This window comes from Agelaius phoeniceus, chromosome 30 (assembly GCF_051311805.1).
Source record: "Agelaius phoeniceus isolate bAgePho1 chromosome 30, bAgePho1.hap1, whole genome shotgun sequence".
In the NCBI taxonomy this organism is placed as follows: domain Eukaryota; kingdom Metazoa; phylum Chordata; class Aves; order Passeriformes; family Icteridae; genus Agelaius; species Agelaius phoeniceus.
The window spans coordinates 4,472,274-4,538,959 of record NC_135294.1 but is presented as its reverse complement, the minus strand read 5'-3'; the positions used below and the strand labels follow the sequence as shown (position 1 = coordinate 4,538,959).

Below are 66,686 nucleotides of genomic sequence, written 5' to 3'. Positions count from 1 at the left end.
TGCTGATGCAGCCCCAGGGGTGTAAAAGACTGAGCATCCATCTTGAAGTTGTGGTATGCACGAGGGGCATTTCCCAGCACTGCAACTTTTTCCTCATGTAGCCCTTTGTTGTATTCTTGTTAAGGTTTAATAAACCTTTTTAAATTTTCAGAGTGAGCAGTTGTTTCTCTCAGCACCCCTCAGCCCCGAGCTGTTCCCCAGACGAGGAGGGGGATCCCGCCAGCCCTGCCCAGGCTCTGAAGGGCAGCACAGCTCCTTCCTCTAAGCTGTGTGGGGCCAATCCCACTGGGATAATAAACTTTAATAAACCTCTTTAAATTTTCAAAGTGGGCAGTTGCTTCTCTCAGCACCCCTCAGCCCCGAGCTGTTCCCCAGGTGAGGAGGGGGATCCTGCCTGCCCTGTCCAGCCCCTGAAGGGCAGCACAGCTCCTTCCTCTAAGCTGTGTGGGGCAAATCTGACTGTGATAATAAACTTTAATAAACCTCTTTAAATTTTCAAAGTGAGCAGTTGTTTCTCTCAGCACCCCTCAGCCCTGAGCTGTTCCCCAGGTGAGGAGGGGGATCCTGCAGGGCCTCTGAAGGGCAGCCCAGCTCCTTCCTCTGAGCTGTGTGGGGCAAATCTGACTGTGATAATAAACTTAATAAACCTCTTTACATCTTCAGAGTGAGCAGTTATTTCTCACAGCACCTCTCAGCCCTGAGCTGTTCCTGAGGTGAGGAGGGGGATCCTGCCCGGCCCCTGAAGGGCAGCCCAGCTCCTTTCCCTGAGTTGTGTGGGGCAAATCTGACTGGGACAATAAACTTAATAAACCTTTTTAAATTTTCAAAGTGAGCAGTTATTTCTTTCAGCACCCCTCAGCCCCGAGCTGTTCCCGAGGTGAGGAGGGGGATCCTGCCCGCCCTGTCCAGCCCCTGAAGGGCAGCACAGCTCCTTCCCCTGAGCTGTGTGGGGCCAATCCCACTGGGATAATAAACTTAATAAACCTCTTTACATTTTCAGAGTGAGCAGTTGTTTCTCTCAGCACCCCTCAGCCCTGAGCTGTTCCCCAGGCAAGGAGGGGGATCATGCCCGGCCCCTGAAGGGCAGCACAGCTCCTTTCCCTGAGCTGTGTGGGGCCAATCCCACTGGGATAATAAACTTAATAAACCTCTTTACATTTTCAGAGTGAGCAGTTATTTCTCTCAGCACTCCTGAGCCTCCGCCTGCTCACCTGGTGCCCCAGGCAAGGAGGGGGATCATGCCCAGCCCCTGAAGGGCAGCCCAGCTCCTTCCCCCGGGCTGTGTGGGGCAAACCCGGCTGGGAACGGGCTGACAAACAGGGAACAGAGTGACCTCAGCCCCGGCTGGGCCGGCTCCGACCTCCGGGTGCCTCTTTCATCACCACCAGGAGCTCCCAGGAGCTTCACTGGAAAACAGGATGTGCGTGCTGGAGGCGTGGGAGCTCCTGGGGTGCCAGGCTCAGCCGGGCTGGGGGGCACAGGGATCCTATGGAAGGGTTTGACAGCTAGTTTGCAAAGTTGAGTTAATAAAGGAAGTAATAATTGATGATTTTTGAGTGTATTTACAGCAAAGAAGAAAATAAAGTTGTTAGCATAGAAGCAGATTAGAAAAGAAGTTGATAGAAGAAATAATTGATGATTTTTGAGTGTATTTACAGCAAAGAAGAAAATAAAGTTGTTAGCATATGAACAAATTTGAAAAGAAGTTGACTTAATAGAAGAAATAATAATTGATGATTTTTGAGTGTATTTACAGCAAAGAAGAAAATAAAGTTGTTAGCATAGAAGCAGATTAGAAAAGAAGTTGAGTTAATAGGAGAAATAATTATTTTTGAGTGTATTTACAGCAAAGAAGAAAATAAAGTTGTTAACATATGAACAAATTAGAAAAGAAGTTGACTTAATGGAAGAAATAATAATTGATGATTTTTGAGTGTATTGATAGCAAAGAAGAAAATAAAGTTGTTAGCATAGAAGCAGATTAGAAAAGAAGTTGAGTTAATAGAATGAATAATAATTTTTGAGAGTATTTACAGCAAAGAAGAAAATAAAGTTGTTAGCATAGAAGCAGATTAGAAAAGATACATGAAAATTTTTGTAAGCTGAATTACGTGTGTAAGTAAATGTGTATATCTGTTTTATTAAATTTTTGTAACATTTTTATAAATTACATTAACGCTAATCACTTTGCACTAATAAATATAATAAGTTATTATGATATAATTAATAACTTAAGATTATGCTAGAATATAAAAATAATATAATTTGTTAAGAATATATAAGCTAAAACCACATAAAATAAAAAACTTTTTTTCTTCTTAAAACCTAATCCCATGTGTGTATGTCACATCCAACCTAACAATAACAGGATTGTCCCACTGGGTGATGGGGCAGCAGCCCCAGGGGAGGTTCTAGATGTGCACCAGGGTGTGAAGCACCCCAAAAACACAGCACAGCCACTGCCTGAGCCCTGTAAATGTGGGATACAAACCCTCTGTGGGATATTTGCCTTGGGATATTGAGCATGCCTGTGAAACAGCACATTTTTATCATTTTTTCTTCTTCTGACACAGGGATTTTTTTCCCCTTCCTGCACAAGCCCGTGCCCGCCTTTGCCAGGGGAGGAGGGTTTATGTGGGGATCTGAGTTTATGTGGAGCTTCCTGCAGGGCTTCCTGGGACAGGCAGTACCCAGGGGTTAAAGCTTCATCACAGCCTGTTTATGTGCTGACAAGGAAATGTGGTGACAGAGAATCCCAAACAACTTCAAAGCAAGATCTGTGGAGCTGATATGGGAAGTATTCTGAAAATCCAGGGGAGTCTGTCACTGCTGTGGGGACACAGCTGGGGCAGAGCCATTCCCAGAGCCCAGCCTGGCCCTGTGCCCACCCCAGGCAGCCCAGAGCTCCCTCCCTGGGGAGGGAATTTGGGTGAAGTCGTTCTCCTTTCTCCTTGGCATCTCCTCAGGCAGAGGAAGAGCATCCCATGGCCCTCATCCCTGTCCTGTGCTGTGCCCAGCTGTCCCCCCTTGGGACGGGCAGGTGAAACCCCCTGAGGGTGGCACTTTGGTGCCATCACCTGCTGCACTGGGCAGGTTATGGAGCCTGTGCTGTGATGGGTATCAGCGGCTGGGGGCTGTGCACAAATCACAAACAGGACAGGACTGCTGGGAACGTGCCTTGAGCTGTTTGATTTTCCAGCATCAGCCTCATTCCATGGTGATGACAATGGGAAGATGCCACCAGCTCACATCCCAGGCAGCAGACCAAGAACTCAATGTTACAACTCACTTTATAAGTGTTTTGACCAATCCCACAAAGCAAAAGCACATTGACAGTATTTATATCTGAATAGTATATATTCTATATTGACAGTGGTTCTATCCAACCACTATAAGCACAGGTACCTTTGGTTAAACAATGCTTGCTTATTTCAAATACAATCCCTGCTTGTGAGCCTTCAAACACAATGCACAGAGCTCCATTATTAAGCTTAGAACTCCCTAATATCTCTCTAGATAAACTTTTCTGTAGCTTAGGGTGTTATTCTAGACAAGTGTTAATACACAGACCATTGTTCTATTTGTCCTTGCTTTTCTACTTTTTAAATAATTTTTCTGCCCAATCTCATGGCTGCTGCTCAGCTCTAATCACAGTTCTGCTGCCTCTGAGGCCTTTTGCAGCTTTCCCAAAACCCTCTGATTTTGTGGATTCCCACAATGGGAGGCTGAGGAAGATGAGGCAGAGGGGAGAGGGGGACTCTGGTGGTGTCCCCACGGTTGGTGTGGCCAGGAGCAGGGGCAGCACAGCGACTCCAGCATGTGATGGGTTTATCTCATGTCCTGTACCAGCCAGAGTGCAGCCACATGCCAGGGAGGGAGCGAGTTCTCAGCTATAAAAAGCTTTTGTTTTATCCATAGCTGCTACTTGAGCTCTCACCCCTCACTCTCTGTGACCAAGCAGAGCTTGTGTGTGCCCTCAGATGTGTCTGGGATCAGCTCAGGCATCTGTTTCCTCTCTCCAAACACATCCATGGGCACCAGGAACTCCATGTGCTGCCCAAGGAGATGCCTGCTCCCTGCTCTCTGCATCCCAGCTCTCCCCAGGCAGGGATCTCCCCTAACTGATTCCAATTCTCTGTGTGTAAAATGTATTTTTAAATACCCATTGTTCATCCTGCAGCAGCAGCCAAAGGAGCTGCTCTGACCCATGGCATAAACATATTTTCCCAGAGTTTCTAAACAACCCTTGACCCCTTGGCTTCCTGTGGCCTTTTGCCAGGCTGGCTCTGCTTCCCCCAGGTAGAGCCAGGCCAGAGGTCCTGGCAGGGATGGGAAAGAGAAGAAGATGCTTCTCCTGGTGTCTCCATTCCTTGAATCAAAGCTCTGGAGCAGCAGAGATGGGGGTGAGGGCTGGGTGAGCTCTGTGCTTCAGCTTTTCCAGCTGGAAAAGTGGGACAAAGATCCAGAACCACGGCGCTGAGGAAAGCCTGGGACTGTCCCTTCCCCTCCCTGGGGAGCAGGGCAGGGCACTGAGCCCTCCTGCCAGGGGCTGGCCCTGCTCTGAGGTGCAGAGAGAAGCATCAGAACGAGGGGTTGGATGTCTGGCTGTCTGTCCTGGGCAGGGAAAGGGAAGAGGATGCTTTCCCTGGTGCCTCCATCCCTGTGGAGGTTTGGATCAAAGCTCTGGAGCAGCAGGGATGTGGGTGAGGGCTGGGTGAGACCCAGCCCCTCTGTGCTTCAGCTTTTCCAGCTGCAAAACTGGGACAAAGATCCAGAGCCAAAGCCTGAGAATGTCCCTTCCCCTCCCCAGCCCCACCCTGGAGCGGGGCAGGACATTGATCCCTCCTGCTCTGAGAAGCAGCAGAGCGAGGGGCTGGATGCCTGTCTGTCTGTCCTGCCGTGGGCAGCGTGTCTGTCCGTGCCTGGGAACGCAGGGGGAGCTGTGGCCAGAAACGCCACAGGGGCTGTCTGCAGGAAAGCAGGCTGGGAAATCGGGCTGGAAAATCCCTGGGGATGAGTCTGGCAGCTCCTCGGGGGTCTGGGGGCCAGCACAGAGCTCAGCTCAGCTGGGGCTGCCAGGGAAGGGGAGGCAGGGATGGAAAAGGAGGTGAGGATGAGTGTAGGGAAGGGTGGGAAGCCAGCAGCCCCTGGTCACTGCAGAGGGGTGGCACAGCTGGGCATCCTGCCCCTTTGGTGGCTCCCCAGAGCCCTCATCACCCAGGGACATTCACAAAAGGGACATTCAAAGCAGGACAGGTGCTCCAGCTTTGCTCTCAGACCCAAAAATGTGAGTGTGACCTGGAGCTGGCTGTGCAGGCACGACACACGACAGCATCCCTGCCCCTGTGTGTGTGCCAGGGGCACAAACTGCCCCTGTGTGTGTGCCAGGGGCACAAACTGCCCCTGAGTGTGTGCCAGGGGTGTTTGGGGACAGCACAAACTGCCCCTCTGCCCCTGTGTGTGTGCCAGGGGTGTTTGGGGACAGCACAAACTGCCCCTCTGCCCCTGTGTGTGTGCCAGGGGTGTTTGGGGACAGCACAAACTGCATCCCTGCCCCTGTGTGTGTGCCAGGGTCACTCTGGGGACAGCACAAACTGCCCCCCTTCCCCTGTGTGTGTGCCAGGGCCACAAACTGCCCTGGGAACAGCAATTCCCAGCTCTCTCCCAGGCAGCAGCAAACACCCAGGCTGGGAGCTGAGTGAGATTGGATCAAGCCCTTGGCTGAGGGCTCTGGAAATCCAAAAGAGCCTTGTAAAGATGAAGCTTGTAAAAGCAGGACTCTGCTTTCGTAGCTCATGAATGGGAAGAAATGCCAGCCAGATCATTTTTACACATATTTTTTCTGTCTTTGTCAACATTCCCCCATTTGGCTGAAACTTCAAACTGCCCCATTTGGAGACCGTCTGGCTTAGAAGTTGCAGTATTTGTATAAATAACTGATAGGGAAAGATGATCCACTCTGGAGCCTGCCCAGGGGCCCTGGGAACTGGGATGGGGCTGTGGAGCCTCCTTTGAGCTTTGGTGGTTCCCCAGTGCCAAGTGAGTAGGACAGGAAGTGTGGATGGAGGGTGAATTTGGGTGGGGGTCTCCAAACACCAGCACCCACCCAAATTCAGGAAGGGGAGCCAGGAAGGTCTCCTCCATCCACTGGGAAGGAGGCTCAGGCAATAACTGTGGAAGTGAAACGGTGACTGTGGCCCTGGGTGTCACCCGGGTGGAAGCTGGCTGTCACCTTGGCAACCCTGGGCTGATGTCGGGGTTGGGTCACTGTCCCCACCAGGGGCAGTCTGTCCTGCCCGGGGAGAGTCTGAGCACGGAGAGGGCAGCACAGAGGGCTGAGGGCTCAGGGAGGGGATGGTGTGCACGGCAGGGTGCAGAACAGGGACAGACAGGTGGGATTGGGGACTCAGAGAGGGGCTGGAGGGCACAGGGAGGGGATGGAGGGCACAGGGAGGGAATGGAGGGCACAGAGAGGGGCTGGAGGGCACAAGGAGGAGATGGAGGGCACAGGGAGGGGATGGAGGGCACAAGGAGGGGATGGAGGGCACAGAGAGGGGCTGGAGGGCACAAGGAGGGGATGGAGGGCACAGAGAGGGGATGGAGGGCACAGGGAGGGGCTGGAGGGCACAGGGACGGGATGGAGGGCACAGGGATGGGCTGGAGGGCACAGGGAGGGAATGGAGGGCACAGGGACGGGCTGGAGGGCACAGGGAGGGGATGGAGGGCACACAGAGAGGGGCTGGAGGGCACAGGGAGGGGATGGAGGGCACACGGAAGGGATGGAGGGCACAGAGAGGGGATGGAGGGCACAGGGACGGGATGGAGGGCACAGGGATGGGCTGGAGGGCACAGGGACGGGCTGGAGGGCACGGAGAAGAGCGGGAAAGCACGGCCAGGGGCTGAGGCGTCCGGCGGGGATGCCGGGGGGAGCGGGGCGGGCCGGGGCAGCGCGTCCGGGGGGAGGAGGTGCCGCTCGCTGTCCGCTCCCCTTCCCTCGCCCTCCGGAGCAGCCCGGGGCCGCCCCGCTCCTTTCAAGGCTCCTCCTCCGGCGCGGAGGGGACCCGGCCCCGCCGGTCCGGCCCGAGGGCTGCGCCGGGAGCGCGGCGGGGAGCGCACGGCGGGGCCGGTGCCCGCAGCCCAGCCCGGCCGAGATGAGCCCCCTCCCCGCGGGCAACGGCAGCGCCTGGGGGGGCTCCGGGAACTGCAGCGGGGCTCCGCTGGGCCGGCAGTGGGTGCTGGGCACCGCCATCAGCCTCACCGTGCTGGTCACCGTGGCCGGTAACCTGCTGGTGATCGTGGCCATCGCCAAAACGCCGCGGCTGCAGACCATGACCAACGTCTTCATCACCTCGCTGGCGTGCGCCGACCTCATCATGGGCTTGCTGGTGGTGCCGCCGGGGGCCACCATGCTGCTGAGCGGCCACTGGCCCTACGGCACGACGGTGTGCGAGCTGTGGACCTCGCTGGACGTGCTGTGTGTGACCGCCAGCATCGAGACGCTGTGCGCCATCGCCGTGGATCGCTACCTGGCCATCACCTCCCCGCTGCAGTACGAGGCGCTGGTGACCAAGGGCCGCGCCCGGGCCGTGGTGTGCCTGGTGTGGGCCATCTCCGCCTTCATCTCCTTCCTCCCCATCATGAACCACTGGTGGAGGGACGGGGCGGACGAGCGGGCGGCGCGCTGCTACGAGGACCCGCGCTGCTGCGACTTTGTCACCAACGTCACCTACGCCATCGTGTCCTCCACCATCTCCTTCTACGTGCCCCTGCTCGTCATGATCTTCGTCTACGTGCGAGTTTTTGCCGTGGCCTCGCGGCACGTCCGGCTCATCGGCAAGGACAAGGTGAGGTTCGTGCAGGAGCCGCCCAGCCCCACGGGCAGGAGCAGCCGGCGCAGGAGGCCCTCCCGCCTGCTGGCCATCAAGGAGCACAAGGCTCTCAAAACCCTGGGCATCATCATGGGCGTCTTCACGCTCTGCTGGCTGCCCTTCTTCGTGGCCAACATCATCAAGGTCTTCTGCCGGTCGCTGGTGCCGGACCAGCTCTTTCTCTTCCTCAACTGGCTGGGCTACATCAACTCGGCCTTCAACCCCATCATCTACTGCCGCAGCCCCGACTTCAGGAGCGCCTTCCGCAAGCTGCTGTGCTGCCCTCGCCGCGCCGACCGCCGGCTCCACGCCGTCTCACAGGACCTGCAGCGCTGTCCCTGTGCTTTCAGCCCTCGGGGGGGACCCGCAGGGGACAGCAAGGCGGCTCTCGGGGGCCCCGGGGAGGATGGCGAGGCTCGGGGCGGCGGCAGCAGAACGGAGGAGGCTCCTCTGCCCCACCGGCAGCGCCCCCCGGGCGAGTCCCGGCTGCAGGGCGCGCAGAGCTCGCTGTGTTCCCAGCTGCATGAGTAGGTACCTGCAGGCATTTGCTCGGGAAGGGCTCGGGGAGTCCGGTCCAGCCCTTTGGGGTCGGTGCTGGGGGAGCAGGCAGACCCCGGGGTACACGGGAGAGGCTCTGGAATGTGGGACTGGGCACTATTGCCCTGCTCCCTGATGTTCTCCTAAAACTCCGACCCCTCCACTGGGCTGCAAAACTGGGGTCCCAACCAGTCCCACTCCAGCCCGCCAGGACCTGATCTGCTGGGTAAAGGAAGCACGGGTGGTGAACAGGGAAGCAAACCAGCTGAGCAGCAAATTGTCCCCAAGCCTGGCATTTCCCCCTTCTCCCGATCCCACTTTGGGCTGCTAAAGAAGGAAAACGCGGGGACCCCGAACGCAGCGAGGCGCTCCGGCTGCCGGCGCCACTCTGGGCTCTGCAGGTTGTTTTGCCCTCCAGCGGTGTAAATCTGGGAAAGGAATTAATTTCAACCAGCTCCGTTCCATGACGGGAAATGCACTCCCGGAGCCGGCAGCACGCACAGAGCAGGGGACAGGGGCTGGCAGGGGCTGGCAGGGGCTGGCAGAGGCTGGCAGGGGCTACTGGGGGCTGGCTGGGGTTGGCAGGGGTGGCAGGGGACACCCATGCTGTGGTTCTGCCCTGCCGGGACCCCGACACAGATTTCCACCTCCAATTGCAAGGTGGGGTTTTTCCACGCAGAGTTTTTTTATTAGTATGACAAAATTTGAGTTCTTCTGGTTACTGAGGATTTTAACCGTGTTTCTCTCCTGATGCCCGAGGGCAGGAGAGGTTTCCTGCTAGAATTGTGCAGGTAGAGGTGCCGGAGGTGTTCCCTGGGCAGGATTCACCCATGCTGGGGACACGGGGCGCTGGCAGGAGCTTCTGGGGGCTGGCAGGGGCTGCTGGGGGGATGGCTGGGCTTGGCAGGGGTGGCAGGGGACATCCGTGCTGTGGTTCTGCCCTCCCGGCACCCCGACACAGATTTCCACCTCCAATTGCAAGGTGGGGTTTTTCCACGCTGTTTTTTTATTAGTATGACAAAATTGGAGTTCTTCGAGTTACTGAGGATTTCAACCGTGTTTCTCTCCGTGTTTCCTGCCAGAAATGTGCAGGCAGAGGTGCCGGAGTTGTTCTCTGGGCAGGATTCACCCATGCTGGGGACACGAGGCGCTGCGTGGAGGGAGGGTCTGGGCTCTCACCCCTGCGCTCCCCCATTTCAGGTTTGCTGGCGGAGAGACTCCCGCGGGTCCGTCCGAGTGACTGGGAGCAGCCGAGAACCGGGAGGAGAGCGCTTCCCCCGGCCGGGTCATCATCGTCATCATCATCATCATCGCTCCGGCCTCTCCTCTGCCCGCCTTGGCCGCCGCCCTCCCCGGGGACCACAGCCAGCCCCAGGCTGCTGCCCGGCTCCGGGCATGTGAGTCCGGATCAGCCCGGCCAGAGCCGCTTTAACCCTCCTGGTGCTGGTGCCTGGCTCGCTGGAGCTGCACGGCGCTCCCGGATCCCTTCTGTGCCCGCCGGGGTGGTGGCTGCGGGTCCCTGTCCGGTGCTGGGTGGCACTGTGTCACCTCCCACCCTCTCCTTGCAGGGCCGGGGGTGCAGAAGCAGCGCCAGGGGTGACGGTGCTGGCAGGACCCGGAGAGGAGGAGGAGGAGAAGGAGGATCTCCCTTGGGAATGCTGGTGGCTTTGGGACAGCACCAGCTCCTTCGTGCCGTCGGTTCTGGAGACCTGGAGCTGGGGAAAAGCTCTGGAGCTGCTCAGCAAGGGGCAGCACAGCCTCAGGGATGTGTGGACAGGGGACAAACTCCCATCTGGGGTGTTCCTGGCACGGCTGGCAGCGGGATGTGGAGACTGCCAGCTCTGCTTTCTTGAAGGACAAAGGACCCTGTTGTCCCAGGCTTGGCCAGTTTCGGACAGTCTGCTGAGAAGGAGAGAGGAGCCTCCTGCGGGCTCAAGCCCTTCCCAGGATTTCCATCCCTGCCCCAGCTGCTGCATTCCAGGGCTGAGTGCAATCCCTTCAGCAAAGGAAAAGCTCAGGGGAACGAGGGCAGCTCCGAGCACGGAGCACTTCCAAACGCAGGGAGCTGGGATCGTGTCGGGTCTCTCGGCAGTTTCCCCCTCTCGTTATGGACAGATGTCCCTGGGGGACGGGAGTGCATTCTCATCTCACAGAGTGCAGACGTGCCCTGCCCACGCTGCGCTGCCCCGCAGCACCTCTGGGCACGAGCTGCTGTCAGCATCTTCAGTGACTGCACAGTTCTTGTCCCGGTTTGTGTCCCCCCTGCGGTGTGAAATAAACCTCTGGATCTCTGCGGTGCCTCCACATCTGTCCCGAGCAGCAGCGAATGCTGCTCCGTGTGCTGTTCCCGTCTCCATGTGCTGCTCCATGTGCGGCTCCGTGTGCTGTTCCCATGTGCTGTTCCCTGCTCCATGTGCTGTTCCCCGCTCCATGGGCTGTTCCCCGCTCCATGTGCTGTTCCCATGTGCTGTTCCCTGCTCCATGTGCAGTTCCCGGAGGTTCAGGAGGTCCATCCCCGTCCCGGGGCCGTGGCTGGCAGGGAAGAGCTGGGCTGGGCGTGCCGTGGTGCTGCCCCGAGCCGTGCCCGTGCTCCCGCAGCCCGAGGGCAGGCGGAGCTGCCCGGTGCCACCTCCTGGTGCCAGGGAAGTCCAGGTCTGTGCAGGAACCCGACCTGGGATGCTGCAGGGTGTCCCTGCAGGGACCTGTACACACCTGAACTCACTCACCTGTACTCAGCCGTGCATAGACACCTGTACACATACACCTGTACACATACATCTGTACACACACATACATACACACCTGTACACACCTGCATACACACACCTATACTCACCTGTACACACCCATGCATAGACACCTGTACCCACCCACCTGTACTCACCGTACACACCTGTACATACTCACCTGTACACACCCATGCATAGACACCTGTACACATTCACCTGTACACACTCACCTGTACTCACCTGTACACACCCATGCATAGACACCTGTACTCACACACCTGTACACATTCACCTGTACACACTCACCTGTACTCACCTGTATTCACCTATACACACCTGTACCCACCTGTACTCAACTGTACACACCTGTACACACCTGTACTCAGCTGTACTCACCTGTACACACCTGTACCCACCTGTACTCACCTGTACCCACCTGTACACACCTGTACCCACCTGTACACACCTGTACTCACCTGTACACACCAGTACCCACCTGTACACACCTGTACACACCAGTACCCACCTGTACACACCTGTACACACCTGCACACACCTTTACACACCTGTACACACCTGTACTCACCTGTCCGCCCAGGCCCCGCCCCCTCAGGCCCCGCCCTCTCCGCGCTCTCGCGAGAGGGGCGGGGCGGGGCTCGCCCGCCGCCGCTCCCGTCCCGTCCCGGAGCATTCTCGGTCCGTCCCCGTCCCCGTCCCCGCTCGCTCGCAGCCATGGCGGCTCCGGGCTGGGCGCCCACCCACGTGCGGGTGACGGTGCTGCGGGCGCGGGGGCTGCGCGCCAAGGCGGCGGCGGGCGGCAGCGACGCGTACGCGGTGATGGCGCTGGGCCGCGACAAGTTCCGCACGTCGGTGGCCGAGCGGTGCCGGGGGGAGCCGCTGTGGCGGGAGGAGGCCACGTTCGAGCTGCCCGCTCGGCCCGCCGCGCTGCGCCTCACCGTGCTGCACCGCGCCCTCACCGGCGCCGACAAGTTCCTGGGCCGCGCTGAGGTGGAGCTGGGCCCGCTGAGGGAGGACGGCGGCCGGCAGCACACCAGGTGCGACCGGGGAGCGATGGGGACCCTCAGCCGGAGGGGTGCGAGGGCTGCTGTGTCCCACGGGGGCTGGGGAGGAGGATGGAGAAGCCCCTCTGGGTCATGCGGAGGCTCGGGAGGAGGTTTTAGGGGGCCTCTCAGGCCCACGGGGGTCATGGAGGGGTTTGGAGGGGATTTCTGTGCCCCACAGGAGCTGCAGAGGAGGATGGAGAGGCCCCTCTGGGTCGTGCGGAGGCTCGGGAGGAGGTTTTGGGGGGTTATGGAGGGTACCTGTGCGCCCCACGGAGGTGTGGGAGAGCGATGAGGGGATATGTGCGTCCCACGGGAGCTGAAGAGGACGGTGAGGGGATTTCTGTGCCCCACAGGAGCTGCAGAGGAGGATGGAGAGGCCCCTCCGGGTCAGGCGGAGGTGATTTTGGGGGCTCATGGGGGTCATGGAGGGGTTTGAGGGGGACCTGTGCGCCCCACGGAGGAGTGGGAGGGCGATGAGGGGATTTCTGTGCCCCACAGGAGCTGGGGAGAAGGATGGAGAGGCCCCTATGGGTCCTGCAGAGAACGGAGAGGAGGTTTTGGGGGGGGTCTCTTAGGCCCACAGGGGTCATGGAGGGGATTTCTGTGCCCCACAGGAGATGGGGAGAAGGATGGAGTGGCCCCTCTGGGTCCTGTGGAGGTGGTATTGGGGGCCCACGGGGGTCATGGAGGGGTTTGAGGGGCACCTGTGTGCCCCGCGAGGGTCATGGAGAGGTTTGGGGGGGACCCTTGCGTCCCATGGAGATGTGGGAGAGCGATGAGGAGATTTCTGTGCCCACAGGAGCTGGTGAGAAGGATGGAGAGGCCCCTATGGGTCCTGTGGAGGTGGTTTTGGGGGGGTCTCTCAGGCCCATGGGGGCTATGGGGAGGTTTGGGGGGGACCCTTGCGCCCCACGGAGGTGTGGGAGGGCGATGAGGGGATTTCTGCCTGGGGGTCACCTTGGGAGTTCTAGTGGGGGACTCTTGTTCCCCACAGGGACCCCTGAAGCCCCAAAAGTGCCCACAGGGTGACCCCTATGAGTCCCCACAGCTGGGGGTCCAGAGATGACTTTTCCAGCCAGTCCTGCCTGGTCCTTGGGTTTGATTTTCAACCACTGACACTACAGAGAAAACAGCCAGCCTGACCCCCAAAACCTGATGTCCTCAGAGTGCTGCCTCCTTCCAGCAGGCCCTGAGCACTAATTTATTTCTGCTAACAAGCACTCGAAGCGTGTCAGGGTGGATAATTCCACCTTCCACGGGCTGCCCCTGCCCAGCTCCAGCTCTGTGTCACACACTCGCTGCTTTGAACACAAACACGGGCACGGTGAAACCCAGGGGTGGTGCCCGGGAAGGTTTTACTGGGAGTCAGCAGCCTTGTAATATGCTCGTGAGTCACCTTCCTCCTCTGCCTCACCTGAGCACCGCCGGAGCCGTCCCGCTCGTCAAGGCTTAATTAGGTTCATTAAGGCTGTGTCAGACTCGGCTGTGTTTACACTGCAGAGCCCCTTGGTCAGCAGAGCTCAGGCCCGGTGCCTCGGGCTCCCAGGCATTCCTTTGTGTCTGGGCAAAGGAAAATTGAGGGGGAGAAAAAAAAAAAAAAGAAAACACGGCTTTGGTACTCCTGGAGAAATTACTCGTGTTTTCAGTTGTTTGCAGGCCTCGGTTTCCTGTTTGAAGCCTGTTTTGTTCTTGCTGCCATGGTGATGTGTAGCCATAAAGGAGTAGTTTTATTTGGAAAATAGATAGATGTTGATTGACAGGTGCTGGCTAACCCCATAAATGCCACTAATGGGATTTTGTTTTTTGTGGTTTGGGGGTTGTCAGTCCGTGATTTCCTTCCAGCCACCCCCAGGGGTGCTGCTTTCAGGCAGGGCTGAGCTGAGCACGGTGTTTGCCCGGGACACACGGGATCGATTGTGGCACAGGATGCTCCTGGAAATCACTGCTTTGGAACAAAAGTGTCAGTGCTGGCTCTTGTTAAAGGCAAAGGGGTTGTGATTCCTGGGCTGCTGCAGCTCCAGGGACTGGGCAAAGCCTCGGTCTCCTGATAAAAACCCTTCCCTGGGTGTCCTCTAAGCCCAGGCCAGAGCTGATTGTCAGCCAAGTGTTCATTTAGTCACAGAATTCCAGAATGGACTTTAAAGCCCATCTTGTTCCACCCCCTGTCCTGGCTAAGGACAGCTTCCACTAGACCATTGCTCCAAACCTGGCCTTAAACACTCTGAGGGACAGGACAGACACAGTTTCTCCAGGACCAGGGCCTCACCACCCTCAGAGGGAAGAATTTCTTCCACATTTCCCTCTGAAGTGTCTGTAACAGATTCCTGAATCCATCTCCTTCAGTTATCCCCATTAGTTTTGAATTTTCTCTGGAGCAAATCACCTTTTCCTGTTCTCTTTTGTTGCTTCCAGTATACCTTTGGAGGTTGAAGTGCAAATTTGATGGCAGGGCACATTTGCATGCTCTCTTTTTGCTGCCTTTATTTTCCCATTCCAGCTGGTGAGGAGGAAGAAACCAAGCAGTTTCCAGGCAGCCTTTCCTATGTGTTCTGTGGGGTCGGGAATGCTGCAACAAACAAAACCATGCTGGTGTGCAGTGCTGATCATTCTCTGTGCTGGCTCAGATGTGGTTTGAGTGTCACCAAGGGGTGCTTGAGGGCGTGGGGGTGGTGGCATTGTGGTTTGGGGTGCCCTGGGCACTGCTGGGGAGCTGTGTCTGGGGAGGGAGAGGGCTCTGCCTGAGCAATGCCCTTCCTGCTGCGTGCCAGTCACGAGCCTGCAGAGGGGAGTGGAAATCCCCGAGGTCTGGGAGGCTGGGGTTGGCTCTCTGCTCTTGATTAGGGGTTCCTTGGCTTAGGAGGCATTAAGGAGCTGGAATGAAAGGTATGAGGGTGTGGGATGTGTGTGCAGCTCTGAGGCTGCTGCTCTCGCTCCACTTCAAAGCTGTGGCCCCTGCCAGTGTCAGGAGGAGAGATGAAAGGGCAGAGGAGAGTGGCTGAGCTGAAATACAGGAATTCCATGTTGTGCTTCTGTTTTTTCTCCTTTTTTTTTAACCCTTCCCGATCCGGTTTTAAAGCAAATCTTACTGATAACTTTCTGTTTACGATAAGGAATGTTTTCTTTGGCACCTGGGGCTGTGAAGGTGACGTCACCATAAGATTAAAGTCGTTCTTTTCCTACACTGTGGGCTGATTTGATTTTTCAGCCACAAGAACCTTCTGTGTTCTCAATTACTGGTGTGTGATGGTGTTCACAGGGGTCTTAGGATGAGGGAAGAGACGAGGATCTGACTCCATGTTTCAGAAGGCTTGATTTATTATTTTATGAGATATATTATATTAAAACTATACTAAAAGAATAGAAGAAAGGATTTCATCAGAAGGCTGGCTAAGAATAGAAAAAGAATGATAACAAAGGCTTGTGGCTTGGACAGAAAGTCTGAGGCAGCTGGGCTGTGATTGGCCGTTAATTAGAAACAACCACATGAGCCCAATCCCAGATGCACCTGTTGCATTCCACAGCAGCAGATAACCATTGCTTACATTTTGTTCCTGAGGCCTCTCAGCTTCTCAGGAGGAAAAATCTTAAGGAAAGGATTTTTCATACAAGATGTGTGTGACCCTGGTGGTTAAAGAAACCTCCTTGTTGCTGCAGGTGGTACAAGCTTCGCTCCAAACCGGGGAAGAAGGAAAAGGAGAGAGGGGAGATCGAGGTGGATATCCAGTTCATGAGGAGCAACATGACAGCCAGCATGTTTGACCTGTCCATGAAGGACAAGCCTCGCTCTCCTTTTGGGAAGCTCAAAGACAAGCTCAAGGGCAAGAGGAGCAGCGGCCTCTCGGACACGGCCTCGGCGATCGTCCCCAGCACCTCCCACTCCCCTGCTGACAGCGAGGATGAGGCAGTGGAGAAGGAGAAGAAGAAATCCAAGTTCAAAGCGCTGTTCTCCAAGCCTGGCCTGCAGAAGACATCCCTGTCCCAGTCCATGTCAGTGCTGCCCACTCAGCAGCCCCTCACCCAGAGGGTTCGGCTGCGGCCCAGCGACTTCCAGGCGCAGTGGGATGAGGAGGAGTCCCAGACATCTCCTGCCTCAGAACGTGAGTGTTGGCACAAAACCTTCCCCCAAAGGGATCTTTGCACTTTTCACAGCACTGGTTCAATTCTCCTTTCTGAACAAATCCACAGAAAGTCCCTGCTGGCACTGAGGCTGGCAGTAGTGTTACAGAAAAGATTATTTATTCTTGCATCTTCAATTTCTCCCTGTTTTTTTTTTTTCCAGGATCCTTTGAAAGTGTGCCAGAACAGAAGCCAGCTCCTTCTCCTCTGTTTAAATCTCGTAAACCAGCCTTTTTGGACAGTAGGCAGCTAACCCAGGGAGCCACTAACCCCACCAAAAAGGATGGGCTCTCTTTGTTCAGTGGCCTTAAATCCAAAAACGATCCCGTGTCCAAGTCCAGTCTGTGCATCAATGGCAGTCACGTTTATATGGAAGAGACCACGACGAAGGACAAGACTCCAACCTCCTCCCCCTCTCCTCACAACCTCAGGAGGAAGAAGCTCTTTGCTTCAGAGGAGAACCTGTCCTCCAGGTCCACTAAACCACCTGAAGAGACGGGGAGAACCTCTCCTGGGCAGGCATTCTCTGGGTCCACGTCCTTAGAGACCTTCAAATCCATGACTTTGCCATCATACAAACTGCTCAGCAGTGAGGAGCACCTGGAAACCAGCGTTCCACCAAGCATTGAGCCTGTTAGAGAGACCAAAAAACCAGACCACAAAAAGTCTGCCTTGCTCTCCCTGGTCACTGGGAAGAAGGAAATGGTGAAGCCCAGCGATGCTGAGATCGTTCCCGACAGGACCCTGCAGAGCGAGGAAAATACAATTCCAGAAGAGAAGAGTGAAGAGGAGGCCAAAAGCCCTGAAGGCCCAGCAGATCTGGGCAGAGGGAGCCCCTCAGGAGATGCTCACCATGCAGAGGAGGCCATCACAACCAAGCAGCTGCTCAGTCCTTGTGAGGAGGAACAGAAACCTGAGAAAGCTGCACCAGCCAAGACCAAAGCTGTGAAGCCCAGGTGAGTCCCAGCTGCTGGCAGGAGTGGGGCTGGGCAGTGCTGGTGGCAGGTGGCAGAGGGCTGTGTCTGCCACACCTGGGCTCAGGTGCTGCTCTCTGGGTGCCTGTGGGTTTTATGCTGGTGTTGGGAGCTTTGATAGCAAAGAACAACTCCCAAGTTTTTCCTCAGTGTGAATAAAAGATGGATGTGTGCTGCTCCTTGTAATTGATGCTGGAATAGTTGTTCTCTAGAGCAGGAGGCACCTGTGCAGGTGCTGAAGGGGTGAATTTTCTTGCTGGATCTCTTGCACAAACTAACTCTGTCTGAGCTGTGTGGCTGCAGCCTCCCCAGGGTCTGAAATGCCCGTTCTAACATCTCTGCTTTCCTCTTCCCTACTTGGCTGTGCTCTTCCCAAGGGTGGCCTTGGAGCCCTTCTGCTTTTGGCATTGCTCACAGCTGCACAGAGGGATTTTGTGTGGATTTGTACCCAAGGCTTTTTCGGAAATTCTGCTCTTTTATCCCTCATACAAATATAGAAATTGTGTATGGGGTTTATTTTATATAAATGTAGGTGTGCCCTACTAATAAGGCTGTGTTTTGTGTGTGTCCATAACTCCTCATTTTCAGTGCTTCTCAAGTCTGAGTTTCTTGCCTGTGCAGTGTTTTACATACTAATAAACCTGCTTGGGGTGCAAAGAGATGGTGCTTAAAGCAGCAAAACCAAGCTCTGCAGCAGGAGAGTGTGACAGTGTTCACAGGGGTCTGAGGATGAGGGAAGAGACGAGGATCTGACTCCATGTTTCAGAAGGCTGATTTATTATTTTATGATATATATTACATTAAAACTATACTAAAAAAATAGAAGAAAGGATTTCATTATAAGGCTGGCTAAGAATAGAAAAAGACAGAATGATAACAAAGGTTTGTGGCTCAGACTCTCTATCTGAGACAGCTGGGCTGTGATTGGCCATTAATTAGAAACATCCACATGAGCCCAATCCCAGATGCACCTGTTGCATTCCACAGCAGCAGATAACCATTGTTTGCATTTTGTTCCTGAGGCCTCTCAGCTTCTCAGGAGGAAAAATCTTAAGGAAAGGATTTTTCATACAAGATGTCTGTGACAGGAGAGTTCTGACATAAGCCCAGTGCTTGGTAATTTGCTGTAAAGTCTCACAGACAAGGGGACACCTCTCTCTGAGGTCTCTGTAAGGTGTAGCTCATCTCCAGTGGCAGAGCTGATGGAGGCTGGTGCTAAAGCTTGTCTGTTCCTGCCTCGTGTTGCATCTGCAAGTGACATGCGAGTTTTTTGTCCCTTTTTGCAGACTGGGCCTGTCTCCAGAGGAGGAACCCAAAGCCACGCTTCCTACTCTTGCACCTGACCCCCTCCCTGCTTTTCTCTCTGTGCACCGTATCAGCAGTGCCAATAATCCTTTTATTTCTGAACTGGGGCAGACAGTCCAAGTGCCAGACTCTGAAAACATCACTGGTTCTCCTGCCTCTCTCACTTCTCCTGCTTTTACTGCAGAGCACTGGAATGACAAGAATCCTTTCAGTGCTGAGTGGGACAGGGCATCCAGAGCCTTGGATCCCGACAGCATTGCCCATTTCCCTTCATCCCATCATCCTGCAGCCTCTGTTCCCCAAGTGCCTCTTCCTGGGCAGGTCTCTGCCAGGGGCAATAATCCTTTTGCTGCTGACTGGGGGCAGGGTCCTGAGGGCTCTGAGGCTTCCCAGGGTTTCTCTGCCCCACGCACACCTTCTGTCCCCTCTGTCTGTCCTTTCAATGACAGCAATCCCTTCCTGTCCAAGCATGGGGCACAGGCAGTGCCAGGTTCCCAGGCTGGCTCTTCCCCTTCCTGCCTTCCTGCTGGGGAGGATTGTTCCTCTGCAGGACACCCTGCTCGTGGTGCTTCAGGGGGCTCTGCAGATGTGGCTTTAACCAGTGATGTCACAGCTGTGCCAGACCCTCTGGGCACCTTGTCTGACCCTCCTGGGCTGGCTCCAGAGCTGCACTGGGATTCTGCCCAGCTTCAGCCTGAGGGTTCTTTGGAAAGCAGCAAGCCAGGCCCTGGGAAATCTGTGTCCTTTGTCCTTGGGGAATGGCAGGGTGTTCCATCAGGTGATGTGGGTTTGGGTGGGCAGGAAGGTGGAGAGCAGCCCCTAGATTCCAGTGGGAGGTTACAGATGAGTTCAGGGGCAGTAGGAGAGCGAGCAGGGTTTGGGGGTGACCCATTGACAGAGCCCTCAGGGGACAGCACACATCCCACCTGGAGCAGTGATGGAACAGCTGTGGAGGTCAGTGGTGGGAGCACTGAGCCCTGCACGAGGGGTGACAAAGGTTTTGTGTCTGTCTCCAAGTGCAGAGACAGCCTCGTGCCAGAGGCTGAGCAGGCACAATCCCCCAAGAGCCAGCTCAGGGAGGAGCAGGAGCCCTGTGGTGGAAAGCAGTGGGCAGAACGTGTGCCCACGTTAGAGCCCCAGGCACCTCCACCTGCTGGGAATGAGCCACTTCCTCAGGTCCAGCCCACACTGAGAGTCTGCACCGTGTCCCCTGGGGAAGGGGATGCAGGGAGGGCTGGCAGGGAGGTCCCTGTGCCCCCAAAGCCAGCCCCACGAGTGGCTGTGCTGCTGAGGAAACCCCCAGAGGCTCCCCAGGCTGATGCTCCTGCTCCAGGGGACGCTGCAAATTCCACCCCAGGGCTCCCATTCCCTGAGGCCTCAGCTGCTCGTGGGTGCCTCCCTCAAGGGGGCTCCTTGGGGACTGTCACCCCTGCAGTGGCACCCAGAGGTAAGAGCAGGCCTGTAGAAAGGGAGGGTGGGGATGGTTTGTCCGTCTGTCTGACAAATGTCAGGTCTGCCCTTCCTGTCCCCGGGGACCGGAGCTCGGTGCTGCCCGTGATCCCGGAGGGAGGCTCTGATGAGGAGCTGCTGGGGGACTGCCAGGACAGCTGTGGGGCCACTGCAGGTGACAGAGGTGTTCTAGGGAGTGGAGAGCAGCCCCAAGGTGTGACACCTTTGCATGGAGAGCAGAGAGAGCTCTCTGTTAGCTCTGCTGCAGCCCCAGTGAGCCCGGCTGCTCTGGGAGCAGGAGCAGGAGCCGTGCCTGGTGCTTGTGAGCCAGGGAGTTTGGCTGTGCTGCCTGCTGCAGTGGGGGCTCCCAGGGTCTGTGTCCAGGGAGCTGACTCAGGCTTAGCTGTGCCATCTCATTCCAGGGAGTGTGACAGTCACTCTGAGAAACAGGAGCTGGAAAGGGGTGCAGGTGCTGAGGAGTGTGCAGAGTGTGACTTCTCTGAGCCTTCTGCTTTCTCTTCCTCCCTGTCGAGTCCTTGCCAGCCCCACTCTTCCTCTCATTCCCTTCTCTCTGACACCCTGGGTCGTAGAGCAGAGTCTCCGAAAAAGCCAAGAGCCGAGGGCTTCGCAGATAAAGCGGGAAATTCGGGCAAGAAGAAACTTCTCCAGGCACGGGTTTCACCCTCTGAAACGTCCCCTAACCACACCCCATGGTGTGAAACCGTGTCTCCCCAGCACAGGTGAGGCATGTGGGGATCACAGCAGGTACCTCTGTGCAGCTGTGAGCTTTGCTTTGCCCTCTGGCTGCAGATCCATCCCTGAGGCTGCTGCATCAGGCCAGGACAGCCCTGACTTCTTCTGGGGGCTGGGTTTGTCAGGGCTTGGCTGGCTCCAGGAGGGTCTGTGCAGCTCCTCAGGGTGCCCAGGGGAGCACCCTGAGGAGAAGAAACTTCTCCAGGTGTGGGTTTCACCCTCTGAAACATTCCCTAACCACGTGAAACTGTGTCTCCCCAGCACAGGTGAGGCATGTGGGGATCACAGCAGGTATCTCCGTGCAGCTGTGAGCTTTGCTTTGCCCTCTGGCTGCAGATCTGTCCCTGAGGCTGCTGCATCAGGCCAGGACAGCCCTGATTCCTCTGGGGGCTGGGTTTGTCAGGCCTTGGCTGCTGTCACCTGCTGTGGGGCTACTGCTGGCTCCAGGAGGGTCTGTGCAGCTCCTCAGGGGAACAGCTGCTCCTCACAGCTCTTAGGGAAGCTTAGGGAAAGTGCAGGGGGAATGGAGTCATTCCATCCCACTGGCAGAAGGGCCTGGGGCTGAGCTGTTTGTCAGACACCTGATAAATGAGGTGCTTCATTTCCTGCCTGTGTGGGCTCCTCAGGGATCACCAGCACTGCTGCAGCTCCTGCTCTGTGGAGTGGTGCCACTGACCTGTCAGCCCTTGAGACTTCACCTATAGAGACTTCATCCCCCAGAGCCTGGGGTCTAGGACACCTCAGGGCCAGTGTTTGCTGCAAGAAAAATAAAATTTTGTTCCCGTGTTCAAATTGGTGCTGTAAGTCCTGTGCAGGCAAATAATGACAGCACTTCCTCACAGCTGAGGGTGTCAGTTCAGCTTGGACAAGGCCTGACACTTGTCTCAGGACAGCAGAAGTATTTGGTATGTTGTAAGATCACAAATATGTTCTGATTAGGAAAGTCAGCCTGAAATACCAGTTTCTGAGGGATCAGAGTGGCTGCCCTGTGCTCTGTCTCCTCGTGTAGCCCGACCTGGCTTTTCTTCCATGACACACACAGGATGTATTTCCCTTCCTGCTGCTGCTTTATCTCCAATACCTTGAGTCAGTAAAGATAGCAGAGAACTGGAAAATACTTACAAAACTCCTGTGGCTGTAGAAATACCTTGTCTTCCTGAAGCTGAATCTCTTTTCTTTCAGGAGATAGAGCAGGGAGGGAATCATCCCCAATTTCTTGCTGTATTTGTTCTCATTCTAAAGATCTGTGCCATGCTGCTCTTACCTCTCCTGCCTGAACAACAGGACCCTTTATTTTCCTGTTGCAGACTCCATCCTGTGAAGCCAATGAATGCCATGGCAAACAAACCTCAGAGCAAGAACCTGAATGTCATCAGCACCATGAATGAAAAGCTGCTGGAAATGAGTGTGAAGGTATGGAGGGAAGTGGCACTTTCGCTGCCCAAGCTTTGATTTATTTGAAGAGTTTGATTTATTTGAAGAGTTTGTGTATTCCAGATAGTTGGGACATGAACATCCTTTTGGTCAGCCCCCAAGAGTGGGAGCAGTCCTTCAATGCTGATTTTCTTGCAGACTGACTGTAAATAGAGCTGGGGTTTGTGTTTTGTGGGGGAGATTCTCAGCACAGCCACTTCCTTGGAGCCCACTCGTGCAGCTGGGTCAGCAGTGGGATTGAGAGGAGCTTTCAGCATAATCCTGGTCTCAAAAGAGACCTCCAGGTTTGAACACAGCTTCCCTGGCAGGCTGATCGTAAAGGCTGGGACCATCCCTGGCTCAGCAGGGAAAATCACAGCTCCCCTTACGGTTTGTCAGGGTTTTTTGGGGAAATAGGGAAGTTAGAACTGAAATAACAGCAGTGCCTCCTCCTGGTGAGAGGGGAGAGGATGAGAGTTGAGTGATTCAGACTGACAAGGGGTTCAAAACTTGCAGTGGGTGTTGTGGTGTTGTGATTGCACCTAAATTGTGTGTGATGCCCCACAGGAGCCTGTTGTGCTCACACTCCCTGCCTGGGCAGTGTTCTGGGAGCTGGAGGAGTCAGCAGAAGCTGCCCAGTACTTTAGGGAAAGTGCAGAGGGTCTGATGCTGCTTGAGGGTTAAAACCAGATTATTTTCAAAGGAATAGGAAGAAACAGCAAAGGCCTGGGTGGGTGTTTCTTGCTGCCTAACCTGAATTTGGCTTTCCCAGTGTGCATTTAAGCAGCTGCTTTGAGCTTTCCCAGGTTTGTTTGGCAGCAGCTGTCACTGGGCTGGTCTGTGTGTTGTGTGTCTGGTTTGGAATGTGCTGTGCCTGCTCTGACCCTGCCTTCCCTCCCTCCCTCCCTCCCTCCCAAGAAATACGATCCCTCAGACCCTGCCTATGCCTATGCTCAGCTGACACACGATGAGCTGATCCAGCTGGTGCTGAAACAGAAGGATACCATTACCAGGAAGGACCTCCAGGTGCGGGAGCTCGAGGATTACATCGACAACCTGCTGGTCAGAGTCATGGAAGAAACCCCAAACATCCTCAGAATCTCCATGTCTGGCAACAAAAAAGCTGGGAAGATGTGAAGGCTCTGGTGGGCAAGGACTGAATCCCCCCAGGGCAGGGTGAGGAGCTGGTGGTGCTGCTCACAGAAAATGACCTTTTCCTGTTCCTGCCTTGAGCAACCCTCGGATTGATCAAGAGTTCCATCAGGTGTTGTAATCAAGTCACCTTACTGTATTTATTTTTTGGTTTCTTCCCATTATTTGGGAAGGTCAGGCATTAATCCCAAGGCTGTGATGGGAAGGAGGAGGGTTTTTGATGTGTTTTGCTGCCCAGTAAGGCACTGATGATCCTTTAGGAAGATTTTTTTTAAATGGTTTTGTTTTGTAGCAGCTTTTAGAGATCAGTTACTTTTCTTTTCACATCTGAAGTTGTAGTGCAATATAAATCCTTGTACAGTAGAGCTTGAGGATTTGATTGTTTTTAAAATAATAATTAACTACACTGGAGAAGTCCAAAGATGGCCCAGCTTCAGAGCTGGGCTGTAATTTAAAAGGAATTAATGCCTTGAAAGTTGACTGTAAGCTGACCAAATCTCAGTTCATCTCCTCAAGTGGACATTCCCAAGAGTCCTTCAAGGGAAAGTTTTCAGGTTTTTTGGAGTAGGAGACATTGAGGTTCACAGTACCATAGGAATGGCATCAATGAATTTAGGCCAAAGGTACATTTTAAATCAGAAATTGTTCTCTTAGTGTCTTAAATTTCTGCTCTGGAGCTTGTTCAGAGCAGGCAGAGGCTGCCCTGGCTCTGCCCCTTGTGCCCTGTGGGAGCTCTGTGACCTTTTCCCTTTTACACTGCATTGAGGAATCAGAAATCCTTTGGGGTTTGGAGCTGGGGCTCACCTTGAGGGCCCTTCCAAAGGTACATTTTAAATCGGAAATTGTTCTCTCATGTCTTAAATTTCTGCTCTGGAGCTTGTTCAGAGCAGGCAGAGGCTGCCCTGACTCTGCCCCATGCTCTGCCCCTTGTGCCCTGTGGGGGCTCTATGACTTTTTCCCCTTTTGAGGGAAGTCAGAAATCCTTTGGGGTTTGGAGCTGGGGCTCACCTTGAGGGCCCTTCCAAAGGTACATTTTAAATCAGAAATTATTCTCTTGGTGTCTTAAATTTCTCCTCTGGACGTTCAGAGCTCACCTTGAAGGCCCTTCCAAGGTGATCAGCCTTGCAGTGCTTTTTGCTGTCATTCCAGACAGGGATTCCTCCCTGCTGCTCCCAGTGGGAGGAAAACCTTGTGTGGCTGAGGGAGCTGGGTGTGCTGGACAGCCCAGAGCTCCTGGGGGTCTCAGGGCTGTTCTCCCCATCCCCTCAGGCTGCAGGAGCAGCCACCACAGCCTCCCCCACTGCAAACCGAGCAGGGCTTTGTTTGCTGAGCCCTTGGCACAGATCAAAACCATCAGATGCCTTTTGGGACCCCTGGGATTATTTACCAGGGGAGGGAGAGTCCATGAAAGGCTTAGAGAGAAGCTGGAAAACCAACAGAGCCCTGCAAAGGACCAAAGCTTCATGAGGACCAAAGCTTAAAGCTTTCCAGCCTTAATTCTATGGAAATAAACACTCCCACCTTAGGAAATTGTTGGGTTATTGGGTCACTCCTGGCCCAGGGGTGAGTTTCTAACTCCATTTTTCTACAGGAAAGCACTTTATGGGGGACTGCAGCAGCTCTCACCCTGTGAGCAGTCTGCTTACAATGTCACAAACCACTGGAGATCTCAAATGCTGAATTTTGTAGCGAGGAGCAGTTTGATAGATTTGCACAGAGATGTAAACATTTATTAGGAAAAATCAAAGAAATGCTGTTAATAACATTTTTATTCCTGCTACCAAAGTCTGGAGCTTTACTGGCAGAGCTGTCCCTTATGGGCAGCCTGACCTCAACCAAGCCTTAGGAGCTGAGAGTCTTGCAAGACTTCAGGTCCTTTTATCTCATTTTAGTGTTACTTGAGCAGTGAGGGTGTTCTCTCCTTCCTGCTGCCCCCTCTGCTCTGAGTGAAGGTGGCCTTGGTGGTGGTTTCATTCTGAGTGGTGCTGCTTGGCCTTGCTGCTGCCTCCTGTGCCTTCTCGAGTGAGGAAGATGAAGGATTGATTTGTTTCCTCCTCGTGATTCCGTGGATCTCTGGCCAGACGATCCTGTACCTCACTGATAAATTTGTATTTTAGACTTTTTCTCTGCTAGGAAGAGTGACCTGCACAGAACCAAAGCAATAAACAATATTATTCAGAAAATAATATTATTATTCAGAAAATTAATAATATTATGCTGTTAGCAGAGATGAAGCCTTAACACTTGGACAGCCTCCCTGGCAGCCTTTCTGTGCCAGTTCAGCCCTGGGTGTTGGGTGGAGCCCAAGCTGAGCCCAGGGCTCTGCTGTCCCCGGGGGGCTGCAGCTGTGGAGCCTCTCCTGGAGCAGAGGAGGGGGCACAGGGGGGTCCCAATCCTCGATCCCCTCAGCCTCAAAAGCCTCACCCAGCCCTCACACCTCGTTTTTATTGACAACACTCATTAAAGCCTTTGGTGTGGGGGGACTGGCATTTTACATCCTCAAGGGCCTTAAGAATCAAATCTCTTGTTTGTTATTGAAGGATTTAATGCGTGTTTCCTGTTTGTACTCTCTGCTTTTAGCCCAGGTACTGTTTGTTTTTAAACACCTTTTGGTTTTATGGAACACTAAAATAAAGATACCTTAAACCCAGAGTTCTGAGCACTGTGTCTTTGTTCTGAAGGGCTTTGTCCCCTCCTTGTGCCTCTCTGCACATCCTCTGTGCCAGTACCAGCTGTGGCTTTCTCTGGGTCTGCATTGAAGGCACTTGAGACAGTAGTTCATGTTCAGACTCAAATGTTTATTATTTCTTCTCAGTAAAACAGTCTCACTACTGTGAGTTGGGCAGCTTTTCATTAGAAGGCACAAAATGGCCAACAGTCTCTTGTTACAAGGTCTTTTAAGACTAAACTATCCAATTAACAACCAGGGACCGCGGCAAGACTCGGGGTCCTCATGGCAGCGCTGGCCTCGCACTGCGGCGGGGATGGGAGGAGGAGTAGGCCATCAGGACCCGGGTTCCCTGCCGAGGAGGCCGCGATGTCCGCTCGGTTCCGCTCCCCCCGCCGCCGCCTCCCCGGGCATCCCCGGCGGAACTACCGGGCGGCGGAACGCAGCGTGCAGGGGCGGCAGCGCGGCCGGGCGGGAGTCGGGACGGACCGCGGCCCGTGTCGCTATTGGTGGGCTCGGGGCGGGCCGCGCCGCTATTGGCTGCCGGCGGTGCACCCACCCCGGTGCTCCCCCTGCGCGGCGGCGGCAGCGGCAGCGATGGCGGCGCGGGGCCGGTGCCCCGAGTGCGGCTCGGGGTCGCTGGTGGAGGACGCGCACTACGCGCAGCAGCAGCTGGTCTGTGCCGCCTGCGGTTGCGTCCTGTCCGAGGGGCTCCTCACCACCACCTACACCGACGAGGAGCATCTGCGGGGTGCGGTACCGGAACCGGGGTGGGGGGGGTGCAGGACCGACGGTCCGCAGCTCGTTTGGGCCTCTCCGAGCTGTGCCTCTGTGCCGGGCACGGTCGGGTCAGACCGGTCAGACCCCTCTCTCCATCCCCCCAAACACCAGCGGGGTTTTCCACCCCACCCGCAGCAATTCCCGACCGGGTTTGGCTTGGAGCCGGTGATGAGCTTTAAATTTAATTAAATTGAAATTTTAAAATTTAAATTTAATTAATCTCTTATTGTTAAAAGAGATTATTAAAATCTCATTGAAACCTCTTAGAAAAGCTTTAAGTAAAATGGAGCAGCCCCGACGCTGTTGCCTGGCTCTGTCTGGAGGGAATCCCTGGCTCAGAGGAGCTCCAAGAGCTCCCTTTTACCTGCTCTCAGTGCCCTCAAACAGTTCTGATCGCTGCAGGCCGGTTCTGTGGGCACCTGCTGGCCCCAGATCCAGATGTCTGTGTCCCTGCATTCCTTGCAGGATTGACTGATTTCCCCCCCTGTTTTCCAGAGGTTGCCTATTCCCAGAGCACCGGCCAGAAGGAGCAGCTGAGCCGCTGCCTGCAGCGAGGTAAGAGCAGCTCCCCGTTCTCCAGTTTGTTTCACCTCATTCTGACAGTGAAAAAGTGCCAAAAACCCCTGGAGCTGAGCCAGGGGAGGGCCCTTGGTGCCTGCCTGCCCCGAGGGACTGTTTAGTGCCCTGCAGGGCTGGGTGAGTGCTGCCTGTTGTTGTCATTTCGTGTTGATTCAGTTGATCCTTCAGAGAAGCTTTAATAATAAAAGAAAAGCTTTAATATAAAAACCAGGGAATTGTGGAGACCCTGTGGGGGCATTCCCTGGTCTAAGGAGACACAAGAAGTTTCCCTCAAAAAGCTGTTAGACCCCATTGGCTCCTTCCCTTGTTCCTATGTCTGTTCCTATGTCCTTGAGGCACTCCTTCCCTATTCCCTGATTAGGCCTCACCTTTGTGAGACCAGGGACAGCCCCCAGGCACCTGTAGGGAGAAAGCTACAGGGTGCTTTGTCTGTGTGTGGGTGCTTTTTCTGTGCTTCCTCTGTGTATGTGGGTGCTTCCTCTGTGTGTGGGTGCTTTCCCTGTGTGTGTGGGTGCTTTCTCTGTGTGTGGGTGCTTTCCCTGTGTGTGTGGGTGCTTTTTCTGTGCTTTCTGTGTGTGTGGGTGCTTTCTCTGTCTGTGTGGGTGCTTCCTCTGTGCTTTCTCTGTGTCTGGTTGCTGGGACCTAAACATTTCACCACACAGCTGAATAAAACATCCGTGGCTATTAGGCAAATGTCCTTTTTGCTTCCTTACCCTGGACTATGCCAGCAGCAATTCAGGCTGCTGCAAACGGTTCTGAGCAGAAATTGCGATTCCTTTTTCCCCACAGGGATCCGGCGGGTCCAGGACCTCTGCAAGGTGCTCAAGCTGCCAGCAGCCTTTGAGGAAACGGCTGTGTCCTACTTCCAGAGGGCCCTGGAGCTCCCTGCCTTCCACCTGGTCAGCCTGGAGAAGAAGGAGCTGCTGGGGGGCTGCTGTGTGCTGGTGACGTGCCGGCAGCGCCGCTGGCCGCTCACTATGGGCACCGTGTGCTCCCTGCTCTATGCCAAGCAGGAGCTCTTTGCCAGCGTCTTCCTGAGCCTGCAGAGGGAGCTGGGGCTCTCTGTGCCCGCCCTGAGCCTGGCAGACCTGGTGACAACGCACCTGAGCAGGTGATGGGGCAGCCCTTGGCAGCCTTTTTTTGTCCTGGCTGGGTGGAGGGGATGGGGTGTGACACAGCTCGGGCTGGGCTGGCTTTTGTCCCTCCCTTGTCACACCTGGGCTGTGATTCTCATCCTGCTCCATTCTCCTTAGAGAGGTGCTCAGGGAGGCACTGTGGATCAGGGGATCCCAGATCTCTGAGGTTGGAAAAGATCTCTGAGGCCATTGAGCCCGACCTGTGCCCGATGCCCAAATTGTCAGCCAGCCCAGAGCACTGAGTGCCACCTCCAGGGATGGGGATGCCACCCCCTCCCTGGCATCAATTCCAGTGCCTGGGAACCCTTTCCATAAACAAACTCCTCCTGGTGTCCTGGAGCAGCAGCCATGGCAGGAGCAGGGTGTGTCTTGTATTTGTGGGGTTCCCAGACAAAGGGAGGAATGATGCATCTGACTTCATGTTCTTAGAAGGCTAATTTATTATTTTATAATCTATATTATATTAAAGAATACTATACTAAACTATACTAAAGAACACAGAAAGGATACAGACAGAAGGCTAAAAGATAATAATGAAAACTCCTTACTCTCTCCTCAGAATCCAACACAGCTTGGCCATCACTGGCCAATAAGTCAAAACAATTCACATGAAACCAATGAAACAATCACCTACCACATTCCAAAGCAGCAAAACACATGAGAAGCAAATGAGATAATATTGTTTTCCTTTTTCTCTGAGGCGTCTCAGCTTCCCAGGAGAGAAATCCTGGCAAAGGGATTTGTGGTGTTGTTCGCAGGGGTCTCAGGATGAGGGAAGGGATGAGAATCTTGACTCCATGTTTCAGAAGGCTGATTTATTATTTTATGATATATATTATATTAAAAGAAAATGATATACTAAAAGAATAGAAGAAAGGATTTAATCAGAAAGCTAGCAAGGAAAGGAAAGAATGATAATAAAATCTTGTGACTGACCAGGGAGTCTGAGACAGCTGGGCTGTGATTTGCCATTAATTAAAAACAACCACATGAGACGGATCAAAGATGCACCTGTTGCATTCCACAGCAGCAGATAACCATTGGTTTTCTTTTCCTCTGAGGGTTCTCAGCTTCCCAGGAGAGATTTTTCCAGAAAATGTGCCGGTGACAGTTGTGTTTGTCCCCGAGGCTCCCCCTGACCGTGGCTCTTTTCCCCCGCAGCTTCCGGCTGGTCCAGCCCAACGCCAACATCCCTGCGCCCTTCCTGGAGGACAAGGAGCAGCTGGTGGCCCGGACCATGGCCATTGTGGAGCTGGCCAGTGACACGTGGCTGGTGACCGGCCGGCACCCGGTGCCCGTGGTCACGGCCGCGGCGTTCCTGGCCTGGCAGTCGCTGCGGCCCGGCCCGCGCCTCTCGTGCCCCCTGGCACGGTTCTGCCGCCTGGCAGGGGTGGAGCTGCCCCCTCCAGCCCAGCTGAGGCTGAAGGAGCTGCTGGAGATCCTGCTGGCCATGGCCTCCCAGCTCTCCTGGCTGCGTGGATTCTGCCTGGACAAGAAGACGGTGGTGAAGCACATCGGGGACCTGCTGCAGCACCGGCTGTTCCTGCTGAAACGCGCCTTCAGCCAGCAGGACACGGGCCTGGGCATGGGCTCTGTGAGCCAGGAGTGCCAGGGCTCTGTGAGCCAGGACTCTGTGAGCCAGGGGTGCCAGGGCTCTGTGAGCCAGGACTCTGTGAGCCAGGAGTGCCAGGGCTCTGTGAGCCAGGGGCGCCAGGGCTCTGTGAGCCAGAGCTGCCCAGGCCGGGGCTCTGTGAGCCAAGGCTCCCTGGATAAGGACTCTCTAAATAAGGACTCCCCAGGCCAAGGCTCTGTGAGCCAGGGGTGTCTGGGCCAGGATTCTGTGAGCCAGGGCTCTGTAGACCCAGGCTCCCTGCATAAGGACTCCCCCAGCCAGGGCTCCGAAAGCCAGGGCTCCCTGGATAAGGACTCTGTGAATAAGGACTCCCCCAGCCAGGGCTGCCCAGGCCAAGGCTCTGTGGACCCAGGCTCCATGGATAAGGATTCTCCAGGCCAGGATTCTCCAAGCCAGGCCTCCATGAGCCATGTCTGCCTAGGCCAGGGCTCTATGAGCCAGGGCTCTGTGCACCCAGGCTCCCTGGATAAGGACTCTGTGTATAAGGACTCCCCAGGCCAGGGGTGCCCAGGCCAGGGCCTCCCCAGCTCTCCTGCGGTGCCACAGCAGCAGGGCTGTCCCTGGGCAGGGCAGCAGCAGCAGAGGGGCACCCTGAGGCCCCTGCTGCCCCCCTGCCTCCTCCACCCCAGGAAGAGGCTGCGGGCGGCGGCTCCGAGCGCTGCGAGCGCGGCCCTGACGGGCGACGAGCCCATCTCAGACAGCGAGATCGAGCAGTACCTGAGGAGCCCCGAGGAGATCCGAGCCTTCAGGAGGGCCAAGGCTTGGTCCTGAAGGTTGCTGTGAGCCAGAGGGACAATTTGGGGACCAGAAGTGTGAAGCCCACCAGGGATAGAGTGATTGTGCTGCAGGGATAGGGAATGAGGCTGTGGGGAGGGAGCAGGCTGTGTCCTCCTTAATGTGCTGGGGCTTTTTGTGGAGTGACTGCTTCAGGTCATGTTACATTTCTGTTGTAAGTAAATAAAAGCACAAAAGGTGCCAGGTTTTTCCAGGGCAGCCTCACCTTGGGCTTCTCATTCTTCAGCAGAATGACTTTGTGTGGGTCAAAACACTGCATTTGAACACAAAGTCTGAGAGAAATCACAGTAGCTCTTGGCAGATTGGCATATCTTTAATATATTAAACAAAACATATCTGCTAGAAACATTCTATTCATATAAAAATGCAAAAAGACCCCTTTAAAGACATTTCTTTGGCATATTTCCCTCCCCTCCCCCCGGATATTGCAGGAAGCTCTGTTGATATGTCATTCGCTTGTAAACACACAAAGTGTAATTAAGAATACAAAGCTTTTTCTCTAATACTGTCACAATGCAGCAAGCAGTAGAACCACGGGGCATCAGCCAGGCTGGGGAGGCTGCAGGAAGGGTTTAAACTGTGTTAAATACCAGGGACAATGAAATATTTAAACATTTAACTGGGCAGAGAAGCCGAGGCAGGCAGGGAGTGGCAGGTTAAGCCCGGGGGTGCCCCAGCCCCGTGGGGTGAGTGGTTCCCAGGTGACACCAAGCCCCACTTAGTGCTTTTTTCCTCCCCTGGCTCGTGGCCCTGCCAGCCCCACAACCCCTCGGAGGTAGCTACGTCATTAAACTCATTTGCAGGCGGGGGAAACTGAGGCAGGGGAGGCTGGAAAGGGCAGGGGAGGCACCAGGCTACCATCTTCCTCCTCTGCTTTGCTGCAGCCTCTCTGCAGCCTGGCTGTTTTACCTGTGTGCTAGGAAAAAAGGGGGAATTTGTTTTCCAATGGGAACAATAAGTGCTTATCCAGGTTCCAGCCCTTTGACCGTCCGAGGAAGATCCCCAATTCCTTGGCATTGTTCTCTTGCATTCCCAGGAACGGTCCCTGCTCCCCAGAATGATCTCTGCCTTCCTAAGAGCAAACCTAGTTTTTTTCTGAGCTTGAAGCCTGGATTAAGGACACAGAGCTGCTCTGGGCCTCTCCCACATCTTGGTTCTTTGGTGCTTTGGCACAGAGAGTCAGTCCTGGCAGCAGCACAGGTCTGCCAGCCCACCCCACTGCATGGCTTGAGCCTCTGAGGGCCTGGGAGCATTTTCTGGCTGTGGTTTTAGTGTCTGGAGCCTTTTCAGGCCCTTATTTTAGTGTCTGGCATTAAAGCAGTGCAGACAATCACCTCACCTTGGAGCTGAGGCTCCTCTTACCTTGTGCTTGGCTTTGCAATATGGCTTTGGCACGGCGCAGCCCCCAGGGCTGGCACAGCAGGAACGTTCCAGAGGCAGCAGCTGCTCTCCAGAAGCAGTGTGCTCATCCTGGGGCTGTGCTGCCTGCACGTGAAGGGCACTTGGAGTGGTCCCTCGGCGGGAATATTGCAGTCGTGGCACCCGGGGCCGGGAGCGAGGCCCTGGCGTCACCTACGGCTCTGTCTATACATATATACATTCAATAATATAGCTTTGAAAAATAGACATTTCCTCTGTAGAATATAAAATAGCATTTAGGATCAATCTCAAGTGACATGCAGGAGTCATTAAAGCACGGCTGCAATTCCGGCACCGCTGCTGGAAAAGCTCGGAGCCTCCTCGGGGAGATGGGTGGGCCCGGGATCGTGCTGTGCCCCCCGGCTGTGCCGCCCATCCCTGCTCTAGTGCACGAGGAAAACGGGAAAACACGGCGGCCGTTGGTCCTTCCCCACCTTCACACGGTGGTTTCGCTCTTCCAGAGGCCGGTCTTCATGCCGGCCACGCTGTCGGCGCTGGCCAGGTTGATGTCGTACTTGCTGCCCTTGAGGCCGCCGTTGTGGCTGCCCACGTTGAGGGGGTAGGAGCGCCGCTTCGCCTCCCTCTCGCCACCGCCTGGCCGCAGGTTGTCCCGGCTGCCGCTCCTCCGGCGAGCCTCGGTGATGTCGGGCATCCTCCTCCCTCCATCGCTGCCCTCCGAGGGGCTGGGGAGCGCGTCCCCGTCCTGCGGCATCCCCATCCTGGCCGGGCTGGTCCTGCCGCTGGGGTAGCTCTCGGAGTGGCTGTTGTGGAGGCTGCCGCTCTCGCTGGACGGATGCTCCGAGGGGCCCCGCAGCATTTTCAAGCGGTGATGCTTCCCGTCCCGGCACGGCTTAGTTCTGCCGCGGTGGCTCCTGCGGCCGTGCAGGTTGCTGCTGTGCCTGACGGGCTTCCCGTCAGCAGCGTCGGGCTCCGGGCAGGGCGGCGGCCGCGATTCCGCCTGGCTCTGGGCCACCTGCAGGTTGGTGAGCTTGCAGCGGCCCCCGGCAGAGCCGGCGCTGCTGGGTGAGGAGGAGGAGGAGGCTCCGGAGCGAGCGGCCTCTGGCTCGCAGCCGATGAAGACCTGCGAGCCGTCCTCCGGCCCCAGCCCGGGGTGCACGTAGGCCTGCATGGGCAGCGCGTTCCGGTAGGACGGGCAGCAGGAGAACCAGGAGCTGAGCACGTCCCGGCGCCGCAGGCAGTGATGGATGAAGATGAAGAGCCCCAGCGCCACGGCGGTGACGCCGTAGAGGCAGCTGAAGACGATGCTCAGGTACCAGCGCTGCGACACGGCCATGGCGCCGAACGTCCACAGGGCCACGTACAGGGCGTGGGTGGCCACCAGAGCCCAGAACTGCACCCGCAGAGAGTAAACACCGTCCCCCTCGGGGCAGGGTGGCCCCGAGTTCAGCGTCACCGAGATGGAGCCAGAGTCTGTCAGGAGGTCACCGGTGGTCCCCAGTCGCGGCGGGGGCTCCAGCGGCTCCGGGATGTCTTTCTGGTGCGAGGGGCGGCACTGGAGGCTGAGCCCGGCACAGAGGAAATAAATCCAGGTGACGAGCAGGATGAAAGCCACGGGGACGTAGAAAGCGCCCAGGCTGGGCCGCCACACCAGCCAGCAGCTGTGTGGGAAGGAGAGGAGCTCTGAGGGGCCTGGAGCTGCTCGGCACCCCTGCCCTCATGGCAGGGCTCTGTGGAGCTCTGCCGGCTGCCTGGATGATTTTTTCCCAGTAACTCTCAGGAAAAAACTCACTGATCTTTTCCCAGACTTCTCCAGATTCCCAGTGCCACCAGTTCCCTGCCGCAGCAGAGGAAGGCGTGGGAGGGAGGGAGGAAGGGTCGAGCAGGGACACACTTACTAGGGGTTGTTGTCGTGGTAGTTTTGGATGTTGACAGCTGCTGTGATCCCACAGATGATGAGGGGGATCCCGCCGGCGATCAGGTAGAACCTGCAGGGAGGGGAAATGTCAGCGCACACCTGGAGAGCACGGCATGGGCTGGTCCAGGGGAGCAAGTCCCACCCCAGCCCCTTGAGCCTCTGAGGGCCTGATGGGGATGTTGAAGTTATTGATTAACGTATTTTGAAGTTTATGATGAACTTTCATTCCCAGAAGGAGGTGAGGCTTTCTGTTCCGGAGTGGATATAAATTGTTATTGGGATTAGGCTGATTAAGAAGGAAGTTTTGACTGTGTTTATGATTGTGCTGGGGGTATTTTTGAGGTTGTTGGATATTACAGGGAATAGGATGTGGGTGAGACAGTTGCTGGAGGTGCTGGGGCAGGGGGTTGGGGGGGTCTGTACCGCAGCATGGGTCTGGGGGCTGCCTGGGACGCGTCCCTGTCCGGCTGCTGTGGCGCCTTCCAGGTCAGCTCCTTGTAGAGCACTCGGGCTTTCACCGCCATCCAGAGCAGCGTGGAGAGGGACGAGTAGTGCAAGATGATGCCGACCTGCGGGAGGAGGCGGCGGTTGGGGCGGGGATGCCGCAGCCCCCGGTGCCCGGTGTCCCGCGGGACCCCGCGGGGCTGGCACTGCCCGGTACCCACGGCCTGGCACACGGCTCGGTAGCCGGTGAGGGTGATGCCTCCCGCGAAGACGGCGGCCGTCATGGCGATGTGGAAGCACAGGTTAAGCAGCATGTGCCAGCCCTTCCGCGGGATGAGGATGGTGCTGCAAGAGCAAGAGCACAGAGGGCACCTGTGAGCTCCTGCCCGGCCCCGAGAGAGCCACAAATGCTGCACCTGGGGCAGGCACCAACAGCCTGGAGGATGGACAGGTACATTTCTGCACACAGGCAAAGGAGCAGCACCCAGGGCCACTTGCTGGGCTCATTCCCTGAGAATGTGCTCCCTCACTGTCCTGAGAACCCCTGTCCTCAAGGGCCATGCCACTGCATGGCCATGCCCATATACCTTCTCCTGGCTTGGAGAGAAGCAGCTGGGAGCTGGGGCACCTGGGGAGCTGCTCCCACTGCCCACAGACACACCCAGCCCAGCCCAGCCCAGGCCAGCCCCCAGAGCAGCAGCACAGGCACCGGCCACTCCCTCACCCGTGGTGGACGATGTAGGTGATGATGGTGGTGAAGAGGCAGAGCAGCAGCACGGCTGTGCAGGTGTACATGGCCGGGTGCAGCACCTCCACAGCTCCTTGTGCCTCGCTGGGGAACCCACTGAGCTCCTGCACAGCACAGCACAGCCCGTCAGACCCCACAGCAGCAGCCCTGTGCCCCTGACCCCCTCCACCACCACCCTCCTGCTGGCGTCCCTGCTGCTCTCCCCACACCTACCATGAGCACGGCCACGTTGCTGAGGTGCCGGCAGTGCAGGGAGGTGACGTTGGGCTCACGGGCAGCCAGCTGGCACCCCTCAGCACTCCAGCCCCCCATGCCCCCCAGCACGTCGAAGTTCCAGTAGGCAGCCACGGGGTCCGTGCCCTCCCCGGGGTGTCGCAGGGACACAGCCACCGGCTCGGACAGGTTCCCCACTCCACAGCCATCTGCAGCCACAGAAAACCAGCTCAGCAGCACAAGTGACACCCCTCTACCTGCACCCCCAGAGGGCCTGAGCACAGGGGACATGCCACACATTGCCACCTCCCCATGAGGACCCCGGGGACGGCTCTGCACTGCGGGAGCACCAGCACAACGCCCCAGGGAGCCCCACGGGGCACCCCAAGCACCAGCACAACGCCCCAGGGTGCACCCCAAGCCCCCCACCATGCTGCCCTTACAGGTCCCAGCGTAGATGACCGGGGTGGCCACGCTGCGGCGTTTGCCATCGTCGGCCAGGCGGGAGGAGTTGCCGGTGCTGCAGAAGAGTTTCCCGTTACGGAACACCAGCAGCTGGAGCTTGCAGTCAGCCCCGGGCGTGGCTGGGGCGGGGCTGGCGAACAGGCTGGGCGGCAGCTGGATGGAGGCCAGGGCGATGCTGTTCTGCGGGGGCAGGCACTGGTGAGTGGGGCCCGACCCCAGGCCCCGACCCCAGCCACCGAGCCCAGCCCGACCCCAGCCCCTCAACCCCAGCCCCTCAACCCCAGCCCCCCGAGCCCGTTCCTTGATGTGGAAGCTGCTCAGGGAGATGTCTGTTTGGGGGTGGTTATGGAGTGATGATGACGGTTGATTATTGTTTTTGATACTAGGAAATATAGAGGAAGGCTAATTGAAAGTGTATTGATGACAAGTGATTTGGATTATGTAGGGATACATGATTTAATTATCTGACCAAAAAAAAAAAAAAAATTTGTCGAAAGTTTTGTTCCCGTACCTTGATGTGGAAGCTGCTCAAGGAGATGTTGGGGCGCCCCGTGGTGCAGCGCAGCCGGAGCTGCTGGTCAGGGCTGGGCTCTGCCCCCCGCTCAGCCTGGGGGGGCCGTCCTGGGGGGCTCGGGGTCCCATCCCACCGCTGGAACGCCACGCAGCTCAGCCCCACGTAGCTCTCGGGCTTCACCACGTACGCCTCGAAGGCGATGTTGCGAGAGTTCTGCCAGCACCACGGAGGGATCATCAGCCCTGGCATGGCCAGAGACCCCAGCCAGCCCTCCTCCCTGAATCCAGCCCCAGCCCGTGCTCCCCCTCACCACTGCCATGTGCTGGGAGTTGCTGCTCAGCGTGTGGGCCGCGATCCTCTCCAGGGAGCGCACGATGCTGGTGCAGGCCTTCTCCTCCTTCTGGGACATCCACAGGATGTGGTCGTCCACCAGCATGATGTTGCTGGCCATCTCCACGATCACGTCTGTCAGCTGGGGACAGCAAGCAGCTCTGCAAAGAGCTACCGCCGTCCCCCGAGGAAACACCCCAATTCATGCTTTTCTGCCCCAAAAACACCAGGCTGCACCGGGGCAGGCAGGGGACACCCGCAGTGCTCGTTACCTGCTTGATCTGGTCCACGTAGCCAATAAACTTCTCTATCATCTGGGCCACGTAGAGGACATCAACCATGTCTGAGAAGTTGGCTGCCTCGGCCGTGTAGACGCGGAGCTGGTGAGCCAGGGTCAGGGCGTTGGAGGCATTGATGGGCATCTGCAGGGTGGCACGGCCACGGTGAGTCACTGGCTGGGCTCCCTCCAGCCCAGCCGAGCCCCCCAGGCCCCCCACTCACCAGCACGAAGGTGTAGAGCACGCGGGTGATGTCGTTGGTGTAGAGGCAGTGGGAGTAGTCGCCGTCCTCCCAGCGGCCGGTGCGGTCGCAGCGCCGCCACGCCTGCTTCTCACCCACCGAGCCCGCGCCCGCCGGCCCCGCGGCGAACGGGTGCTGCAGGCAGGGCTGGAAGGCCGTGATCCCTGCCAGGGTGCGGGGCCACCTGCAGTGGCCACCACACAGTGAGCCCGGGGCAGCCCCGCCCCGCGCCTGCTGCCCCTGTGCTGCCCCTGTGCACCGCAGTGTTGTGGTGTGATGTGATAGCCTGTGTCAGTCATCCTGCTTCTTTGCCCAGGTGTGCCAATGCCCTCTCCCTTCCCCTCCCTTGCCCCCTTGCTGAGTGCTGTCCGTCAATCTTGGCATTCCAGAAAGGGCAGCGTGTGATTGGCAGAGTTCAAAAGATGCCCCTCAGCCCTGGGGACATTGGACCATCCAGATGTCATTTGTCCCCTGAGAGTTCCCCCCACCTAACCTGCTTGGTGAGATCCCTACCCCTTCCCTCCTGCTCTCCCTGGGGTTAAAAGACACAGCAACCACGCAGTTTTGTGCAAGGGAGGGGAAGGGAGAGGTTATTGGCACACCTGGGCAAAGAACCAGGATGACTGAAACAGGCTATGACATCACACCGCAACACCGCAGCCCCCTCAGCACCCCTGGGCTCCCCCAAAATCCCCCACCCTCCCCAGCCCCGAATCCCGCTCGGCTCCAGCAGTGCAGGGGGAAGCAGCGGGCAGTGGGGGGCACCGCTAATTTAAGCCACATTGAGTGTGCCAGTAATTTATATTCCGTAAGGGCCCCGCCGGGGTTACGGCGGGCGCCCGGAGCCTTTCGTCTCATGCCAGAGAAATTCCAACACCTCTGCTGCTGGAGCCAGGCTGCGCCGCCAGCACGGGAAGCCCTTCAAAAGCCGGTGCCGTTAATCGCTACCAGACGCGCGGTCACCTGCGGCCAGCGGGGGCCCCGCACGCACCACTCGCTCTCTGTGTGTCCCCTCCCTGCCGCGGCACCTGCGCCGCCCAGGTCCCCACCTGAAGTCCCCGCGGTTGTTGGTGACCCGCTCGGCAGGGCAGTAGGATGCAGAGGTCTCCAGCACCACGATCTCCACCTTCTTGCTGACGTTGCCCTGCGAGGTGGAGACGGCGCATTCCCACTCGCCGTTGGCGGAGACGTGGATGTTGGAGAGGATGAGCTCGCTGCGGGCACAGGAGAGGGGCTGGCACGGTGATCCCCCAAGCTTGGGGACAGGGGGACACAGGCCATGAAGCACCAAAGGTGCCCACACTCTGCAGCCCCCCCCCCAGCACTCGGTACCTGACGCCGGCTGGGGGCTGTGTACAAATCACAAATGGGATGGGGCTGCTGTGGAACGTGCCTTGAGCTGTTTGATTTTCCAGCATCAGCCTCATTCCATGGTTATGGCAATGGGAAGATGCCACCAACTCACATCCCAGGCAGCAGACCCAGAATTTAATGTTACAACTCACTTTAAAAGTGTTTTGACCAATCCCACAAAGCAAAAGCACATTGACAGTAGTTCTATCCAATCACTATAAGCACAGGTAGCTTTGGTTAAACAATGCTTGCTTATTTCAAATACAATACCTGCTTGTGAGCCTTCAAACACAACGCACAGAACTCCATTATTAAGCTTCAACCTTCCTAATATCTCTCTAGATAAAGTTTTCTGTAGTTTAGAGAGTTATTCTAGACAAGTGTTAATACTCAGATCATTGTTCTATTTGTCCTTGCTTTTCTACAGTTTAAATAATTTTTTTGCTGCCCAATCTCATGGCTGCTGCTCAGCTCTAATCACAGTTCTGCTGCCTCTGGGGCCTGCCTTTTGCAGCTTTCCCAAAACCCTCTGATTTTGTGGATTCCCACAGGTACCCACACCTGTGTGACTCCTGTGGCTGCAAGTGGTCATCTCCATTCCCACACCATCCCTATCTCAATCCCAATTCCCTCCCCGCTCCCACCCCAGCCCCTAACCCTAACCCTGACCTGGTGATGAAGGTGCAGTCATGGATGAGACTCTCCTCCACGATCACTCCCGTCTGCTCATCCTCCCGCACGGGCTGGCGGTTGTGGAACCAGCGGATCTGCGTGCTGTTATCCAGGTACGTGGCCGTGCACTGGAAGGGCAGCCGGTCGCCCTGGAACACCACCTGGCGCAGCGACGGGATCAGCTGGTGGGTGTGCAGCTCCGGGGCTCCCGCTGCGGGGGACACAGGTGAGCCCGCGCCGCCGCCGCCGCCGCCGCCCCCGCCCCGGCCCCGGCTCACCGCAGCGGAGCTGCCCGTCCCGAGCCCCTCGCAGCGCCACGCCGCGCAGCTGCCGGGGGAAGGCGCACGCCGTGCGCTCCGAGAGCTGCGCCGGCCGCTCCCGGGCCCAGCGCAGCACCCAGCGCAGGTTGCAGTCGCACGTCAGGTACTCGGTGGCAAAGTCCCTGCAAGGGGGTGGTGTCACTGCAGGGCCTGAGACCCTCGGCAGGGTGGCAAAGAAAGCGGATGGTGGCACTGCAGGGCTGGCAAAGCATGCAGGGGGATGCTGCATGCAGGCTGGCAAAGCAAGGGGATGGTGGCAAAGCAAGGGGATGGTGGCACTGCAGGGCCTGAGACCCTTGGCAAAGTCCCTGCAAGGGGATGGTGTTACTGAAGGGCCTGAGACCCTTGGCAGGGTGGCAAAGCAAGGGGATGGTGGCACTGCAGGGCTGGGGTAACCACCAGCCCTGAGACCTTCAGCAGGGTGGCAAAGTCCCTGCAAGGGATGGTGTCACTGCAGGGCTGGCAAAGCAAGAGGATGGTGGCACTGCAGGGCCTGAGACCCTTGGCAGGGTGGCAAAGAAAGCAGATGGTGGCACTGCAGGGCTGGCAAAGCAAGGGGATGGTGGCAAAGCAAGGGGACGGTGGCACTGTAGGGGTGGGGTAACACTAGCCCTGAGACCCTTGGCAGGGTGGCAAAGCAAGGGGATGATGTAACCGCCAGCCCTGAGACCCTTGGCAGGGTGGTACAGTGCCTTCAAGGGATGGTGGCACTGCAGGGCTGGCAAAGCAAGGGGATGGTGGAACTGCAGGGCCTGAGACCCTCGGCAGGGTGGCAAAGTCCCTGCAGGGCTGGCAAAGCAAGGGGATGGTGGCACTGCAGGGGTGGGGTAACCACCAGCCCTGAGACCTCTCGGCAGGGACCCCCCCTTCCCGTGTGCTGGAACCCCAGGGCACCAACTCACACGACTTTCAGGGAGGGGAGCTCATCAAAAACACCGGGCGGGAGGCTGGAGAAGATGTTTCCAGACATGTTCCTGTGGGACAGGAGAGAAAGATGGCATGGAGGTGGCCAGGGGGCTGCTGGGAGAGGGGACACCTGTGAGTGTGCCCACAGACCCCCTGGCTCTCAGGAGATGGGACAGGGCTGGCCAGGATGTCCCCAGGGAGCCACTTACAGTCGGAGGAGGTTGTGGAGGCCCTGGAAGACGCTGGCACTCAGGCACCCGATGCGGTTGTTGGAGAGGTCCCTGCGAGGAGAGTGGAGGGGCCATCAGGGCTGGGGATGCCCCACTGTCCCCGTTGTTGTCCCCAGGGCCAGCCCCGGAGGTCTGAGGGGCTGCACTGGCACTTACAGCCGCTTCAGCTCGGGGAGGCCGAGGAAGGCGCCTGGCTGCACCGTGCTGATCAGGTTGTTCTTCAGGTCCCTGCGGGGAGACAGGCACAGCTCTGGGGGTGTTTTGGGGGGCCCATCTCCAGGAGACACAGCTCCGAGGGCACAGGCACACCCATGCCACCCCTACCCCCATCCCCTCCATTGTTGGGGAAGATGGAACAGGAAAGCCTCATAAATGTGATTGTCCAGCAAAAGATTTTGAGAATATGGAAACTGTAAGTGAGATTGAAATGAAAGCAGCTTTGAGATCCCTCAGTTACTGAACAACTGGAAAACAATGGTGTGGCTGGCTGAAGGTGATCCCCTTTTGATGGAACAACACCCTCTGCTTGCAGACAGCTCCAAGGGTCAGAGCAGACCCTGCCAGCTTGGCAGAAGGGGCCCAAAGAGGAGTTTGTAGGGTTTAAAATGTAACACAGTATGGGAATGTAATGATTCTTATAGGCTGTTTGGAAATGCTGTAGGATTTGTATCTTGTACTGGATTGGTTAGCGAGAATCAGAATATTCAACACAGAAGAAGATTTATGGTATTGGAACAGCAACCTCACTCTCTTACCCTTTTTACTCTCTTACCCTTTTTACTCTCTTACCTTTTTTACTCCCTTACTCTCTCCCTCTCTCCCCCTCTCTTCTCTCAGTCCTGCTCTGAGCTGTGCCTGGCAGCTCCCAGCAGGGCCCTGCCCTTGGCCCTTTGCAATAAACCCCAAATTCCCCACCTGGCTGCAGAGATTTCTCCTCTCCATCCATCCCCACCATCCTACCCCCGATGCTCCTACACTCTATGGCCCCCCAGGTGCTGCCCACCCCCTGCAAGGGCCTTTGAGCAGTTTTCCATCCCATTTCTCTCTCATTATCTCTCCGAGGGAAGCAGGGCAGGGCCATGCGCTGCTCCGGGGGTGATGCCAGCCCCTGGGTGCCCGGCAGAGCATCGGGTGTCCCTGCACTGGCCCCGCATTGCTCCCGGAGCAGCCGCGTCCCGCCCGCTCATCTCCCGTGTGCGCGATAAGAGCACAGCCCCGACAGCTCGCTGGAGCAATTAGCCTGATTACAGGCGCACATCTAATCAGGGGCTCGCCTGGCACACGCTCTGCCGGCACAGTGGGCAGCTCTGGGCACCCCCTGGGACCCGCGGCAGCTTCTGCTGAGCGCCGGCGCTGTCCGGGAGAGGAAATGGGATCCATGTGGGCCCGTGTTTATTTACAGCAGCCTCTGCGGAGCTCCTCGCTGGGTCTCTGCTGCTCTGCCTGCAGCCCTGGGGATGCCCCGTGAGCCACAGCCCCACGGCGGGATGGGGAGGGGTGAGACCCCTCCAGCAGAGCCGGGCTGCGAGGGGGGAGGCGGAGACACCAAAGGGGCCCCTCGGCCAGAGGAGACGCAGCCGGGTCACCCCGGCCCTCTCGGCTGATGTAAGAGCCCTGCCCAGCACGGCCGCCGCTCCCGGACGGACAGACAGCCGTCCTGGGCAGACAGGTGCGCACAGGTGAGCGCTGGTGCTGAAGGAACAGCTCCGCTCACCTGCACGGCCACCTGCACCAACAGGAGTCCCCCTGCCGCAAACCCCTGTCCTGCAATTCCCCATCCTGCAAACCCCCATCCTGCAAATCCCCATCCCACAAACCCCCGTCCTGCAATTCCCCATCCCACAAACCCCTGTCCTGCAAATCCCCGTCCTGCAAAAATCCCCGTCCTGCAAACCCCCGTCCTGCAAACCCCGGTCCTGCAAATCCCCGTCCTGCAAAAATCCCCGTCCTGCAAAAATCCCCGTCCTGCAAACCCCCGTCCTGCAAACCCCGGTCCTGCAAATCCCCGTCCTGCAAAAATCCCCGTCCTGCAAAAATCCCGGTCCTGCAAATCCCCGTCCTGCAAATCCCCGTCCTGCAAACCCCGGTCCTGCAAATCCCCATCCTGCAATTCCCCATCCCACAAACCCCTGTCCTGCAAACCCCGTCCTGCAAACCCTGGTCCTGCAAATCCCCATCCTGCAAATCCCCGTCCTGCAAGTCCCCGTCCTGCAAACCCCCTGGCCCCCGTCCTGCTGGGTTTTCTAGGGATTCCCACCCCCAGAGCCCCCCCAGCACGACCTGCCAGCCCAAACACATCTCCAGTGCCAAACCTGCGGCCCCTGGCTCAGGTCTGGGGGGTCTGGGTGCTGCAGGACCCCCAGCCGGGGATGGGACCCGCCGGGGTCCGTGCTGGGCCCCAGGCTTTGCAGCCAGGCTGGCGCTCAGCCTTCCTCACTCCGGCACTTCCTCCCGCGGGCCGGGGCTGCTGCTGCTGCTGCTGCTGCTGATTTCCGATAAGGCTCCTCTTTTCCCTGCTCTGCGCCTTTGCCTTTGCATTTCCTGCGGTCCCGAGCCCCCTCCTCCTCTCCCTCAGCAGTGCCTCAGTGCCACGTTTGCAAGGGGACACCCCAACGCCACACGTGCAAGGGGCCCCCAATCACCACGAGGGCACAGAGACCCCGGCCCCAAAGCCCTGAACCATCCCCATTCACTGCCTGGGGTGAGCTCACAACTCCCTGTGCGCCCACTGCAGCCCAACACAGACAGACGGACGGACAGACAGAGCCCATCCTTGTCCCTGCTGTCACCCACCGAGCCCCCTCGCATCCCCCCAGGGCCGTTCCCAAGCGGGGCTCTGCTAATGAGCCGCCGCATACCGTCCCCGCTCAGACTCATTAATCTCATTAGGCGGCTACAAATCACCGCAGATGCCAAGCCGGGGGGAGGCGGTCGAGTGGGGGCACCCTGACATCCAGGGAATGGGGTTCTCCCCGCTCTGCTGGGACCCCAAAGCCCCCACGGTGGGTGCCAGGGTGGGCATGGGCCTTGCCAGCCCCAGGATGGGGGGGAGAGGGGCCCCGCAGCCCCCAGCACGGGCTCTCCATGGGGCACGGCCCCGAAGCGACCCCATGAGAGCAATTATGGCTCCTGTCGAGGGCAATCAGGCGCGGCGGGGCTGGGGGAGCGCTGCCCGCCTGCCCCGGGCCCCCTCTGACCCCGTGTGGGCAGGGGGTGACCTGGGGCAGCTGCTCTCCCAGGACATGGAGAGCTTTAGGGGGGTGCAGAGCCCTGCTCCTCCCTGGGGGTTTGCAGGATGGGAGTTTGTGGCAAGGGGACTCCTGTTGGTGCAGCTGAGACCCTCCAGGACATGGAGACCTTTAGGGGCACCCTGGGCTCTCAGGGGGTGCAGAGCCCTGCTCACCCCTGGGGCAGCTGAGACCCTCCAGGATCTCCATGGAGAGCTTTAGGGGGACCCTGGGCTCTCAGGGGGTGCAGAGCCCTGCTCACCCCTGGGGCAGCTGCTCTCCCAGCATAGGGAGACCTTCAGGGGCACTCCAGACTGCCAGGGGTGCAGAGCCCTGCTCCTCCCTGGGGCAGCTGAGACCCTCCAGGACATGGAGACCTTTAGGGGGGTGCAGAGCCCTGCTCCTCCCTGGGGCAGCTGAGACTTTTCAGGATATGGAGACCTTTAGGGGGACCCTGGGCTCTCAGGGGGTGCAGAGCCCTGCTCATCCCTGGGGCAGCTGAGACCCTCCAGGATCTCCATGGAGAGCTTTAGGGGGGTGCAGAGCCCTGCTCCTCCCTGGGGCAGCTGAGACCCTCCAGGATCTCCATGGAGAGCTTTAGGGGGGTGCAGAGCCCTGCTCCTCCCGGGGGCAGCTGAGACCCTCCAGGATCTCCATGGAGAGCTTTAGGGGGGTGCAGAGCCCTGCTCCTCCCTGGGGCAGCTGAGACCCTCCAGGATCTCCATGGAGAGCTTTAGGGGGGTGCAGAGCCCTGCTCCTCCCCAGCTGTTCCCCCCAAGCTGCTCCTTCCCGTGTCCCACGAGGGTGCAGTGACCCCACAGCCTGAGCCCTGCTGGGGAGGGCTCTGCTCTGTGGGATGGTGTCCCCAAGGTGGGTGCTCTTCACTCAGCCCCGTGGGGGTTTCCAGGGGAGCCCACAGAGCGCAGGAATGTGTGAGACCCTCTCAGTGCCACGGCGGGGAACAAAACGCCCTCAGTGCCGGTCCCCGCGCCTGCATACCTACAGATCAAACCCATATGGGGGCCATAAATCTCCCCTTCTCGCAGCTCCCTCCATAGAGATGCCTTTCATGCAGAGATAAGAAAGTTGACTTTGTTCAGGGGGACAATGTCTCTTTTCATACCCCGCCATGCCCGGGGGTGCCAGGGGCAAATTCTGCACTTGCGGGGCTGCTCCTGCTGCAGCACATCGGGGGCAGAACACGAGTGATGGTGCTCCCACCCACCCTGGAAGCCCAGCTGCACCCCAGTGCCCCCCACCCTCCTGCCCCAGCCCCACTCACAGCTTCTCCAGAGCCCGCAGCCCAAAGAAGGAGCCGTTCTCCAGCACTGTGATCTTGTTGTTGCTCAGCAGCCTGTGGGAAGAGCAGAGGGAGAGGGACAGAGCTGTCACCTCATCTGCCACAGCCCCCCAGCAGTGCCCAGGAGCTGGCAGGAATGAGGACAGACAGACAGACAGACACCCACAGCCCTGGTTGTGCCACTGTGGTGGTGGCCACAGAGGCGTCCCCTGCATGGCCAGGTGGGACCAGGGAATGCAGTGGCCACGTGGGGATGCAGGAGCCGTGCTGGGATGCTCTGTGTGCTCTTCACGCCATGGAGCACCCGGACTGACTGCCAAGGGATGCCCCTGCTGCCTCCTGGGCCATCACCTTGGAGCCAGGAGTTACTGGGGCAGGAGGTGACCCCCACCCCAGCACCAAGGGGGCACCCCAAGGACCTGCAGCTGCACCCCCCAGCTCCTGCTCCCCCAGGAGCCTCCCAGCAGTGAGATTTTACCCCAAAATAAACAGCTTTGCTGACCAAAGGGCCCCTTGCGGGCTGACGGCAATGGACGGAGGGCACCAGCACGCGGAGATTCAGCCAGGAGCTCATTAAAGCTCATTAGCCCAATTAGCAGAGCCAGACCCGGCCCTCGGGGACCAGCGGAACTCCCGTGCGGGCACCGGCGACGCCAGCGCCGGCAAAGCGACCCAGAGCCGGAGCGGGGGCAGGCGGCAGCCGGGCCGGGAGGGCATCCTGGAGGCCTGGCCGGGGGAGCCGCTGCAGAAAGGGCTCATTGAGGGCCGGCCCGGGGCTGTTTACACACGGGCGGGCCCGGCTGAATGGGCGCTGTGTGCTCCGCCGGCCCCTCCGGACGCGCTGCCCGCGGAGCCGCCGCGCTCGGCTGGGGCAGGACCGGGACCGGCACCGACCGGGACCCGCAGCCCCCGCAGGCCGGGCGGGAGGGAAGGGAAGGGAAGGGAAGGGTCGGGGTCTGGCAGCGCTGCCCCCGCATCCTGCGCTAATGAGGAGCCGCCACCGGGCACCGGCGCGTCCGCGGGGCCCGGAAACGTCCGGCGGCTCCAAATTGCTTCCACACGCCTCGGCCAGGGCCGTGCCTGGCCCTTCCTCCCCGCCGGGACCGCTCTCTGCCGGGGCTGGGCTCGCCCCAGGGCAGGGACAGCTCCCAGGGGTGTTCCCATCGCTGCTGGCGCAGCCCCTTTCGCCCGTGGCGCGCCCCAATTCCCCGCCACGGCATCGCTGGGGGGGATTTGCTCAAGGCCGAGCTGTCCCCGAGGGCTCCGAGAGGTTTTCATTCCAGCGGCAGGAGGTTTCACAACCGAGGGTACGGGCGTGGGGGCAGAACCGGAGCCGCAGCCCTCGGCCGAGCCCGGGGAGGCTCACTCAGACCCCCGGGACCATCTGCACCTCTGCCACAACACCACAGCTCCGTCTTTAAAGAGATTTCCAGCAGGATCGGCTGCCCCTGGCATCTGGAGCCCGACCCGGGGCTGCAGCCGCGGCCGTGGTGGCAGAACCGGAGCCGCAGCCCTCAGCCGAGCCCCGGGGAGGCTCGTTCAGACCCCCGGGACCATCTGCCCCTCCTGCTTTTCAGGATTTCCAGCAGGATTTGCAGCCCCTGGCATCTGCAGCCCGGCCCGGGGCTGCAGCCGCGGCCGTGGGGGCAGAACCGGAGCCGCAGCCCTCAACTGAGCCCAGGGAGGCTCACTCAGACCCCCGGGACCATCTGCACCTCTGCCACAACACCACAAGTCCCTCCTTTAAAGATTTCCAGCAGGATCCAGGCTGCTACTGGCATCTGCAGCCCGACCCGGGGCTGCAAAGTCACCCCCGGAGCCCCCCCAGAAAAAGTCCGGGACCCCTGCCCTGCTCAGGGCACCCTGAGCTGCAGGTGCTGCCCAGGAACAGAGATCCTTGACTGAAAGAAGGCTTTGGCATAAAAAGGCTGTGCTGACAGTGATGGTTTGCCCAAAATTCCCCCCCCCCCAGTAAAATTTTTCCTCTTTTCTTCCCTGTCCCACAGCAGCCATCTGGGTCGCACTCCCCAGTCACAACCCACATCCTCCAACGCGGGTTTGTTTTGTTTTCTCTAGTTTCATGGAGATTATGTTCCAAATTGTTTTCTGTTTGGGTTTTTTAGGGATTTTTTTTTTTTCCCCAGGAAGTTCTCATCAGGCTCCACAGCACTTTCCATTCCCACATGTCCACAGGCAGCAGAGCTGTGTGTGGGTCCTTGGCACTGTCCCCTTACAGGATATTAACTGAGAACCTCCAAAAATTAACTGAGAACCCCCCAAAATTACCTGAGAATCCCCAATTATTAACTGAGAACCTCCAAATGTTAACTGAGAACCTCCAAAAATTAACTGGGAACCTCCAAATATTAACTGAGATCCCCCAAATATTAACTGAGAACCTCCAAAAATTACCTGAGAACCCCCCAAAATTACCTGAGAACCCCCAGTTATTAACTGAGAACCTCCAAATATTAACTGAGAACCCCCAAATATTAACTGAGAACCCCCAAAACACAACGGGGTCGCTGTGCCCACGAGGCCGCCCTGAGCCAGCCCAAGGGGGTCATGGGCCAGCAGCTGTGGGGACAGACCCAGAGCCCCCCACTGCATTTCAAGCCCTGAGAGCTGCCCTGGGAGGAGGGAAGGGGCTGCAGGGCTCTAAGCCAGCCAGGCTCACCGAGCCCGAGCTGCTGTGAGATCCAGGCAGGGCTTGCAGTGGTTCCCCACATGCCCAGAGGGGACCTGGTGCCTTCCCACCCCACCCACCATGGCCCGGCAGGCCATGGAGACAGAGCCGTGGCCTTTGGGGCTGGTGCTCATCTCCCAGCTCGCGCTGGGACCCCTCAGCTCAGCAGGAGCAGCCCCCGGGCAGTCCTGGAGGGAGGGCTGGGGATCCCTCTCACCCCCAGATCCCTCTCACCTCCAGAGCCCTCCCTTCTCCTTCGGGAACGGCTCCTTCGCCCTTCCCGGTGCCCGGGGACCGTCCTGAGGGGGCTCCAATAATCGGCGAATTGAGCGGCGGCTGGAAAAGCCCCTCTGGACAATGCGGGGATTAAGGGCTGGAGCACGGAGTCAAACGGAAACGACGGCGGGGGGAGCCCCAAGGAGCATCGAGCCCCGAGGAGCATCGAGCCCCGAGGAGCATCGAGCCCCGAGGAGCATCCTCCCATCCCGGGGATGCAGGCTGGAACGCACCTGCAACATGAATAAATGCAAAAGACAGAAACTCTTGAGGAGATGGTTTAATGGTGAGCATGGCAGTGCTGGAGTAATGGCTGGACTCAATGATCTTAGAGGTCTTTTCCAACCTAAATGGTTCTACAATTCTATACAAAAAGGATCCCGACTTCCTGAGTTTTAACGTGGCTCTAATGCTCCCCTATCCTGCAGCATCCCGTGGGGGCTTGGAGCCCTCGAGGCTGCCGGCAGAGAGATCCAGATCCCTTCTTCTTCTTCTTCTCCTCCTCCTCTTTTTTCATCTCAAAAAGAGGAGCCAAAAATGAAAAAAAAAACAAAAAAAAACCAACAAAAAAACCCCAAGATTGTTTTTTCAAGCGTGCTGGAATCCACTTGGATAAATAACAGCTCCAGAAACTGGGCTGCTGAAACAATAAACTTCCTCTGGACCCAACCAAAAAAGGACTCGGGGACGCGGCCGGTGGCTCCCCGGGCCGGGCAGGGGGGGCGGCGGCGATGCTGGGGGGCCGCGCTGGGGGCGGGGACCCGGCCCGGCCCCGCTCTCCGAGCCCGGTAATTCAAAGCAGATGCCGGGAGCGGCAGATACGGCGCGGGCTGCGCCCCGAGCACGGCTCTGCTGCTCTGCTGCTCTGCTCCGGGGATTTCGGCAAGGGAAAAGAGGGGCCCCGGGGCCGCTGAGAGCTGCTGGAGGCTCCGGCAATGAGAAAGGCGCTGGGGAAGGCAGAAGCACAGGGAGGGACCCCACGGAATCCCAGGGGGACTCTGCAGCGTCCCAGAGGGGCCCTCAACATCCCGGGGGGAGCACACATTGCAGCAAGGAGCCCACAGCCCCCAGAGGGGACCCCAGAGCATCCCAGAGGGGCCCTCAACATCCCGGGGGGAACACATAGTCCAGCAAGGAGCCCACAGCCCCCAGGAAAGAGCCCTGCATCTCAGGGAGGACCCCACAGCCCCCAGAGGGGACCCCACAGCATCCCAGAAGGAACCTTATACCCCAGAGGGGCCCTCAACATCCCGGGGGGAACCCACATTCCAGCAAGGAGCCCACAGAGGGAACCTTGCATCCCCAGAGCATCCCAAAGGAGACCCCACATCTTCCAACCCGCTGGGGCTGGAGAAGCCCAGCCCTGGGGGATCCCCCCCTCCCTGCTTTGTTTGGGTGCTTCCCCTCCCTGTGCCGTGCCCGGGCGTTTCCTCCAGCCTCACGTCACTCCGGGCTATTTCGGATGGTGACAATTATTGTTCCAAGCCTCGGCTTTTGTTAGCACAGGAAAAAGAAGCCCCGGAGAGAGGGCGAAGCCTCCCGAGCCAGCCTGGGCTGAGATGCTCAGGGCAGCACCACGACCTGCAGCCCCTGCAAAACCCAAACCTGATGGAGCTGCAGCCCAAGAAACAACAAATAAAAAGCTGAAGAAGGCTTGAGAAAGAAACCATCTGCAGGGCCCAGGATGGAGCAGCCTTGGAGCAGGGAGTTCAAGTAGAACTGGAAATTGGTCATAAGTCAAAGCCCTCTATTCCCTGCAGACAATCTGTAATTTCAGTGCAATCAAGCTGTGCACATAAATGAGGCCTGTGCTGGGATTCCACATCTGGAAGAGGTTTGGGCTCCCGCCCGTGTGACAGCGGGGCTGGCCCAGCCTCCCCAGCCCTCGTTAGGGATGTGGCGCTTTTTCCATGGGGCGATTAGCACTGGGTCAGCTGGGGGGGATTAAATCTCCTTAATCCCTGTCTGCAGCACCCCTGCACCTCCCAGCCACGCTGGAGGGACGGCCCCAGAGGTGCCAAATCCCCCTGTCCTCGCTGGAGCAGGATGTGGGGCTGCCAACACAGCCAGGTGACAGAGCGGGGTGACAAAGCACCGAGGCTGGCACCCCTCCTTCCTTCCTTCCTTCCTCCCTCCCTGCAGGGAGCTGGGCACAGGAATAACCTGGATATAAAATGGGGTGGGTATTGGAAAGCACACACAGAGAAACCTCTGCTGGGGCTGTAGGGGATGTGTGAGCATCACCCCCTCCCCAGAGGCACAGCCCTCCCTGCACACCCTGCGAGGGGATGAGGGGAGAGGAGCCACAGCTCTGCTCGGCAGGCACTGCCCCCCAGCCATCCCTGGGACACCGGGGCCATGCTGAGGTCCCTGGGCCCACAGGCATCCCCCACGCCCTGTCCTTGGTGCCCCAGCCCTGCCCTGCCCCTCCAGGGTGTGTTTGGGGGGGTAAAGAGCCAACAGCTGCTGCAGCACAGGCTGATAATTAAAGATAAATAAAGAGAGAGTGTGGGAAAAGCCAAATGAGAGGTGGGAGCAGGGACCCACAGGGTGCCAGACCTCCTGCAGCCACCCAAGCCTCTCTGTCTGTCTGTCTGTCTGTCCACAGCATGGACAGCTGGACCTGGGCAGGGCCTGTGTCCCTCCCGCCTGGCGGCTGCGGGGAAGAGCCTCCCCCGTGCTGAGCACTCCTGGCTCCAGGCTGGGCCGGATGAGAGCTGGAACACGGCTCTGCTTTGAAGTGTCACTGCCCCAAACACATTTCCTGCAGCAGGGGCAACAGCACTGCTGAGAGCCCTGGGGACAGAGGGGACCTGGAACCCTGGGGGACAGAGGGGACCAGAGCACCCTGGGGGACAGAGAGAACCTGGAACCCTGGGGGACAGAGGGGACCTGGAACCCTGGGCACAGAGGGGACCTGGAACCCTGGGGGACAAAGGGGACCTGGAACCCTGGGGGACAAAGGGGACCTGGAACCCTGGGCACAGAGGGGACCTGGAACCCTGGGGAACAGAGAGAACCTGGAACCCTGGGGGACAAAGGGGACCTGGAACCCTGGGGGACAAAGGGGACCTGGAACCCTGGGCAGAGAGGGGACCAGAGCACCCTGGGGACAGAGGGGACCTGGAACCCTGGGCACAGAGGGGACCTGGCACAGACAGGACCTGGCACCCTGGGGCACACGTAGGAGCCCTGCTCACACCCAGCTCATCCACAGAATTCAAGATTTTTGTCACTGCCCCAAACACATTTCCTGCAGCAGGGGCAACAGCACTGCTGAGAACCCTGGGGGACAGAGGGGACCTGAGCACCCTGGGGACAGACAGGACCTGGCACCCTGGGGCACACGTAGGAGCCCTGCTCACACCCAGCTCATCCACAGAATTCAAGATTTGGCTGTCCCCAGCAGGGTGTCCCCAAGGCACGTGCAGCCCTTGCCACATGCCTGGGCCCCTCCGCTCCCTGCCCGCACCCCAGTGGCTCCAGGAGACGCTCCCAAAGTCGGAGCCTCTGGTTTTGATTGTTCCATCTGGAAAGGGTTTGGAATAAATCATGTTTACTGCACGAGAGCAGAGCCAGGGTCACCGCATATTTGTAGGTTTCTGCCTACGCCTGTAGGTTTCATGTCACGTTTTAGTGGGATCGTGTAATGCCCTAATGCTTCTGCACGGTCATCCCAGCCCCTCCAAGGGAGCCAGCACAGCTCAGCACAACCCCCTGCCCCGCTGGGAACAGCTGGGCAGGCACTGGAGCAGGCCTGGGATGTGGCATGGGATGAGTTCCCCAAATGCAAACTGACAAAGGGCTGAGAACGTCCCCCACGAGTGTTTGTGAGGGGCTGACACACAAGGAAGGGCCCTAAGAGGAAAGATGTGAAGAGGAAAGCTCACAATGGGATGGAGAGCCCAGCTGTCACCTGCCTGAGGCCCCCCAGTGTCCCCCACCACAGGAAGCCCAAGACACCCATCAGTGCTGCTGTTCTGGGACAATTGATGCTTTTAGTGTGGCCCTTGCACTCAGGCCCTGCTCGTGGCACCATCTGTAGCACTGGTGCCTTCACAGCCACACTCCAATGGGGACAGTGGTGCCACTGGGGTCACTTTCACTGCCACCATCACCCCAAAGCAGCGAGCAGCACCCAAGAAACCAGAGCAATGGCAACACAGCCCATGGGTTTGGGCATGTGAGAGCAGACGGGACGAGGCAGCCCCCAGACCCAACTCTGCAGCGTCCCACCCACCCCAGCCCCAGCCAGGAGCTGAGAACCCCCAAAAATCAACTGAGAATCCCCCAGACCCAACTCTGCAGCGTCCCACCCACCCCAGCCCCAGCCAGGAGCTGAGAACCCCCAAAAATCAACTGAGAACCCCCAAAACACAGTGGGGTCGCACAGCCACCCTGACGGGCTCTGGGGGAAAAGCCACGCTCCCCCCAGCTGCAGAGCTGCCAGCCCAGCCTCCAATCCAGATTTTAATTCAAACATCTCCTCTGGAGTTATAAATAAACCCTGCAGCGAGCAGCACACGGCTGCCAGCTCCAGCCGAACCCCAAGCCCCGGCACGGAGAGGAGCCTTTAGGGATCGAGCGGCAGCGTTAGAACCTCTGCACCAAGCCCAAAGCCATTAACCGCTCCTGACGGCCTCGCAGTAAATGTTTCCAGGGACTTTCAAACAAAAACATGTTCCCCAGCACGCAGAACGCTGCGGAGGGAGAAGGAGCCCGTTTCCTGCGTTTCCAGCTCAGCAGCCCAGAGCCGCGACACCGCTTTATCGCGATTTAAACCATGCCACGCAGCACCGAGCGACCCTCCCGCGGCTGCAGAGTCGCTCACCGACAGGAAAAAGGAATTTCACTGCGCTCCGCACCCCGCGGGGCTCCCCGGTTCCTGAATCCCTCCCGCAGCATCTGCCGAGCACGGGGCGATGCGGGAGCTCCCGCACGGAGAGGGCTCAGCGCCAGCCACGCGTGGGCTCCCGTCCGGCTCAGGGTGGCCCGGGGCAGCGGGGAGATACCCGAGGGAGATACCCGAGGGAGATGCCAGGGGGTGATGCCCGAGGGAGATGCCAGGGGGTGATGCCGGGGGCCGGGGGGAGATGCCAGGGGGAGATGCCGGGGCCAGGGGGGGATGCCGGGGCCAGGGGGGGATGCCCAGCCGCTGCCGCTCGCGGTACTCACAGCGTGACGGTGCCCTCGGGCAGCAGGCGCGGCTCGGGCGGTGCGGGGAGCCCCCCTCCGCTGCAGACCACCCTCCTCCGGGGCGCTCCGGGGCCGCCGCCCGCCTTGGCCCGCTCGGCCGCGCACTTACAGCCCAGGCTGAGCGCGGGGCAGCTCCGAGCAGCGGCTCCGGGGCCGCTCAGCGCCGCCGCCAGCAGCACCAACGCCGCCGCCCGCCGCATGGCCCCGGCCCCGGGCCACGGCTCCGGGCTCCGGCTCCGCGCTCGCCGCCGCCGCCGCCGCCCCGCTCCCCGGGGCGGCTCCGGCGGCGCCGCCTCCCCCGCTCGCTCTCCGCGCTCCGCCGCCGGCCCTGGCGCCTCCCCCGGCCCGCCCCGGCCCGCCCCGGCCCCGCCGAGGGCAGCGGCTCGGCCCCCCCGACGGCACCGGGGGAGAAGCGCACGGAGCAGGAGCCCCGTGGGGTCCCGCAGGACCGGGAGCGACGGTGCCCCGGTCCCACGGCAGCCCCGGAGCGCTCCGGGTGCTCCCAGCCCGGGGCTGAGCTGAGCCCGGCGTGGGTCAGAGCCCAGGGGTTCCTGCGGCCACCCTGCGGTGCCTCGCTGCGACATCCCCGCTGTGACACAGGGCACCGTGTCGAGGGAACAGCTGGGCAGGCCCTGGAGCAGGCCTGGGATGTGGCGTGGGATGAGTTCCCCGAATGCAACCTGGCAAAGGGCTGAACGTCCCCGTGAGTGTTTGTGAGGGGCTGACACACAAGGAAGGGCCCTAAGAGGAAAGACGTGAAGAGCAAAGCTCACAATGGGATGGAGAGCCCAGCTGTCACCTGCCTGAGGCCCCCCAGTGTCCCCCACCCAGGAGCTCTTTTTGGGAGTTTTTTGGGAGTTCTGCGGTGTCCCAGTACCTGTGGTTCAAGCTCTCACAGTTCACTCCGTGCTCACGCTGCCCTGTCCCCTCCCAGCTCTGCAGTTACACCCGTCCCCCTCGGCTTCCCTGTTTGCTTCGCTGCTTTTCTCACTAAGTTCAATATTTTTCTTCCCGTTCCCCCCTCCCACGTCCCCTCAGCCTGACTCCAGCCCTCTCGGCCGCCCCGGGGCTCGGCTTCTCCGAGGCCACGGCTCGCTGCAGCGCCCAATCAAAAGGGATCAAAAGGCGGCAATGAAGTCTGCAGGACCCCGTGCCAGGGAGCGGAGGAAAAGGGTCATGGAAGGACGACGAGACGACGCTGGGAATGCGGTTTCTCTCCAGGACCAACAGTTCCTGGAGGGGAAAAGAAATTTACTCCTCTCTCCAAATAAATAGGACCCGGCGTGGCCGTGGGCGCCGGGGAGCAGAAAACTGCTCAGCTCACACCAGACCTGCTCAGCTCACACCAGAGCTGCTCAATTCACACCCAGAGAGATGCTCAGCTCACACCAGAGCACTGCTCAGCTCACACCCAGAACTGCTGAGCTCACACCCATAGAGATGCTCAGCTCACACCAGTCCTGCTCAGCTCACACCCATAGAGCTGCTCAGCTCACACCCAGACTTGCTCAGCTCACACCCAGAGATGCTCAGCTCACACCCAGAGGTGCTCAGCTCACACCGGACCTGTTCAGCTCACACCCAGAGGTGCTGAGCTCACACTCAAAACTGCTCAGCTCACACCCAGAGGTGCTGAGCTCACACCCAAAACTGCTCAGCTCACACCCAGAGAGGTGCTCAGCTCACACCCATAGAGATGCTCAGCTCCCAGCCCAGGCTGCTCCCGTGTGTGCTCCCGGCCCTGGCACCCAGGCAGGGACAAGGACTGTGGCCCAAGGGCTCTTCCATGGCCAGTCCCACCCCTACAGACCTCCCACCTTGGCACCAGGGATCAGCTGTGGAGAGCAGCATCATCCTGCTGGTGAGAGAGACAATGAGGTGTCCCACGTATTTCCGTTGGGTTTTTTTTTTTTCCTTTTTTTTCTTCCCGTTTTTTTCCACTGAGCAGAATTTTCCCTGCCTGGGGAATGACGCTGCCCCAGGAGTGAGCCCTGGCACAGGACACCCCTGGCTCAAGGAGAAGGGTCCCAGGGACAGGGTGGGATTGTCCTGGGCTTGTCCTGTGCAGCACCAACGATCCTGGTGGGTCCCTTCCAACTCAAAACCTTCTTTGATTCTGTGCTGCTCCCAGATCCTGCAGCTGAAGCTGGAAGAGCAACAGGAAGCTGCTGGTGTCCAGCATCCGCTCTGAGACCCTGCGAGCACCAGCCCAGCAGGGAGCTCTCCCAAACCTCCCTTCCAGCACTGCCCAGAGCAGGAGTGGCTTTGCCTCCCTCTCATGGGGAGCACAAGGCTCCAGGCTGGAGCCTGCTGCTCCCCCTGGGCATTCCCACAAGGGAGAGGAGTCTCTCAAAACACACTCATCACAGGGACACCCCAAAACTCCTCAGGGCACCGGGCTCAGCCACCTCCTTTCGCTGCATGAACCCCAAATGAGGAAAATCTGCGTCTCCAGGAGCTCCAGTCCCAGCACTGGAGTTGCATCCATGACACTCTGAAGCAATCACACTGCTGTGCCTGCCCTTCAGAATTTCAGCCTCTAAACTCCCTCCAAGAACAGTAAGAATCTTGTCCAAGCTGCAACGTGTGGAATACCCTGCCCCAGCCCTGCTGGAGGAGAGGAGCTCAAGCAACACTTTCCACATGCTTTGAGCCTGAGAGTTCAGGTTCTTTCAAGTGCTTCCAAGCCCCTCTCCCTGCTTTTCCAGCCCCGACCCCTCCTGATGCTTCCAGCCCAGGAGACAAGGCAGGGTTTGAAACTCCATCTCCACGGTGCTGGATGCCAAATCCCTGCGTCCCTCCCTCCCACTCGAAGGTAAAAAACCCCCTTAACTGCAGGCACAGGGAAAGACAACAAGCACGAGACTCTCTCAGTTCCTTTCACTGGGATCCAATAAAAACCTTGGCAGTGGCCGTCCTTCCTGCCGGAAAGGCGATATCCCAGAAATAAACACGCTTCCCACTTTGAAGGGCTGCAGGGGGATCCGAGCTGCTCTGGCTGTCCCAGCTCCCACCAGGAGCAGCAAGGAGCTGATCCCCAGCTCCCCATCTCTGCTGTTTGAGCCCTGGGGCTTTCCCGAGGGTGAGGATGACTCATTTCCCAGGAGCTGAAGAAGGAGCAGCAGCAAATCGCCCTGTCCAGCACCATCAACGGGTTTATTCTCCCTACAATCAGCCAGATCTGCCCATGGGCGTGCTCCAAGCAGTTTTTCCCAGAAATAAACATGCTTCCCATTTTGAAGGGCTGCAGGGGGATGGATCCGAGCTGCCCTGGCTGTCCCAGCTCCCACCTGGGCAGCACCAGGAGCAGCAGGGAGCGGATCCCCAGCTCCCCATCTCTGCTGTTTGGGCCCTGGTGCTTCCCCGAGGGTGAGGATGACTCATTTCCCAGGAGGAGCAGCAAATCGCCCTGTCCAGCACCATCCACGGGTTTATTCTCCCTACAATCAGCCAGATCTGCCCATGGCCGTGCTCCAAGCCCCCAGGAGGTTTTCCACCCCAGAGCATGGGAAGTGCTGAGGCTCTGGGGGATCAGCCTGGTCCATCCCCACCCAAGGGCCATGTGGGCACGAAGGTGACCTCAGGGGACGGCTGGGCATCCTGGGGCCTCCCAGCATCGCCGGCCCCTGGAAATCACGAGTGCGGTGGGGTCCTGCAAGGCAAACCCAGCCGGGGCCGGCTCGGGGAGCCCGAGCTGGACGCAAACCCAGCCGGGGGCGGGGGCCGAGGTTCATCCCGAGGCCGAGGATTCTTTCAGGGCTCTTTCAGGGCTCTTTCATCCGCTGGCTGCACTCCAGTGACCAGCAGCTCCCATCTGCCGGGTGAGTGGGTGGTCTGAGCCCTGTGCCCCCGACAGGTGCCCGGTGCCACCGAGGCCGCATCCCCGCTCCCGCCCGTCCCGGGAGGTGCCCCGGGGCAGCGCCCTCTGCTCCGGCCTCGGGGAGGAGGCTCAGGGCCGTGGGGAGCGGGGCAAACCTTCCGTGCACAACGAGGAAAATCAGCTGCAGGCTGTGCGGGTGGGAGAAGCAGCTGCGAGGGAAGGAGCGGGAGCTCTCGCAGATCCCCGCTCCTCTCCAGAGCTTTGCCACAGCCCAGCTCGGGCTGGCCCCGGGCTATCCCAGCCTGTCCTGTCCCAGGCTGTCCCCGGGCTGTCCCCTGGTGTCCCCAGGCTGTCCCCCGGGCTATCCCCAGGCTGTCCCCCGGGCTATCCCCAGCCTGTCCTGTCCCCAGGCTGTCCCCAGGCTGTCCTGACCCCGGGCTGTCCCCGGGATATCCCCAGGCTGTCCCCCAGACTGTCCCCAGGCTGTCCCCTGGTGTCCCCAGGCTATGCCCAGCCTGTCCTGTCCCCGGGCTGTCCCCTGGTGTCCTCGGGCTGTCCCCAGGCTATCCCCAACCTGTCGTGTCCCCTGGTGTCCCCAGCCTGTCCCCCAGGCTATCCCCGGGCTGTCCCCAAGCTGTCCCCTGGTGTCCCCAGGCTGTTCCCCAGCCTGTCCTGTCCCCGGGCTGTCCCCTGGTATCCCCAGCCTGTCCCCCAGGCTGTCCCCGGGCTGTCCCCGATGGCCACGTGGAGCAGCCCAGACAGAGCCCAGAGAGGGGTCCTGGAGAGGCCCCAGACGCGCTGCTCTGCCCCAGCCCCGCGCAGGGAGCCCCCCCAAGCCCCCTGAGGGTCTCTGCACCTGAGCAAGGTGGGCACAGGGCGATTTTGGGGCTCGGACCCCGTGCCCGGGCGGGCAGCGCCACCCAGGGGCTCCTGCGGGGACAGCTCGCGACACACGACAGAGCCACAGCCGCTTTTGGACCATCCTGATCAAAACCCGCTTCACTTTCTCTGCCAGCTCCATCTCAGCTGCCTTTCAGCCACCCTCCTGTCCCCGCCCCAGGCTGGGGGAGCAGCTCCAAGGGCAGCTCAGGGCATTTATTCACCACGCCGGGACATAAAAATAACATCTTTAATAGCTTTTGAGCTGGCACAGATGGCATTGGACTGAGCACTGTTTATTACTGGACTATGAACCACACACGGTGCAGCCGAGGGGGGCGGCCCCGACCCCCGGTGCTTCTAAACCACGGAGCTACGACAGGTTGGGGGTGGAGTTCTCTGTTCATTTACATTCAGCTTTTAGAGAGAGTGAAACCAACAGCGAGGTTTAACCACACAGAGCACACAGAGCAAAGCCTGGGGAGGATGTTCCTGCTGGCAGCCGAGCTCTCCTCCTCCTCCTCCTCCTCCTCTCAGCAGACACAAAAGCCCAAAAATCAGCTGGGACATGGGTTGTGAGACTGGCTGAACAACACAGGACAAGGCAGGAGCTTCTGCTCACACCTGAAGGGAAGTTACTGCAGTGACACTCCCATTTCCCTCTTCCAAAAGCAGGAGAGGATGTTCAGACACAGCCTAGAAGCTCCCTCAGTGGCCAAGTGATTTTTTTTTTCGGGAACCCAAAATGCAGTGGGACAATAAAAGTTGCTTTTCTGAATTATTCTCCCTGCTGCCCTGAGCCAAGCACTGTTATCCTCACACAGGTGTAAAGGGGATGGCACAGGCACCAAACCATGAGGGAATCACCTTGGAAAGCAGCAGCAAGCTGGTGGCAGAGCAGAGGCCTGGCACAAAACCCCCATTCTGACCAAAAAACAGCAGCAAAGCTACGAGGCAGGATGAAAATAATTCCCAACAACAACAGAGGAGGGGAAAGGAAGGGAAGGGGGGAAAAGCATTCCACATTTGGGCAGCCATGGGAAAAGTTAGTGTCAGCCTGAAAAGGATAAAATGGAGCTAAAAAGACACTCCCACACTTGTGATGTGCAGCCAAAGCCTCACAGCATGAACTCACAGTGGCAGCTGAGCTCCTCAGTCCCCTGTGCCTGTCACTCACCCCTTCCCCATGGCCATGGCCTCTCCTGTGCCACAGCAGGGCCCCATCCCAGCTCCTGTGTGACCATCCCACGGGCAAAACTCGTATTTGGGGAAACATTTACAGGTTTCTGGCAAGATCATCACATGTTGAATGAAGTCCTCAGCAAAAACAACCACCAGCACTGCTGCAGTGACACCCACCTTGCTCAGCAGCAACTCCAGCCTGACAAACACCTTTGTGTGTGTGTGTGTTTGTCCAGCCCAGTTACCCCAAAGTCTCTGTCCTTGATGGCCCTGAGGAACCAAGACACCACAGCCACTTCCAAGCCTCAATTTCCTTGTTGGTTATGCAGATCTCCAGTTTTTAGGGGTACTCTAGAATCACAATGATCATGAGGCATTCTGGCCCCTGCTCTGAGGAATTCCCTCTCACCATCAGGATGGGTGCCAACACGGAGGGAGGTAAAATGCATAGTGAGGTCTCTGCTGAGGCCACTTGTCTTCCTTTAGTGGCCCTGCACTGTCACAGCCTCTGTTTGGCCTCCACCCCCAGCAGGGGCCTTGCCCCCAGTGGTTTTGTTGGAATAATCCCTCTCTCCAAAAATGGTGCTCCCGATCCTGACGTTGGTGGATCCAACCTCTATCTGGAAGAGACAGAGAGGGGCAGCTCAGGGCAGGGCTGCCACCACCCCACAGCCCAGCCCTGGCTCTCACAGGATGGTTCCCCACACATTCAGCACCCATAGCTACACCCAGGGGCTGATTTGATCCCCGGAATCTCCCCCAGGACCAGGAGAGCTGCACTGGGATCTTCACCCAAAGGGAAGCCTTAGAGGCCTGTCTGGGTGGCACCTGGGCTGGAATTTGGGGTGCAGGCACGTTTGTTCCCCCAGGGAAGGGACAGGAACACACTTACTGCATGCTGGAAGTCTGTGGACATGCCCATGCTCAGCTCCACCTTGTCCAGGGGCAGGTTCAGCTTCTCACACACCTCCTGCCTCAGGGACAGCAGCACCTGCAGGGCACAGGGGACAGCAGAGGTCACACACCTGGACAGCCAAGCCAGCTCCATCCCACTGAGCCTGGCCTGTCCCTGATGTCTCCTCCACACAGGACCTGCAACTCCCACACTTCCCATGGAAGCACTGTAACAGTGTCTGGAGGTTGCCCAGATTTACTGACAACACACAGGAGGCTCAAACCTCACCTGGGGCTCCAAAATCCTGGCTGCAGCCTCAGAGCATGGCTGGGAGCAACACCCTGCAGAAAGAAGCCTCACACCTGCACTGACACTGGTACTGAGGGCTCTGCACAAGGTGTTCCCCTCCTCACACCTGCACTGACACTGGTACTGAGGGCTCTGCACAAGGTGTTCCTCCCTCCTGACAGCCTCACTCGCCCTGGTTTGACTGGGACAGACAAACTGTGCCAGGAAACCAGCCCACAGTGACATTTCCTCCGAGAAAACCTTACCTGGAAGTCAGGATTTGGCCCCTTACTGAGGTCATGGCCGATGCTGCCAATGGTCATCAGCCCCACGAATTCCAGGCTGGGGCACTTGGTGAGGACGTGCTCCACAGCAGCTGTGGTGTCCCTGGGGGCAAGGCCATGCTTGCCTGCAAAAGCACAGGGGGATCAGTGCCCAGCTCTGCTTCCAGAGCCCAGCCTGTCCCAGCTCCCTGCCAAGCCAGGCACTTGTCACCAAGAGGCACTCACTGTCCTCCCCGCTGGTGTTAACTTGCACCATGACCTTCAGCCTCTGGGGTGATCCTTTTTTCTGCCATGAGCTGTTGACTCTGTCTGCCAGCTTCACAGAATCCACTGTTTCCAGCATGAACAGGTTTGGGACAGCTGGGGAGAGAACACAGGCTGAGGGAATTCTGGCATGGGATTGTTTGGGAGTTCATGGGGATTGTTTCAGGGAACCGTGAAATATCCTGAGCTGGAAGGGATCCCCAGGGATGGCTGAGTCCAACTGTTCCTGCCCAGACACCCTAAAATCCCATCCTGGGGGCATTGTCCAAGCCCTCCTGGAGCTCTGGCAGCCTCAGGGCCGTGCCCATTCCCTGGGGAGCCTGGGCAGTGCCAGCACCCTCTGGGGGAAGAGCCTTTCTCTGAAATCCTGACCCTCCCTGACACAGCTGAGCACTGGAAGACCACTGCCCACACCAAAGCAAGCAGGACTCACCAATCAGCTTGTTGACATTGTTCTTCTGCAGGTGGCCAATGAAATGCCACTTGATGTCTGGACAGGATGAGAGAATCTGAAAGCAGAGGGAATGCTCAGGTTGGAGCAATGATTCCCTCTTCCCCCACACAGCATTTCAGTCTTAGTTTGCCCACAACCAAATACCAGACACCCAATTTCTTTGTTTGTTGACCCTGAAGATTCAGCCTGTGGTTGTGCTGAGGTTGAGCCTGGAAAGGGATGGGTTTGTGGCTGCAGGGAATGCAAAGGCAAAGCTCTTGTGCAACAGTCATAAAATGATATTTTCCCCAAACTGAGTGCTGCACATTTTTTTTTTCCAGCAAGGACTGTGCTTCTCCTAAAGAGAGTACAAAAGGCAGAGCCCTGTGCAGACAAATCATGACTAAGGCAGATGGAGCCAGCAAGGCAGGAGGGGGAACAGGGCAGAGGCACTGAGCCAAGAACAACCCACCCCACCATTTATCTGCACAGATAAGGATCCAACCAAATCCCTAACAAACCCCAGGAGTTTGAGCAGCTCCCAGGACACAGCTATACATGGTAAAAAAGCATGAAGGGAACTGTATGCTTACCCTGGAGTCTGATGCCTTTTCCAGCAGCTCCTGAACCTGGGAGAGTGAAGGAGAATTAAATTCTTTAAACCCACAGCAGGCAGAGGATTGGTGTCCTTGGGATTGGTGTTCTTGGGGCCAACATGAGCCTCAAAAAACGAGGCCAGGGAATGATGTGTCACCACAGAGCCACCCAAACTGAGCTGGCCCAAGCCTTCAGGAGGAATTTCTTCACAGAAAGGGTTGTTGAACATTGGAAAGGGCTGTCTGGGGAGGTGCTGGAGTCCCCATCCCTGGAGGTGTCCAAGGAAGGACTCAGGAGGTGGCACTCAGTGCTCTGGGCTGGGTGACAAGGTGGGGATCGGGCACAGCTTGGACTCAATGCCCTTGGAGGGCTTAGAATGATTTTGGGATTTTGTGCCCTCTGCAGGGGTCCTGTCCCAGCCCCCTCAACCCTTCCCAGCCCTGGCCCTTTCCAGCCCCCCAATCCTTCCGATCCCTGCTGTCCCTGTCCCAGCCCTGCTGTCCCTGTCCCATCCCTGCTGACCCTGTCCCATCCCTGCTGACCCCATCCCATCCCTGCTGTCCCTGTCCCATCCCTGCTGTCCCTGTCCCATCCCTGCTGTCCCCATCCCATCCCTGCTGACCCCATCCCAGCCCTGCTGTCCCTGTCCCAGCCCCCTGCTCACGTAGTTCTCCCCGAAGCTGCGCTGCCCATGGCTGTAGGCCTCCATCACCATCTCTGCTGGTTTGGTCTTGCTGACGGCCACGAGCCGCGGCTGCACGGCCGGGAGCCCCTGCGGGAGCACGGACGGTGAGCACGGGGAGCCCAGCCCAGCCCAGCCCCGGGGGGAACCGAGGGGCCCGGCCCTGTCGGGGAGCGCCGGCTCGACAGGAGGGAGCGCTGTCGCGATAGCGGGTCCGGCTCCTCTGCTGGGGGGTGTGCGCGGCCACACCCTCAGTGTGCTGGCCCTGGGGCACTGCGGGTCCGTGCCCACGGTGACCAGCTGTGCCCACGGTGGGACCCGTCCTGGTGGCACTGTGGGTCTGTCCCCATGATCACCAGTGACCTGTGTCCATGGTGGGACCCGTCCCGGTGGCACTGTGGGTCTGTCCCCATGATCACCAGTGACCTGTGCCCACGGTGGGACCCATCCTGGTGGCACTGTGGGTCTGTCCCCACGGTCACTGGTGACCTGTGCCCATGGTGGGACCCGTCCCAGAGGCACTGCGGGTCTGTCCCCATGATCACCGGTGACCTGTGCCCATGGTGGGACCCATCCTGGTGGCACTGCGGGTCTGTCCCCATGGTGGGACTCATCCTGGTGGCACTGCGGGTCTGTCTCCATGGTGATCAGCGGCCTGTACCCATGGTGGCACCAGTCCCGGTGGCACTACAGGCCTATCCCCACGGTGGGACTCATCCCCGTGGCACTACAGGCTTGTCCCCACGGTCACCGGTGACCTATCCCCATGGTGGTACCCATCCCGGTGGCATTGTGGGTCTGTCCCTGTGGTGGGACCCGTCCCAGCGGCACTGCGGGTCTGTCTCCACGTGGGACCCATCCCGGTGGCACTACAGGCCTGTCCCCACGGTCACCGGTGACCTGTCCCCACGGTAGGACCTGTCCCGGTGGCACTGCGGGCCTCTCCCCACGGTCACCGCTGACCTGCGCCCACAGTGCGGGCCCTTCCCTATGGTGACGGAGCTCTGTCACCGTGGCACCGGCCCCACCCCGCGTGTCCCGCAGGGTTGCCCCCCATGCCCCCGGGGCTCACCTGCGGCCGCCGCGCCGCCGCTTGCTGCACCTGCTCGGTGACGGCGCGGAGCGCCGGGCCCAGCCCGTCCCCGGCGGCCATGCCCGCTCTCCACATCCCCCCCGCCCGCCCGCCGCCACTTCCGCCACACACCTGCCCCGCCCCCGCTCTCCGCCAATTGCATCGCTCCGACAGCTCCGCCAGCCAATGGGAGCGGCGGGGCGGGGAGAGGCCGCCATGTTGGGAAGGTCGCGGCCGCCATGGCCGCCCTGAACGATGGGGCCTCCCTGCTTGTTCCCTTACCTGGGTTTTGGTGACAAATCCAAATCATTCCGTGCCCGCAGTAACAGCAGCGAGCGCTGCCACCAGCCCACCCGACTGTCACGGTCCCAGCCGCCCTCCAGGCCCACCCCCAAAGATGATGTTGCTATCCCTGCATGAGGAGCCGCCTCCAAGGGGGTCAATTTCAATTTCTGAGGGGAAAAGGTGTCGTGGAAGCAAAGCGGGGAAGGGAATTGTCCTGCAGGCCCTGCCTGAGGTGTGGGCAGCGCTTGGAGCGCGGCCAGAGCCCCACAGCAGCTGGAGGGGCCGGGACAAGGCCCGGCTTTATGGAGGAGCTCCTGCGGCAGAGTGGGAAAGCGCCGGCTGGAACACATTAACTCAAATATTTGTCTTAATGTGCAGAACTTCACCGGCCCTCTGCAGATTCAGTGTTGACACAGCTGGCTAAAAACAACCAGAAGGTTCCTGCCCTTTGTCTGGTAAAACACGACAAGGATTTTCTGCAAACTTCACCAAATCCGAGGTGTTTGCGGCTTCAGTCTGGTGTTTTTCGCTCGCTCCGTAGCAAAGCAGGCGCTGACAGAAATGGGATTCCTTGGACAGCTCTGATCCTTCTTCCACCTTCCTCCTCCTCACTGGAAAGGGAGAACTGACCCCCAGCACCCCAGAGCCCCCCAGTCCCACCAAGCACCTCGACCTTCCCTGTGCAAAATCCTCCCCTGCAAGCACCTCCTGCTGAAGTCCATCCACAAACCCTGATGGTAACATTGGAAGATTCTAAAATTGAAGGCCATTTTATTGTCATAGCAAATACCAAAATAAAAAGGCTTTGAATTCAGTACATAAGAAGATCAAGGACTGCCCTGGCAGAGCATTTCCATGCTCCCAGCTATCAGCAGTGCCACAAACCTCTGTTCCCTTTGCTATAGAGTGGGTTTAAAGTTCAGATCTTCATCTCAAGATTACATAAACAGGACAACCTGCCTGTTAGAGACAGAGGAATAAAGGTTTACATGGAGAGACTGATCCACTCTGGAACATTCAGGACGTTTAAGAGTGAAGAAACCTGAATGAAGACACAACCACAGGTTTTGAAAACTGACAAACTCTCAACTTTGCTTTTGTTTTTTTACTCTTAGTACAACTTAACTAAATTACACTAATACTTTAGCAGTCAGGGTTTTAATTAAAAAAAATCATTAAGAGCTCTTTATCCCAAGCTATTATCTTGCTGTGAAATCACACATAAAAAAAAAGCCTTTATAATACCACTTTGGCTTAGTAGGGTCCTTTCATTAGTGAAAAATACTCGTGTAAAAGGAGATGTTAGTTGCTGAAACCTCAAACATGAACACAGAACAATCTCAAGTCTCAAGTGAGCTCATCCTCATGGCTAAATTTCTGCTGTTCCCTGCTATGATCTGCCTGCACAGACCTAGTTAAGAGTCAGGAATATCACAGCCTCCCTGGGGATGCTGTTGAGTCTGATGTAGGTCTGGAGATGGGACTTCCCTTAGCTCCTATTTTCTAAGAAATACAAAGAGGATGGGACTCTAAACAGAAACTGATGCTTCATTTCTATTTTGCATTTTCAAGCATCAACAGGGAAGAGTAAACTGCTGAAAAACCCCTGGAGCCAGCAGCTGAGATTCACCTGAGCTCTCTCAGAGCAACACAGAGAGATGAAGGTTTGAACACTGAAAGGTGAGACCAGGGGTGCTGGGGAACAAGAATTTGGGGCAGGAGCCTGTGAATGCACCAGGCTGCTCTCTGCCACTGAGCTCTGGCATCATCTCAGAAGAGCATCCTGGCCTCTAATTACATCAGCAATTAATCACCAGGCTCTGCTGCCAGAGGCAGATGGATTGGGTAGGGGAAAAAAATGTTCTCTCTAGGCCTGGACTTTTATCCTCTGATTTTGCATGTGTGGAAAAGAAAGCTCTGTTCCCTCCTTGCATCTGGGATGTGAGGAGCTGATCAGCTCTCTGGAGGGGAAGGTACATTCTGGAAAACTGTTCTGAGACAAGAAGGGGAATCCATCTTTGGGTAGTTCAGGAAGAGCTGCTTGTCTCTGCCCCGTGGCCTTTCAGGATCATGGTTTGTCCTTGGCCAGTGGGAAATCTTCCTTCCACAAGGTGCATTCAGCCCCAATCCCATTTCAGCTCACCTGAAGGTCCTTTTTCTAGTCAGACACTGTAAACACTGAGATCCAGCTGCTCCCACAGAGCAGGTAACAAACTGAAAAACTCTCTGCTCACTCCAGCAGCTCCTCCCCAGCAAGGCCTTTTGTAAAGTCAGGGTCCCTGAGACAAAAATTCTTTCCTCCTTGGTTTTCTGTGACAATTTCCATCGTTTCACTGAAAATCCCACCCAGCTCTGCACTC

General features: G+C 58.1%; 6 protein-coding genes across 7 annotated transcripts in view; 3 read left to right on the top strand and 3 right to left on the bottom strand.

Moving 5' to 3' along the window:
- Positions 1-7,151: 7,151 nt before the first annotated feature.
- ADRB3 (adrenoceptor beta 3) lies at positions 7,152-9,844 on the top strand. The gene is made up of 2 exons (XM_054650692.2): positions 7,152-8,395; positions 9,606-9,844. Exons 1-2 carry the CDS (start codon positions 7,152-7,154, stop codon positions 9,643-9,645), a joined length of 1,284 nt encoding a protein of 427 aa, XP_054506667.1. The 3' UTR covers positions 9,646-9,844.
- A 1,939-nt stretch (positions 9,845-11,783) lies between these two features.
- Positions 11,784-26,012, top strand: RAB11FIP1 (RAB11 family interacting protein 1). Of its 2 annotated transcripts, XM_054650688.2 has the most exons (6): positions 11,784-12,189; positions 15,853-16,295; positions 16,478-17,270; positions 18,575-20,782; positions 22,103-22,208; positions 23,127-26,012. In XM_054650688.2, exons 1-6 carry the CDS (start codon positions 11,867-11,869, stop codon positions 23,343-23,345), a joined length of 4,092 nt encoding a protein of 1,363 aa, XP_054506663.2. In that variant the 5' UTR covers positions 11,784-11,866; the 3' UTR covers positions 23,346-26,012. The 2 variants fall into 2 exon arrangements, with proteins under 2 accessions (XP_054506663.2, XP_077047833.1); XM_077191718.1 differs by lacking the exon at positions 18,575-20,782 and having other exon boundaries at positions 11,786-12,189.
- A 575-nt stretch (positions 26,013-26,587) lies between these two features.
- BRF2 (BRF2 general transcription factor IIIB subunit) lies at positions 26,588-31,144 on the top strand. Its single transcript, XM_077191712.1, has 4 exons — positions 26,588-26,779; positions 27,304-27,363; positions 28,177-28,498; positions 29,685-31,144. The coding sequence occupies exons 1-4, from the start codon at positions 26,626-26,628 to the stop codon at positions 30,925-30,927; spliced, it is 1,779 nt and encodes a 592-aa protein (XP_077047827.1). The 5' UTR covers positions 26,588-26,625; the 3' UTR covers positions 30,928-31,144.
- An 80-nt stretch (positions 31,145-31,224) lies between these two features.
- Positions 31,225-53,931, bottom strand: ADGRA2 (adhesion G protein-coupled receptor A2). The gene is made up of 19 exons (XM_054650689.2): positions 53,625-53,931; positions 45,470-45,541; positions 41,117-41,188; positions 40,940-41,011; positions 40,727-40,798; positions 39,783-39,946; positions 39,502-39,715; positions 38,529-38,693; positions 37,462-37,663; positions 37,233-37,382; positions 36,941-37,102; positions 36,628-36,843; positions 36,095-36,296; positions 35,652-35,860; positions 35,415-35,542; positions 34,912-35,035; positions 34,670-34,815; positions 34,227-34,316; positions 31,225-33,989 (listed from the first exon to the last, which is right to left on the bottom strand). The coding sequence occupies exons 1-19, from the start codon at positions 53,843-53,845 to the stop codon at positions 32,807-32,809; spliced, it is 3,864 nt and encodes a 1,287-aa protein (XP_054506664.2). The 5' UTR covers positions 53,846-53,931; the 3' UTR covers positions 31,225-32,806.
- A 4,649-nt stretch (positions 53,932-58,580) lies between these two features.
- On the bottom strand, positions 58,581-64,170 carry PLPBP (pyridoxal phosphate binding protein). Its single transcript, XM_054650700.2, has 8 exons — positions 64,042-64,170; positions 62,952-63,059; positions 62,284-62,319; positions 61,691-61,766; positions 61,219-61,353; positions 60,976-61,118; positions 60,419-60,517; positions 58,581-60,146 (listed from the first exon to the last, which is right to left on the bottom strand). Exons 1-8 carry the CDS (start codon positions 64,135-64,137, stop codon positions 60,009-60,011), a joined length of 831 nt encoding a protein of 276 aa, XP_054506675.1. The 5' UTR covers positions 64,138-64,170; the 3' UTR covers positions 58,581-60,008.
- A 907-nt stretch (positions 64,171-65,077) lies between these two features.
- Positions 65,078-66,686, bottom strand: part of ERLIN2 (ER lipid raft associated 2) — a 12,577-nt gene continuing 10,968 nt past the window's right edge. Inside the window, exon 11 of the mRNA XM_054650696.2 lies at positions 65,078-66,686. This exon is cut by the window's right edge and continues 913 nt beyond it. The gene's annotated coding sequence lies outside the window, so the exon portion shown is untranslated.

What these genes read in the sequence shown, in the direction of transcription:
- ADRB3 (XM_054650692.2), top strand. Translation starts at nt 7,152, where the DNA reads ATGAGCCCCCTCCCCGCGGGCAACGGCAGCGCCTGGGGGGGCTCCGGG. An exon ending in CTGTGTTCCCAGCTGCATGA is followed by an intron (nt 8,396 to 9,605) that starts GTAGGTACCTGC and finishes CCCCCATTTCAG; the next exon opens with GTTTGCTGGCGGAGAGACTC.
- RAB11FIP1 (XM_054650688.2), top strand. Translation starts at nt 11,867, where the DNA reads ATGGCGGCTCCGGGCTGGGCGCCCACCCACGTGCGGGTGACGGTGCTG. An exon ending in GGCGGCCGGCAGCACACCAG is followed by an intron (nt 12,190 to 15,852) that starts GTGCGACCGGGG and finishes TTGTTGCTGCAG; the next exon opens with GTGGTACAAGCTTCGCTCCA. An exon ending in ACCAAAGCTGTGAAGCCCAG is followed by an intron (nt 17,271 to 18,574) that starts GTGAGTCCCAGC and finishes CCCTTTTTGCAG; the next exon opens with ACTGGGCCTGTCTCCAGAGG.
- BRF2 (XM_077191712.1), top strand. Translation starts at nt 26,626, where the DNA reads ATGGCGGCGCGGGGCCGGTGCCCCGAGTGCGGCTCGGGGTCGCTGGTG. An exon ending in CGACGAGGAGCATCTGCGGG is followed by an intron (nt 26,780 to 27,303) that starts GTGCGGTACCGG and finishes CCTGTTTTCCAG; the next exon opens with AGGTTGCCTATTCCCAGAGC. An exon ending in GTGACAACGCACCTGAGCAG is followed by an intron (nt 28,499 to 29,684) that starts GTGATGGGGCAG and finishes TTTCCCCCGCAG; the next exon opens with CTTCCGGCTGGTCCAGCCCA.
- ADGRA2 (XM_054650689.2), bottom strand. Translation starts at nt 53,845, where the DNA reads ATGCGGCGGGCGGCGGCGTTGGTGCTGCTGGCGGCGGCGCTGAGCGGC. An exon ending in CCCGAGGGCACCGTCACGCT is followed by an intron (nt 45,542 to 53,624) that starts GTGAGTACCGCG and finishes CTCTTCCCACAG; the next exon opens with GCTGCTGAGCAACAACAAGA. An exon ending in CTCCACAACCTCCTCCGACT is followed by an intron (nt 40,799 to 40,939) that starts GTAAGTGGCTCC and finishes CCTGTCCCACAG; the next exon opens with GAACATGTCTGGAAACATCT.
- PLPBP (XM_054650700.2), bottom strand. Translation starts at nt 64,137, where the DNA reads ATGTGGAGAGCGGGCATGGCCGCCGGGGACGGGCTGGGCCCGGCGCTC. An exon ending in GCAGCTTCGGGGAGAACTAC is followed by an intron (nt 62,320 to 62,951) that starts GTGAGCAGGGGG and finishes TCACTCTCCCAG; the next exon opens with GTTCAGGAGCTGCTGGAAAA. An exon ending in GGCCAAATCCTGACTTCCAG is followed by an intron (nt 60,518 to 60,975) that starts GTAAGGTTTTCT and finishes TGTGCCCTGCAG; the next exon opens with GTGCTGCTGTCCCTGAGGCA.